Here is a 72,089-nt window from a genome sequence, read left to right as displayed (position 1 = left end):
TACTTCTCATGGAACTTGTTCATTCGTAGTTCAGCACCGGATGTTTTGGGGGTAATAAGAACAAAATAAAGTCAATGTTTTCTCATTTAAAATGGAGGAATATGCAATCAAAAAGTTGGATTTTCCTCTCCGCGGCTCGCCAGATTGACTGCACGCCGTCGTCACCCCGGCACGGGCGGGCCCCGGCGAGGAGGCCGGCCATTTTGTCATTCAAGGCTGTCTTTTGATAGACCCACCGCCGCTCAATACTCCATAACGCCTCGGAATGAGGCTGGGATGGAGAACGGCGGCAAATTCATTTTATTCTCCTCCTATGAGCGAGTCTGTTAGGGCACGATAGGACGTTTAGTGGTACAATTCATTTTGATCTGACTACCTTAATTGCCCGGGTGTGACGGCGGTATCAGAGCAGGAGCGTGTGCGTCTGAACGCTTCAAGATCCAACGCAAAGTAATTGGGAGCAGCTGTGTGCAGCCATGCCACCCACACTGCAGCCTAATGGTGTGTCGCAGACCCCGTCGGCCCCCATCAGCCCCACGCTGTAACCTGCTTTCTGTCTTCACTGTGGATACTTTGGTTCTTAAAGGCAGTACGGGGATGTAGTGGCCTGTATTGCTACAAAATAAACCCATCAACAGGGGGGAGGAACTTAAAAATTGGCACAAGAACACCTCTTTTAGAATGGATTTTTACTTAGGGGCAGTAAGCACACACGGTCCGTCTTTTCTTGTACTTTGATCAAGTCATTTGCAAAATGTGTAGCTTGCAGCTACACAGCAGCAAAGCATACAAGCTGGACATACGTCATAATTAGAGATGTCCGATAATCAATCAATCAATCAATGTTTACTTATATAATGGCTTTTTTGCCGATATTGTCCAACTCTTAATTACCGATTCCGATATCAACCGATACGAATATATACAGACGTGGAATTAACACATTATTATGCCTCATTTTGTTGTGATGACCCGCTGGATGCATTAAACAATGTAACAAGGTTTTCCAAAATAAATCAACTCAAGTTATGGAAAAAAAATGCCAACTTGGCACTGCCACATTTATTATTGAAGTCACAAAGTGCATTTTTTTTTTTTAACATGCCTCAAAACACCAGCTTGGAATTTGGGACATGCTCTCCCTGAGAGAGCATGAGGAGGTTGACGTGGGCGGGGTTGTGGGGTGTATATTGTAGTGTTCCGGAAGAGTTAGTGCTGCAAGGGGTTTTTTGGTATTTTTTATGTTGTGTTACGGCATACTTGCCAACCTTGAGACCTCCGATTTTGGGAGGTGTGGGGTGGGGCAGAGGCGTGGCTAGGGGCGTGGTTAAGAGGGGAGGAATATATCTACAATTCACCAACTCGAGTATTTCATATATATTTCATATATATATATGAAATACTTGACTTTCACTGAATTCTAGCTATATATATTAATTTTATTATATATATAAATAAAATAAATAGTTGAATTTCAGACGGCACCTATCAAATACACAGTAATAAAAACACAGTTGTTCTACTAACTGTACTGTGCTTGCTGGTTACTAAAAAAAAAAACACTTCACTATTTGAGTAACCTTTGTTCTGCCATTTATTTATTCATTTTGCTTGTCGGCGGTGTAATATATTGGGTTGGAGTCAATAACCAGCCAAGGTGAGGAAGTTATGTTTCTTTACCGTGGGCTTCAGAACAAACTCCCTCACTTGCCGTCAGATGCCCAACACCACGTAAATTGTTGGCCAATCAAAAAGCAACCCCGTAACGCTATAGCCAACATTCACCAGGAGATGGCGACAGACAACATAGAATCACTATTACAGACGGCGTCGCCATGGCTGTAACTTCCTCGTTCTTCTGCTTCGTCTCCTTGTATGTGCAGTTTTTTATTCAAATCCGTAGATGTTGTAACGTGATTGGGCAGGCAAGCTGTTTATATGGTGGGAAAGCGGACGTGAAAACAGGCTGTCCCCACTCAGGTCCCCAAGGAGCTGGAGGGGGCGTGGCCTCCAGCTCCGGCTGAATTTCGGGAGATTTTCGGGAGAAAATTTCTTTCGGGAGAGGCGCTGAATTTCGGGAGTCTCCCGGAAAATCCGGGAGGGAGGTTGGCAAGTATGTGTTACGGTGCGGATGTTCTGCCGAAATGTGTTTGTCTTTCTTGTTTGGTGTGGGTTCACAGTGTGGTGCATATTTGTAACAATGTTAAAGTTGTTTATATGGCCACCCTCAGTGTGACCTGTATGGCTATTGACCAAGTATGCGTTGCATTCACTTGTGTGTGTGATAAGCCGTAGGTATTATGTGATTGTGCTGGCACGCAAGGACAGTGCCTATATGACTTATTGGCGCTCTGTACTTCTCCCTACGTCGGTATACCACTCCTTACAGCTTTTATTGGTATCGGCTTTTTGAAACTGAAACTGATACGGATAATATCCGACATTACATTTTAAAGCATTTATCGGCCGATAATATTGGCAGCCCGATATTATCGGACATCTCTAGTCATAATTGAACCATAAACATATTAAATTGCAATAATAGGGGTGTACCCATCCTATTTTGACATTGGATATTGGTCTAATATATCAAATAAAAAGGATTATATCAGCTCACATCTAAAGCAGGGGTGTCAAACTCATTTCAGATAAGGGGCCAAATGGAGAATAATCTACCCCCAAGTGGGCCGGACTGGTAAAATCACGGCATGATAACTTAAAAATAAAGACAACTTGAGATTGTTTTCTTTATTTAAAAACAGAACAAGCACATTGTGAAATTGTACAAATCATAATGTTGTTGGGGTTTTTTACACTTATATGTTGCAGTTAATAGTATTCTATCTTTATTTCTCGTTATTTATATTTTCCGAATAAATGATGTGATAATGTTCATCAGTCAACTCATTGGTGTTAATTTTCAATCTAACATGATAAAAAAAAAAACATAAAAATCAAGTTACATGATGTTATTTATGTGGTTTGCTCATTTACCCGTTGCACTAACATCATGTGGTTTATTTTTTTATATCATCTACAAAGATACAAATAATTGCTATTCCGACATCTAGTGGACACATTTAGAACACTGGTTTCTTTCATTCAAAAATTTCAGCTCTTTTTTATACTTAGCACAAGTTTGACAACCCCGGATTTAAGATTACCGATACAAGCCCTCCAATGCAACAAATAATATCTAAATGTCCTCCATTTAACACACAAGGTTGGGGTTTTCTTGTATTTTGGTCAAGTCATTTACAAAAGGTCAACGTGGTTTATTCCGAGTAGCTATCACCTGCACATTCTTTCATTCTCAAAATAATCTTACTTATCATATGAAATATAACTTACTTCACCAATTATTATTTATTGATTGATTTTTATTGTGATATGGAGTATATTGTGAATAAAGTGAGAACAGGAAGTGAACAAAAGTTTTAGCAACTTTTATGAAAAAGAAAAGAGGTAGGATTAAATAAACTCTGCTTCTTCCTGTTCCTTTTTAAATATGTTGAAAAGAGAAACTGGAAATTGAGATGGAACATGTTCTATGCTTGCTGTCATGATCTGTGGTCTGGATTTTGTTTTTTATTTTCAATCTAAGACTCCTTTGGTTCCTGTTTTTTGTGCACCCTTGTTTGTTTTGGTTACCATAGTTACTTATTGTTTCCACCTGCTTCTAATTAGTGTTCACCCACTCACCTGCTGCCTGAGCACTAATCAGAGGCATTATTTAAACCTGCCTTGCCCTCCAGTGAGTGCTGGAGTATTGTTTGCTGTGGACTGCCTTTTTTTCTTGGCAGCTGAGAGCTATTCCCTGGATCCCGACTCCTGTCCCTGTTTGCCGTTACTGGTTTGTGTTTTCCTTGCCTTATTTTTTTAACATTAAAACCATGTTTTCATTTTCTAAGCCTGTCATCTCTGCATCTTGGGGTTTGTCACCACCACTTCGTGACACTTGCATGTTCGAAATAAACTCAAACTCAACTCAACTCAATAGCAAAGCACACAATAGCAGACAAGCCAGACATACATAATAAGTGAACGACAAACATAATAAATGGCAAAATGGGATACCCTGAACCAATATTGACTTTGGATATCGGTTTGGTGTAAAACAAAGAAAAGGAAGCAAGTATGGCATTATATTTACTTGCATTTAAAATTTCTGATACATCATATCTAAATATCCTCCAATAATCACACAATGTTGGCCTTTTTTTGTATTTTAGTCAAGTTATTTGCAAAAGGTAAACATGGTAGGATACATGCTACTAGGAGCTAGCTGTTACACAACAGCTAAGCACACAGTAGCATTTTGGCTAGACCGGGGGTCGGCGAGCCGCATGTGGCTCTTTAGCGCCGCCCTAGTGGCTCTCTGGAGCTTTTTCAAAAATATATGGAAAAAGATGAGAGGAAAAAAACATATGTTTTTGTTTTAATATGGTTTCTGTAGGAGGACAAACATGACACAAACCTCCCTAATTGTTATAAAGCACACCGTTTATATTAAACATGCTTCACTGATTTGAGTATTTGGCGAGCACCGTTTTGTCCTAATTTTGGCGGTCCTTGAACTCACCGTAGTTTGTTTACATGTATAACTTTCTCCGACTTTCTAAGACGTGTTTTATGCCACTTCTTTTTCTGTCTCATTTTGTCCACCAAACTTTTAACGTTGTGCATGAATGCACAAAGGTGAGTTTTGTTGATGTTATTGACTTGTGTGGAGTGCTAATCAGACATATTCGGTCACTGCATGACTGTAAGCTAATCGATGCTAACATGCTATTTAGGCTCGCTGTATGTACATATTGCATCATTATGTCTCATTTATAGCTATATTTGAGCTCATTTAGTTTCCTTTGAGTCCTCATAATTCAATTTATATCTCATGACACATTATCTGTATGTAATATGGCTAGGACTGTAAATCTTTGGGTGTCCCACGATTCGATTCAATATCGATTCTTGGGGTCACGATTCGATAATATATCGATTTTTTTTTTTTTTTTTTTAAATTCGATTCCATTCTCGATTCAAAAACTATATTTTTCCGATTCAAAAAAATTCTGTATTCATTCAATACACAGGATTTCAGCAGGATCTACCCCAGTCTGCTGACATGCACGCAGAGTAGTAGATTTTTTTTTAAAAGCTTTTATAATTGTAAAGGACAATGTTTTATCAACTAATTGCAATAATGTAAATTTGTTTTAACTATTAAACGAACCAAAAATATGACTTATTTCATTTTTTGGAAAATATTGGACACAGTGTGTTGTCAAGCTTATGAGATGCGATGCAAGTGTAAGCCACTGTGACACTATCGTTCTTTTTTTTTATTTTTATAAATGTCTAATGATAATGTCAATGGAGGATTTTTAATCACTGCTATGCTGAAATTATAACAAATATTGATACTGTTGTTGATAATATTCATTTTTGTTTCACTTCTTTTGGTTTGTTCTGTGTCGTGTTTGTGTCTTCTCTCAATTGCTCTGTTTATTGCAGTTCTGAGTGTTGCTGGGTCAGGTTTGGTTTTGGAATTGGATTGCATTGTTATGGTATTGCTGTGTAGTGGTTAGTTGGATTGATTAAAAAAAATCAACAACAAAAAAATTGATTTTTTAAAAAAAATAAGAATCGATTCTGAATCGCACAACGAATTTGATTCGTATTCGAATCGATTTTTTCCCACACCCCTAAATATGGCTTTTATTATTTTTGCGGCTCCAGACGGATTTGTTTTTGTATTTTTGGTCCAATATGGCACTTTCATTATTTTGGGTTGCCGACCCCTGGGCTAGACATACATAATAGTTCACCAATAAATATGTGAAAATATAGTGATGAGTGTCCCAAGCCGATATTGTTATTGTATATCACTCCAATGTATAAAAAAAATTTTAAAGTATCGGATAATTTCAACTGGCATTTAAAATGTTCTATACTGGCTCTCCGATACGATACATCTTAATGCCCTCCAGTAAGCACACAAGTTTGGGCTTTTCTTGTATTTTAGTCAAGTCATTCGGACTTTCACACTATTATGCTAGACCCACTCGACACACATAGCATCCCGTCTCCCCTAGAAAGGGGTGGGGGGTCACCCACATCTGTGGTCCTCTCCAAGGTTTCTCATAGTCATTCATATTGACATCCCATTGGATTGTGAGTTTTTTTCCCGAGGATGTCCTTGATTGATTGATTGAAACTTTTATTAATAGATTGCACAGTGAAGTGAATTATATTTATATAGCGCTTTTCTCTAGTGACTCAAAGCGCTTTACATAGTGAAACCCAATATCTAAGTTACATTTAAACCAGTGTGGGTGGCACTGGGAGCAGGTGGGTAAAGTGTCTTGCCCAAGGACACAACGGCAGTGACTAGGATGGCGGAAGCGGGAATCGAACCTGCAACCCTCAAGTTGCTGAGACGGCCACTCTACCAACCGAGCTATGCCGCCCCAGTACAGTACATATTCCGTACAATTGACCACTAATTGGTAACACCCGAATATGTTTTTCAACTTGTTTAAGTCGGGGTCCATGTTAATCAATTCATGGTTCCTTGTGGCTTGTGCAGCCCTTTGAGACACTTATGATTTAGGGCTATATAAATAAACGATTGATTGATTGATTGATTGATTGATTGATTAAAAGGCTAACATGGTAGGCTGCTAGCAGGTACACAACAGCTAAGCACACAATAGCATACAAGCCAAGTTTTTTCCGAAGTGATACTTAGTGAAAAAAGTTTTTCGAAACCTCCGCACTAAAGCGTAAATACTCGTCTTTCAGCATTCGCCCTGTCACAAAAAGCATGAATATTTTTGACAGGTGATAACTCTTAACGCACGATTAGCCTTGATGCTAACGCTCGTCAGGCCGGATTCTGCTTTTTTTTCCTTTTTTTTTAAAAAACACATTGCTCGTGTTTTGGCATGATCTCAGCACAACGCTCGCGTCAACCATTTTGTCTCATATTTTGACGCATAATAGCAACTCTCCCTGCGGGGGATTTGGCAGCACATCACAGGGAGGGAGGCTGAGAGAAACTGTCATGAAATGTGCTGCTTGTAAAATGTCAGATAAAACGACGGAACCTTTTGAAAGGTTAGCCATAGCAAGAATGGGGGCGGGGGAATTTAACTGTACAACCTGTGCTAAAAAGTGACGAAGTTGTCCAAACATGGAATGAATAAATGAGGATTTTTCCCAGGGGGCGCTAAGGTAATGTTAGGTTTATTTATTAACTTTGCGTGTCTGAAAAGCTGCCGATAGTCTGTGGTTATCTACACTTCATACAACCTAAAACATTGTTTTGCTACCTCAGTTTCATTTAGAAAACTGTATATGTTTATATTTGTATACATATTTATAGCCAATATTACATACAGATAAGGAGTCATGAGACATGCAAATATATTTTATATACACAGAGGACATAAGTAAAGGAAATTAAATGAGCTCAAATATACCTACAAGTGAGGTATGATGATGCAATATATACGTAAAGCTAGCCTAAATAGCATGTTCGCATCGATTAGCTTGCAGTTAAGCTCTGACCAAATATGAAGTGAATTATATTCATATAGCGAATTTGCCTGATTAGCACTCCACACAAGTCAATGACATCAACAAAACTCACCTTTGTGCATTCACACACAGCATAAAACGTTTGGTGGACAAAACAACACAAAGGAGGAATGGCATAAAACATGTCTTTCTGTGACAGCGTCGGAGAAATTTGCACATGTCAACAACCTATGGTGAGGTCAAGGACCGCCGAAATTAGTTGGACAAAACGGCGCTTGCCAAATGCTCTCATCAGAGAATCATGTTTAGTACATACAAACAGTGGGATTTCTAACAATTATGAAAGGTTTGTGTCATGTTGGTCCTCCTACAGAAACCATATTAAAACAAAAATATATTTTTTCCCCTCATCTTTTTCTATTTTCATACATTTTTTAAAAAGCTCCATGAGCCACTACGTCGCTAAAGAGCCGCATGCACTAGATAGAGCCAGTGTACCACCGGTGGTACTTTTACCACAGTTTGAAGATCAATCTATTAGGGCTGCAAATCTTTGGGTGTCCCATAATTCGATTCAAAATCGATTTTTTTTCCCGATTAAAAAGGATTCTGTATTCATTCAATACATAGGATTTCAGCAGGATCTACCCCAGTCTGCTGACATGCAAGCAGAGTAGTACATTTTGTTAAAAACTATAATAATTGTAAAGGACAATGTTTTATCAACTGATTGCAATAATGTAAATTTGTTTTAACTATTAAACAAAACAAAAATATGACTTATTTCATTTTTTGGAAAATATTGGACACAGTGTGTTGTCAAGCGTATGAGATGCGATGCAAGTGCAAGCTACTGTGAGACTATTGTTCTTTTTTATTTTTATAAATGTCTAATGATAATGTCAATGAGGGATTTTTAATCACTGCTGCGCTGAAATTATAACTAATATTGATACTGTTGTTGATAATATTCATTTTTGTTTCACTACTTTTGGTTTGTTCTGTGTCGTGTTTGTGTCTCCTCTCAATTGCTCTGTTTATTGCAGTTCTGAGTGTTGCTGGTTCAGGTTTAGTTTTGGAATTGGATTGCATTGTAATGGTATTGCTGTGTATTGGTTTGTTGGATTGATAAATAAAATAAAAATTGAAAAATAAATCGATTTTTTTTTAAATGAGAATCGATTCTGAATCGCACAACGTGAGAATCGCGATTCGAATTCGAATCGATTTTTTCCCAGACCCCTACTATCTATCTATCTTGTACCCATTACTTGTAGACGTGGTCCCTCCAGACCAGGAGTGTCAAACTCAAATACAGAGTGGGCCAAAATTTAAAACCGAACAAAGCCGCGGGCCGAGGTTGAACAAATTAACTTTTTAATAGGGACCCAAACAAGTTGTTCATTGAATATTGAACAAGCAAGGCTTATATAACTTTATAGTGACATGCAAAATTGAGTTTCAAATAATAACAATAATAATTAAAAAATATCAATGGCATATCAAATCCAATTTAAATAAACATTGAATGCCTCTTTTGTATTTGCAGCCTTCTGGGTAAATATTAACATTAACTTTTTCCAGAGGCTAATACATTTGAAAATAAAATAATGAATATATCAACCATTCAGGCCTTTTTACTGCTCAGTTAATGTCGGGGCTCAGGTGGGCGGGGTTAGGGGGGGTGGCGTTTGTTGGTAGCGGGGAGGGGGTGTTCTGGGTATTTATTCTGTTGTGTTTATGTTGATGTTCTCCCGAAATGTGTTGGTCATTCTTGTTTTGTGTGGGTTCACAATGTGGCACATATTTGTAACAGTGTTAAAGTTGTTTGTATGGCCACCCTCAGTGTGACCTGTATGCTGTTAATCAAGTATGCCTTGCATTTACTTACATGTGCGTAGAAGCCACATTTATTACGTGATTGGGCCGGCACGCTGTTTGTGAGGAGGAAAAACAGCCTTGACGACAGGTTGTAGAGAATGCTAAAGGCGGTGCATTTAAGGCACGCCCCCAATATTGTTGTCCGGGTGGAATTCGGGAGAATGGTTGCACCGGGAGATTTTCGGGAGAGGCACTGAAATTCGAGAGTCTCCCGAGAAATCGGTGAATGCGGTGTTACAGCGGCACCGCTGTATAACACCGGCGGGCCAGCTCTAATGTTAATTGGATATTGCCTCAAGGGCCAAATGAAATTACACGGCGGGCCATATTTGGCCCGCGGGCCAGAGTTTGATAACTATGCACCAGATGGTTCCTAAATGCGCTTTTAATGAGAATATTCAAATTAATGTAGCCTAAATCCAGCAAAATGAATCTTTAATGCGGCAAGACGCTCGGGTGCACATTGTACATTACCTCCAAATGTGTCAACAATACACTCATTTTGCACCAAAAGCTCTCTCTTTCCTTCTCTCTAAAATGCAAAACCTTTTTTTTTTAATTGACATTCCACCTTGAGTTGTTGAATAAAAAAATATATATCTTTTCAAATGACATTTTTCTGTTTAATACCAGAGTCAAAGATGTGTTGCTTTTTAAATGCAAACATTTTACACAAGGGGTGAAAACCTAAATTGGGTGTAAAAACACCTTTCATTTTAGCTTCTCCTGAGAGTGGATGTGTGGAAGTGGACGCACACACACTGTCTTGAAGAGTGATGTTTGGTTGTGTCGCAGTGAGACGTGTTGGGGGGGTGGGGAACTTCCTGCAAATAATTGGGATTCTGGAAGCTTTCTCCAACACACACACACACACGCTTTACAGGTAGCCACCATGCATGGGGATAAGGCAGCCTACAGCACCATCCTGTGGTCATTCACTAGTACTGTAGTCAACAGATATAGTTCATGTTTTCTTTAAATAACTAAGGCAGACTACAGCACCATCCTGTGGTCATTCACTAGTATTACATTCAACATGGATACAGTACATGTTTAAGGCAGCCTACAGCACCACTCTGCGGTCATTAACGAGTATTACAGTCACCAGATACAGTACATATTTTCTTTAGGAGCATACCAGTGTCCAGCGTTTACATTTTCACAACTTTTAATTGTTCGTTTCATGTCCGTGTCTAATTTAACAATGTATTCACGTGAACTGTATTTGCATGTATTTATTCATTTCTATATTCAAACCCCGATACCATGAGTTGGGAAATTGTTAGATATAAATATAAACGGATTACATTGATTTGCAAATAATTTTCAACCCATATTCAGTTGAATATGCTACAAAGAATACATATTTGATGTTCAAACTGATCAACTTTTTTTTTTCCAAATAATCATTAACTTTAGAATTTGATGCCAGCAACACGTGACAAAGAAGTTAGGAAAGGTGGCAATAAATACTGATAAAGTTGAGGAATGCTCATCAAACACTTATATGGAACATCCCACTGGTGTGCAGGCTAATTGGGAACAGGTGGGTGCCATGATTGGGTATAAAAGCAGCTTCCATGAAATGCTAAGTAATTCACAAACAAGGATGGGGTGAGCTCATTTAGTTTAGTCGAACGGTTTTAGAACAACATTTCTCAACGAGCTATTGCAAGGAATTTAGGGATTTTACCATCTACGGTCCGTAAAATCATCAAAAAGTTCAGAGAATCTGGAGAAATCACTGCACGTAAGCGATGATATTATGGACTTTTGATCCCTCAGGCGATACTGCATCAAAAACCGACATCAGTGTATAAAGGATATCACCACATGGGCTCAGGAACACTTCATAAAACCACTGTCAGTAACTACAGTTGGTCGCTACATCTGTAAGTGCAAGTTAAAACTCTACTATGCAAAGCAAAACCCATTTATCAACAATATCCTGAAACACAGCCGGCTCGGCTTGGCCCGGGTTCACCTAAGATGGACTGATGCAAAGTGGAAAAGTGTTCTGTGGTCTGACGAGTCCACATTTCAGATTATATTTGGAAACAGAGGATGTGGTGTCCTCCAGAACAAAGAGGAAAATTACCATTCGGACTGTTATAGGCGCAAAGTTCAAAAGCCAGCATCTGTGATGGTATGGGGGTGTATTAGTGCCCAAGGCATGGGTAATTTACACATCTGTGAAGGCACCATAAATGCTGAATGGTCCACACAGATTTTGGAGCAACATATGTTGCAATCCAAGCAACGTTATCATGGACGCCCCTGCTTATATCAGCAAGACAAGTGTTACAACAGCATGGCTTCGTAAAAAAAAGTGCGGGAACTTTCCTAGCTCCTCCTGCAGCCCAGACCTGTTTCCCATCGAAAATGTGTGGCGCATTATAAAGCGTAAAATACGACAGCGGAGACCCCAGACTGTTGAACGACTGAAGCTCTACATAAAACAAGAAGGAGAAAGAATTCCACTTTCAAAGCTTCAATAATTAGTTTATTCAGTTCCCAAAACGTTAATTGAGTGTTTTTAAAAGGTGATGTAACACCGTGGTGAACATGCCCTTTCCCAACTACTTTGGCACGTGTTGCAGCCATGAAATTCTAAGTTAATCATTATTCTCAAAAAAAAAAAAAGTTTATGAGTTTAAACATCAAATATCTTGTATTTGTAGTGCATTCAATTGAGTATGTGTTGAAAAGGATTTGCAAATCATTGTGTTCAGTTTATATTTACATCTACCACAATTTCCCAACTCCTATGGAAACGGGGTTTGTATATGCTGCTTTAAATATGGAAAAAATAAGTACATTTTGTATTAGAAAGTATTTCTACACAGTAAATGCCCTGCTTTTTCCTACTCCTTTTTTGGGCATGTTAGAATGTGAAACTAGACCCATCCATCCATCCATTTTCTACCGCTTATTCCCTTTTGGGGTCGCGGGCGCCTATCTCAGCTACAATCGGGCGGAAGGCGGGGTACACCCTGGACAAGTCGCCACCTCATCGCAGGGCCAACACAGATAGACAGACAACATTCACACTCACATTCACACACTAGGGCCAATTTTAGTGTTGCCAATCAACCTATCCACAGGTGCTGTGAAACTAGACATGTTATATAAAAATAGTAATGGTATACATAATCGAAATATATCAGTGTTACTAGATTTTATTTTCATTACTGTTTTCTTTTTAAATATGTCCGAAATAAATTCTTCAAATACAAAACACTTTACTCAACATTCAAGCGTTCCCCAAATCTGATAAACATGTTGCATTAATGAGGTTGTTCTACAAAACCCAAAACCAGTGAAGTTGGCACGTTGTGTAAATTGTAAATAAAAAACAGAATACAATGATTTGCTGATCCTCTTCAACCTATATTCATATATATATATAGACTGAAAAGACAAGATATTTAACGTTCGAAAAGGGAAAAAAAATGTTTTTGCAAATATTAGCTCATTTCGAATTTGACGCCTACAACATGTTTAAAAAAAGCTGGCACAAGTGGTGAAAAAGACTGAAAATTTTGAGGAATGCTCATCAAAAGCTTATTTGGAACAACCCACAGGTGAACTGGCTAATTGGGAACAGATGGGTGCCATCATTTCATGTAAACACAGATTCCATGAAATGATCAGTCATTCACAAACAAGGATGGGGGGGGAGGGTCACCACTTTGTGAACAAATGCGTGAGAAAATTGTTTAACAACAACATTTGTCAACCAGCTATTTCAAGGAATTTAGGAATTTCACCATCTATGGTCCGTAATATCAAAAGGTTCAGAGAATTTGGAGAAATCACTGCACGTATGCGGCCAGGCTAAAAAACAGGATTGAATACCTGTGACTTTCGATTGCTCAGGCGGTACTGCATTAAAAAGTGACATCAATGTGTAAAGGATATCACCGCATGTCCTCAAGAACACTTCAGAAAACCACTGTCAGTAACTACAGTTTGTCGCTACATCTGTAAGTGCAAGTTAAAACTCTACCATGCAAAGCAAAAACCATTTATTAACAAGAACCACAAATGCCAACGGCTTCTCTGGGCCCAAGCTCATCTAAGATGGACTGATGCAAAGTGGAAAAGTGTTCTGTGGTCTGACGAGTCCACATTTCAAATTATTTTTGGAAACTCTGAACGTCCTGTCCTCCGGACCGAAAAGGACCATTCATATTGTTATAGGCGCAAAGTTCAAAAGCCAGCATCTGTGATGGTATGGGGGTGTGTTAGTGCCCAAGACATGGGTAACTTACACATCTGTGAAGGCACCATTAATGCTGAAAGGTACAAACCGGTTTTGGAGCAACATATGTTGCCATCCAAGCAACGTTATCATGGACGCCCCTGCTTATTTCAGCAAGACAATGCCAAGCCACGTGATACAACAGTGGGGCTTCATAGTAAAAGAGTGCAGGTACTAGACTGGCCTGCCTGTAGTCCAAACCTGTCACTCATTGAAAATGTGTGGCGAAATATGAAGCCTAAAATACCACAACAGAGACCCCGGACTGTTGAACAACTTAAGCTGTACGTCAAGCAAGAATGGGAAATAATTCCACCTGAAAAGCTTCAAAGATTTGTCTCCTCAGTTCCCAAACACTTACTGAGTGTTGTTAAAAGGAAAGGCCATGTAACACAGTGGTAAAAATGCCCCTTTGCCAACTTGTTGGCAATGTTTTGCTACCATTAAATTCTAATTTTATTCTTTTGCAAATAATTTTTAAGTTTCTCAGTCCAAACATTAAATATCTTGTCTTTGTGGTCTATTCAGTTTAATATAAATTGAAAAGGATTTGCAAATCCTTGTAATCTGTTTTTATTTAAGATTTACACAACGTGCCAACTTCGCTGGTTTTGGGATTTGTATATTTATACATTTCAAAATCAGACTTCTCCGACATGTCAGAGATTTGGTTAACCACACTGTAGAATTCCCAAATAACTTTTAATTTATTATAGACAAGCAACATTATGTTTCTTCAAAGTGGTAAGACAAGAAATTATTATTTACTGTTCTTGACAAGCCAATCCAGTTGAAAGGGAACCTTGTCAATGCAAAAACTGTACAGGTGACTATAGAACGCGATAGACGTCGCTATCACAAAAATTAAGATACTTTTTATTTTAGCCAAAACTAAGCCATTGCTGAGCACAATCACCTTTGTGAAAGAGGGTCATAGACCAGTTATCCAAGGCCAAACCAACCAAAATCTCCTGCAGTTGGCCCAGGGATTGGAGATGGAGGTCGACCTGGGGAGGAAGCTCCTCTTCCCAGAGGCGGTACTGTCCACCACTCTGAGACCAGACATAGTTATGTGGTCCCCAGAGGGAAAGAAAATCATCCTGGTGGAACTTACTGTCCCGTGGAAGGAGGGATGTGAGGAAGCGGCAGACAGGAAGAAAACAAAGTACCAACAACTTGTCCAGGACTGCCGGGACAAGGGGTGGACGACATGGCAGTGGAAGTTGGTTGTCGAGGATCTGTGTGGAATCTGATGACAAAGGTCGGATTGAGAGGTCACTTAAGGAAAACAGCCGTTCGTAGGCTGGGAGAAGCGGCAGAGAGAGCCTCCTGTTGGCTCTGGCGTAAAAGAACGGACAATAGCTGGAAGCCTGGATGAGAGGAGCAGTGATCTGGCCAATCACTGCTGACCCACCAACCGGAGAGTGTTGTGGTTAAGAGTCGAAACACTTGGTGAACGTTGGGGACCACCTGATGACTTCTTGTCCAGGCCAAAGCTGTATCCATTAGAAATGGATTATAATAGCATCTTTGATGTATTTGAAAACTATTCGACTAGTAGGGTCCTGCTTTTTCCCAGAATGTGCTTTTCCTTGCGTTTTTAGCGTGGTTACGGCAGTAAATTTCACTGCACATTGGGAATGATCTTCTCTTATGTAGTATTTTACCAACACAACAAATATGTTTGTATATAAAACCATATATCATCAATAAATATGCAAAAACAATTCTGCAATATATCATGCATTGTTTGTTACATCGATCACAGCTGAGAGAAGAGCTGAGCAGCACTGTCGACGTTCACAGGTTCCTTCGGCGGTTCTTTGACGACCTAGAGAGATCGAATTGAGCATTTTTAACGAACAAAAATGCACCCAGTCGCTAATATTGATGTTTGTGATCAATCAGGCTAACCTGTGTTTGTTTCTTGGGTTCTGGCGCCACACTTTTGGAAACGCTGGCCACATCCCTCTGGATTTCTGAGAAGATCTGATTGAGGTTCTCCACCGTCTCGTTCTTCACCGCTTTGATCTGTGAAGACACTGGTTATACACAACATGGACAGCAGACATGATATTATGAAGCAATAATTTCCCATTCATTGATAGAAACTTTTATTAGTAGATTGCACAGTACAGTATATATTCCGTACATCCATCCATCCATTTTCTAACGCTTATTCCCTTTGGGGTCGCTGGTCCCTATCTCAGCTACAATCGAGTAGAAGGCCTGTACACCCTGGACAAGTCGCCACCTCATCACAGGGCCAACACAGATAGACAGACAACATTCAGACTCACATTCACACACTAGGGCCAATTTAGTGTTGCCAATCAACCTATCCCCAGGTGCATGTGTTTGAAAGTGGGAGGAAGCCGGAGTACCCGGAGGGAACCCACACAGTCACGGGGAGAACATGCAAATTCCACACAGAGAGATCCCTAGCCCGGGATTGAAAGCAGGACTACTCCTTCGTATTGTGAGGCAGACGCACAAACCCCTCTTCCACCGTGCTGCCATATTCCGTACAATTGACCACTAAATGGTAACACCCAAATAAGTTTTTCAACTTGTTTTAAACAGGGTACACGTTAATCAGTTCATGGTACTCAATAAACAAGCTTACGTGTTTGAGTGTCGTCCTCACAGGTTTTGCTTTGTTTTTGGCTTTTAGGTGCTTGGTGGCCACTTGGAAGACACACGTCTGTTTCCCCTTTGGTTTGTTTTTGCCCATCTTGTCTGTTTGCAGAGTAAACAATGTCATTTCAAGATCAAATGCAGTGACAAACAGCAGATGGTGGTACAGTACTATCATTGGACTCTGATGCGTCATCTATGTTGCTGCTCCTCGATCTTAGCGCTGCTTTCGATACCGTCGATCATAATATTTTATTAGAGCGTATCAAAATACGAATTGGTATGTCAGACTCAGCCCTGTCATGGTTTAACTCTTATCTTACTGATAGGATGCAGTGCGTCTCCTATAACAGTGTGACCTCGGACTATGTTAAGGTAACGTGTGGAGTTCCCCAGGGTTCGGTCCTTGGCCCTGTACTCTTCAGCATCTACATGCTGCCGCTAGGTGACATCATACGCAAATACGGTATTAGCTTTCACTGTTATGCTGATGACACCCAACTCTACATGCCCCTAAAGCTGACCAACACGCCGGACTGTAGTCAGTTGGAAGCGTGTCTTAATGAAATTAAACAATGGATGTCCGCTAACTTTTTGCAACTTAATGCCAAAAAAACGGAAATGCTGATTATCGGTCCTGCTAGACACCGACCTCTATTTAATAATACAACTTTAACATTTGACAACCAAATAATAAAACAAGGTGACTCTGTAAAAAATCTGGGTATTATCTTCGACCCAACTCTCTCCTTTGAGTCACACATTAAAAGCGTTACTAAAACGGCCTTCTTTCATCTCCGTAATATCGCTAAAATTCGCTCCATTTTGTCCACTAAAGACGCCGAAATCATTATCCATGCGTTTGTTACGTCTCGTCTCGATTACTGTAACGTATTATTTTCGGGTCTCCCCATGTCTAGCATTAAAAGATTACAGTTGGTACAAAATGCGGCTGCTAGACTTTTGACAAGAACAAGAAAGTTTGATCATATTACGCCTGTACTGGCTCACCTGCACTGGCTTCCTGTGCACTTAAGATGTGACTTTAAGGTTTTACTACTTACGTATAAAATACTACACTGTCTAGCTCCAGCCTATCTTGCCGATTGTATTGTACCGTATGTCCCGGCAAGAAATCTGCGTTCAAAAGACTCCGGCTTATTAGTGATTCCTAGAGCTCAAAAAAAGTCTGCGGGCTATAGAGCGTTTTCCGTTCGGGCTCCAGTACTCTGGAATGCCCTCCCGGTAACAGTTCGAGATGCTACCTCAGTAGAAGCATTTAAGTCTCATCTTAAAACTCATCTGTATACTCTAGCCTTTAAATAGACCTCCTTTATAGACCAGTTGATCTGCCGCTTCTTTTCTTTCTCCTATGTCCCCCCCTCCCTTGTGGAGGGGGTCCGGTCCGATGACCATGGATGAAGTACTGACTGTCCAGAGTTGAGACCCAGGATGGACCGCTCGTCGGGACCCAGGATGGACCGCTCGCCTGTATCGGTTGGGGACATCTCTACGCTGCTGATCCGCTTGAGATGGTTTCCTGTGGACGGGACTCTCACTGCTGTCTTGGAGCCACTATGGATTGAACTTTCACAGTATCATGTTAGACCCGCTCGACATCCATTGCTTTCGGTCCCCTAGAGGGGGGGGGTTGCCCACATCTGAGGTCCTCTCCAAGGTTTCTCATAGTCAGCATTGTCACTGGCGTCCCACTGGATGTGAATTCTCCCTGCCCACTGGGTGTGAGTTTTCCTTGCCCTTTTGTGGGTTCTTCCGAGGATGTTGTAGTCGTAATGATTTGTGCAGTCCTTTGAGACATTTGTGATTTGGGGCTATATAAATAAACATTGATTGATTGATTGATCATTGCTATTATTGTACGATTTTTAGCAAGTACAGTGACACAAAGTGAACTGTAATAATGACTTACCCTACACAGATTGTTTTATACACACATGTAAGTATGATTACAGTTGGTACAAAATGCGGCTTCTAGACTTTTGACAAGCACAAGAAAGTTTGATCATATTACGCCTGTACTGGCTCACCTGCACTGGCTACCTGTGCACTTAAGATGTGACTTTAAGGTTTTACTACTTACGTATAAAATACTACACGGTCTAGCTCCATCCTATCTTGCTGATTGTATTGTACCATATGTCCCGGCAAGAAATCTGCCTTCAAAGGACACCGTCTTATTAGTGATTCCCAGAGCCCAAAAAAAGTCTGCGGGCTATAGAGCATTTTCTGTTCAGGCTCCAGTACTCTGGAATGCCCTCCCGGTAAAAGTTTGAGATGCTACCTCAGTAGAAGCATTTAAGTCTCATCTTAAAACTCATTTGTATACTCTAGCCTTTAAATAGACTCCCTTTTTGGACCAGTTGATCTGCCGTTTCTTTTCGGGACCCAGGATAGACCGCTCGCCTGTGTATCGGTTAGGGACATCTCTGCGCTGCTGGTCCGCCTCCGCTTGGGATGGTTTCCTGCTGGCTCCACTTTGGACGGGACTCTCGCTACTATATTGGATCCACTTTGGTCTGGATTCTCACGGCTATGTTAGATCCACTATGGATTGGACTTTCACAATATCATGTTAGATCCACTCGACATCCATTGCTTTCGGTCCAGGGGGTATCAGCCTGGTATCACGCTCACTGTATCATGTGTGTTATGCATCAGCCTGGTATCACACTCTCTGTATCATCTTTGTTACACATCAGCCTGATTTCACACTCACTGCATAATCTGTGTTGATTATCAGCCTGCTATCACACTCACTGTATCATCTTTGATTTATCCACCAGCCTGGTATCAAACTCACTATCATCTATTGTTATGTATCAGCTTGGTATCACACTCGCTGTATCAGCTGTGTTGCGTGTCAGTCCAGTATCACACTCGCTGTATCATCTGTGTTGTGTATCAACCTGGTATGACGCTCTCTGTATCATGTGTTATGCATCAGCCTGGTATCACACTCTCTGTATCATCTGTGTTTCACATCAGCCTGATTTCACACTCACTGCATCATATGTGTTGTGTATCAGCCTGGTATCACACTCACTGTATCATCTGTGTCAGCCTGGTATCACACTCATTGTATCATCTGTGTTGTCTATCAGCCCGATATCTCACTCACTGTATCATGTGTTATGTATCAGCATGGTATCACACTCACTGTATAATCTGTGTTGTGTATCAGCCTGCTCACACTCACTGTCATGATTTGTCATGTATCAGTGTGGTATCACACTTTATCATGATCCGTCATGTATCAGCCTGGTATCACACTCACTGTATCGGTGTTGTGGATCAGCCTGGTATCACACTCATTGTATCATCTGTGTTATGTATCAGCCTGGTATCACACACAAAGTATCTCTGATTTATCTATCAGCCTGGTATCACATTCACTGTGTAATGATTGGTCATGTATCAGTAGGGGGTTGCCCACATATGCGGTCCTCTCCAAGGTTTCTCATTGTTATAATTGTCAACGTCCCACTGGAGTGAGTTTTTCTTTGCCCTTATGTGGGCTCTACCGAGGATGTGGTTGTAGTTTGTGCAGCCCTTTGAGACACTTGTGATTCAGGGCTATATAAATAAACATTGATTGATCGATTGATATAATAAACACAGGATAGCCTAATGCTACATGCTAACACTCATTGCTGCATGGTATTTCGTATTTTATCGAACAAAGCTGGTGAGCAGTTGAATAGGATTGCTACGGCAAAGCATGAGACTTGTGCTGCACTTGTGAATTTAGGAATAATTAGGCATAAAAACTATACTTGACGTACCAAATGGCGTCGACACGTGCAGAAGTCGTGTTTATGTTCCGGATTGCTCGTCCATCCGCGATGACGTCATCAACACGTGACCGCTCGGCAAGCGGACTTGAAGCGTGGTGAGTGTTTTGGTTATCTTATTCACTTGAATTAAAAAACGCAACGAGCTGGAAATTGTTTCTGAATGTCTACCAGAAATAAGTGGCTTTTAAAATACATTCCTTGGAATAAGCCTTCAAATTTCCAAATAATCAGGATATACCAGGCATTATTTTGAAACACGTCTTGGAAGGGAACTACAAGTCCCGACGTTGAATTAGGCTGCAGATATATACTGTGTGACTTTAATGAACTTTTTTTGTATTTCTGAAAAACTAAATATGCCTCGAAATAAATATTTTCTTTGCTCTTAGTAATTAAAACCATACTTTAATGTTAGCAGCTGCTCATTTATGGCGCCCAGGAAGTTGAACATTGGATTGACTTCCTGTTTCGGTGCGCGTCCTTCAAAATAAAACCTCGTTTGTGCTTTAAAAATGTCCGTCCATCCATCCACCATTGTCTACCGCTTGTCCACTTTAAAATGTAAAAAAAATACATTATTTCAGAACTTATTATTTATAATGTAATACTAGTATAATATATATAATTATAATTCAGCTTCATTTACTTGTTTAAAAGTGTTTACAAAGTTTACTGTCTATTACCTAACCGCTTCTATGTTTGCTATCTCTTTTTGTTTATAATGTTTATTTTCTGTTGGATCTACTCTATATCTTATGCTTCCCTTTTTTTTTGCTGCAGCTGTTACATATACTGTAATATTGTACATGGTAATTGTTTTATATTGTATATATAAAATAAAAATGAATATATCAGTATATATTTTATACTGTATATATAATATGTAAATATTACATACATGTTATAATTTATATTGCTTCTACGGTACATTTTTAATCTACCTTATACCTGCAGTATCCTTTCCATCCTTACATTTTCCCTCCTTTGTAACTGAGTTACTGTGCGGAACAATTTCCCTTGTGGATCAATAAATTTTATCTCAGTCTATTTTAGGACTTGTTAGTTATAATGTAATACTTGTATAATAATTGTTGGATCTACTCTATATCTTATGCGGCCCTTTTTTGTTGCAGCTGTTACATAGAGCAGTGGTTCTCGAATGTGGGTACGCGTACCCCTGGGGGTACTTGAAGGTATGCCAAGGGGTACGTGAGATTTGTTTTAAATGTTAAAAATAGCAACAATTCAAAAATCCTTTGTGAATATATTTATTGAATACTTCAACAAAATATGAATGTAAGTTCATAAACTGTGAAAAAAAATATTGAGTGTTGACATCTAGATATTTTGTGGACATGTTCCCTAAATACTGATGTTAAAGATTTCTTTTTTGTGAACAAATGTTTAGAATTAAGTTCATGAATCCAGATGGATCTCTATTACAATCCCCAAAGAGGGCACTTTAAGTTGATGATTACTTCTATGTGTAGAAATCTTTATTTATAATTGAATTACTTGTTTATTTTTCAACAAGTTTTTAGTTTTTTTTTATCTTTTTTTCAAATAGTTCAAGAAAGACCACTACAAATGAGCAATATTTCGCACTGTTATACAATTTAATAAATCAGAAACTGATGACATAGTGCTGTATTTTACTTATTTATCTCTTTTATTCAAACAAAAAAACTTTGCTCTGAATAGGGGGTACTTGAATTAAAGAAATGTTCACAGTGGGTACATCGCCAAAATAAGGTTGAGAACCACTGACATAGACTGTAGTATATTACATGGTAATTGTTCCATCCATCCATTTACAACCGCTTGTCCCTGCGGGGGGGTGCTGGAGCCTATCTCAGCTGCATTCGGGTGCAAGGCGGAGTACACCCTGGACAAGTCGCTACGTCATTGGAGAGCTAACAGATAGACAGACAACATTCATATATTAAACACAAATATTATATAATATATCAGTATATATTATATACTGTATATATAATATGTAAATATTACATGTATGTTACATTTTATATTGCTGCTACAGTATATACCTTTATACCTGCATTATCCTTTCCATTCTTTGTAACTGAGCTACTGTGTGGAACAATTTCTCTTGTGGATCAATTAAGTTTGTCTAATTCTATTTTAGGACTTCTTAGTCGTAATTTTCTACCAGTATAATATGTTTGGTTATAATTTAACTTTGTTTACTTGTTTAAAGGCCTACTGAAATGAGATTTTCTTATTTAAACGGGGATAGCAGGTCCATTCTATGTGTCGTACTTGATTATTTCGCGATATTGCCATATTTTTGCTGAAAGGATTTAGTAGAGACCATCGACGATAAAGTTCGCAACTTTTGGCCGCTAATAAAAAAGCCTTGCCTGTACTGGAAGTAGCAGACGATGTGCGCGTGACGTCACCGGTGTGAGGGCTCCTCACATCCTCACATTGATTAAAATCATGGACACCAGCAGCGCGAGCGATTCGGACCGAGAAAGCGACAATTTCCCCATTAATTGGAGCGAGGATGAAAGATTCGTGGATGAGGATAGTGAGAGTGAAGGACTAGAAGGGGAAAAAAGACAGGGCTGTGGGAGCGATTCAGATGTTATTAGACACATTTACTAGGATAATTCTGGAAAATCCCTTATCTGCTTATTGTGTTACTAGTGTTTTAGTGAGATTATAAAGTCATACCTGAAAATCAGAGGGGTGTGGTGACCGCCAGTGTCTCTGAGGGAAGCCATGGAGGAGACAAGAAAGTCGCAGCTGCCTCTTTGACAGCTGCAGGAAGAACGACACAAGCTCCGCTCATGTTTACGGTAAGAGCCGACTTATTACCACAATTTTCTCACCGAAACCTGCCCGTTGACATGTGGTAGAGAACCATGTTCGCTTGACCGCTCTGTTCCATATTAAAGCTTCACAACAAACAAATAAACACTGGCTGTTTGTGTTGCTCAGCCGGCTGAAATACATCGCTTTCCACCAACAGCATTCTTCTTTGTAGTATCCATTATTAATTGAACAAATTGCAAAAGATTCGGCAACACAGATGTCCAGAATACTGTGTAACCATGCGATTAAATCGGGCGACTTTTAGCCGTGAGTGGTGCTGGAATAAAATGTCCGCTACAACCAATAACGTCACAAGCACGCGTCATCATTCCGCGACGTTTTTAACAGGACACTTCGCGGGAAATTTAAAATTGCAATTTAGTAAACTAAAAAGGCCGTATTGGCATGTGTTGCAATGTTAAGATTTCATCATTGATGTATAAACATCAATGACTGCCTGGTCAGTAGTAGTGGCTTTCAGTAGGTCTTTAAAACAAGTCAAGTCAGCTTTATTTGTCAATTTCTTTACATGTAAAGACATACAAAAGAAACGGAATTTTGTTTCGCACTCTCCCATGCGTAGACAAAAAGAAAAAGAAAACACAAACAGTAAAGTGCAACATAAATATGTCTACCTACTAAAGTGACAATATATATAGTTTCTGTTGTTTTTTTTTAAATAGGATAAGGCTGTAAACAGCAACACTAAATTGGCCCTAGTGTGTGTAAACAGCAACACTAAATTGGCCCTAGTGTGTGAATGTTGTCTGTCTATCTGTGTTGGCCCTGCGATGAGGTGGCGACTTGTCCAGGGTGTACAACGCCTTCCGCCCGATTGTAGCTGAGATAGGCGCCAGCGCCCCCGCAACCTCAAAAGGGAATAAGCGGTTGAAAATGGATGGATGGATGGCTGTAAACAATGAGTGTTTCATCAGTAGTGCAAATACTTATGATATAGCAGCAGATGTGTGCAATTTTGCATAGTCATTTTTTCTGTGGGTCATGGGGTTTAGAGTTCAGGTTGTTCCAGAGAGGGGGATTTCAAAGTCCTGACAGCCTGATGGATCGGGCTGAGGATTTAGGGGGGGGGTGAAAGCTGTTGGTAAGTCTGGTGGTTTTTCAACAAGTTGAAAAACATATTCGGGTGTTACCATTTAGTGGTCAGTTGTACGGAATATGGCAGCACGGTGGATAGGGGTTAGTGCGTCTGCCTCACAATACGAAGGTCCTGAGTAGTCCTGGGTTCAATCTCGGGCTCGGGATTTACATTTTTTTAATGGCCCTATAAAGACTGCAATCTGATCAGCCGCCAGCAGATGTCACTGTCGCACAACACCATGAACGGCTTTACGCGTACGCTCACTGGCAGTCTGACTGATTTCCACTTTGATTGAAAGTCACAGCTTTGAAGCGCACAATTATTCAAAGGATGGACGTGTTTCAACCCCGCAGCGACATATTTTATTCGAACAGCTTGATTTCCCGCATGCGGACAGCCCTTGCACGCCTATTGTTGTGGATCTACCCGCATCTAAAGCACGTCTAGGTGCGGGCTGCACACGTATACAGAGAGCAGAGCGACGCCGTCATAAAGAAGGTGGAAGCCGAACCGTTCCGTGGTGCAGAACCGGATATGGGTGCAAGACCGATGCATGGATGCATGGATGGATGGACGGACGTACCCCCTTTATTCCTGCGTTTTGTGGGCTCGGGTTGGGTGTCCTAGATATAGTGCAATTATTGACCATCCAGACTGCACCCGGTCCTTTCTGAGTGGACTCAGCCCCGGTCCACCGTATTTATAAGGCGGCTTCAGTAGGGGAGGGCTTGGGGGTGTGTTTTTTTTCTTTCCCGTAGATATATATAAGGCTCAGCTGTCAGATGGGGGGTCGATTATCCAAAGCAGGACTGCAGCAGCTCTTGCAGAACTACATTGAAGCAAAAATGGCTCATGCATGGGGTTATGCTACTAGTAACGGTAATTATTATGAATGTTATCATTAAGGCAAGGAAAAAAAGACATGCATTTGGTTCATTTCTGCACCATTAACATGCTGACTGCAACATTTGTGTTGTTTTCTCCTCAGGACCAGACAAATGGGTTGAGTCTTTCCCCATCGCCGATGGACCGCGTCAGTCCCCCATTGACATCGTGCCGGGCCACGCGTCCTACGACGGCGGGATGAAGCCGCTCAGCCTCACGTACGACCCGTCCACCTGCCTGGACATCCTCAACAATGGCCATTCTTTCCAGGTCTCATTCATGGACGACAGCGACAAATCCAGTGAGTGTTGCAGGATGCATGCAATGATGTCATCATGTATTTTAGCATAGGATTTACATATATAACTGCATGTCTACAATCATGGTTTGCACAATCAGAGCTCATTTTTTCTTGCTGGGCTGCTGAATCGTGGCTCGAAGAAGGAGAGTGCATGGTTCATAAGAACAAAGAAGATGCTCATTGAATTGCTAACGTAGCCCCAAGTAAAGCTTTCCCATTGCGTATATCTGCTGCCATTTAATGCAAAAAGCACAAAAAAAGGTTTTAGGCAAGATCAGATTAAATATAGTAGTAGTAGTCTTTTTTTATTTCAGACCCAGGGGGTCCATCTCAAAGAAAAAGAAACCATACAACAATAAAAACAAAACAAAAATCTGATATAAAATGAAAAAAAAAATGTATAAAATGAATAAAAAACAATAGTTATAAACAAAAGTAGTTATTGTTATAGTTATAAACAATAAATATGAGAATTACATAAAAAAATTACAGAATAACATGTGATTTTAAATAAAAAAATCTTACTAGAATAAATAAGTCTTCATTTTTTGTTGCAGTATTCTGATTAATTTCATGATGCATGAATAGTTGTAATGATATGAAACACAGGTCGTTATTTTATCATTTTATTAATAAGAAAAAAAACTGTCCGCATTCCCAGAATAGATTTTTTTAACTTTACCAGATAAAAGCAGTTGGTCTTTTACAAAAATACAGTTAATATAAAAAAATATAATAGCACAATGCAAAGGTCATCATGTTATGACAATAAAGCGCAAGGGATATTTTTAGGAGCGGGAAAAAGTCACAGTTTGACTAAAATCAAGGTGGTCATATTATAGTTTATTTGTATTAATATGTAAATGAAGTTGTCTTTATACGAGGAAACAAGTTGTTTAGTTTTTAATTCCATCATAATATACATTTGCAATGTAAAAATAATTAGTTTGCGACAATAGAGATTGTTTCTTCAAATAAAAATGCAAATGCTATGAGGAAAAAAGCAGTAATTTTATGATGGGAAAAAGGGTTACATTTATGGGTATAACGTCAAAATATGTCAAGAGCAGAAATAAATTTTTAGGATAGTTTAATCTATTATTAAAAGAAATAAAAGGAAAAAAAGTCAAAATAATCTAGGAATTAAAATTGTGATTTACTGATAATAAAATACAAATTTTACAATAATAAAGTGGTAATTTTTTTAGAATAAATTACATAATATTGAGGTGATCATATCATATAAAATGTGTATTCCTTCTTGTAACAAAACATATTCTCAGGAACATTACTACTTTATTGTTTCTGTGTTGTCGGCCTCATAGATTTGACACTATTCATGTTGTCATTAATGTGACACACTCCTATTTGTCCAGATTAGATGTGTGTGTAGAGATTAGGGTTACGTAATCTACTCCGGGAGGTTTAGTGCAAACAGAAACACAGCAAAGATGAGTTTTAAAGGGACAATATTCATCTGCTACTATACTGTGCATATTTTCCACCCAACACATTTTTAGCTTAGTGACATTTAGTCACGCGTCATGTGTGTGTGTGCGTGTGTCATGGATGGTTAATAAAAGATGTACAGAGCTTTTATTAATAGCCGGGTGATGTAACAGGATGTTAAAATTCAAGCCTTGACCCCTCAGGTGCACAGCAGGAGGAAGCAAGCTCCCGGGAAAGACGACCGTCTGCCGCTGTCGCTCTCGTACTCTTATTGTGTGTTTTTTTTTGCCGTGCAGCTCTGACCGGGGGTCCCGTCTCAGGCGTGTACCGTCTCAAGCAGTTCCACTTCCACTGGGGGGCTTCTGATGACAGGGGCTCCGAGCACACCGTGGCCGGGAACAAGTACCCAGCTGAGGCAAGGATCTTCCCCCGGGATAAATGTTGTTGTGTGGGGGTTTTTTAGCATCTAATCTGCCTCACAAACCAGAAATAATCTCTTGTGGAGGGATTAAATCAGACATTTTTGTGGGCGTTTCAGCCTTTTGTCCACACATGCAAACTCTGCGTTAGAGCAGTGAAACCCCTACGTTGTTAAGTGTGCCTTTTCCAGGAAGTAACTTTCTTCAAGATGGCTCCTGATTGGCTTAAAGATTGATCCTCCTGAAAACCAACGTCCACTGTAGTGGACATTCGTGTTTCGGTCTATTTCGTTTGTCATACTTACTTTTGCAAAATACAAATGTCCACTGCATTGGACGTATGTTTTTTTGTTGTATTTCTTTTGTCATACTTACACATTTTGGGGGAAAATAGTGGTTATGCAAAAACACAAATGTCCACTTGTGGACATCTTTTTTTGGGGGGGGGTGTATTTTTTTGTCATACTTACACAGTCTTGAAGGAAATAGCCAATATGCAAAACATACATGTCCACTGTAGTGCACCTCTGTTTTTGGGTTATTTTTTTAATCATACTTACACATTTTGGAGGGTAAAATGCGTTAAGCAAAGCACAAATGTCCACTGCAGTGGACATCTGTTTTTTTAAGACTATTTGTTTTGTCATACTTATGAATTTCGGTGGGGGGAGGTAATAGCCGATATGCATAACACAAATGTCCACTGCAGTGGACATCTGTTTTTTTGTCAATTTTTTTCTAATACTTACAAGTTTTGGACGGTAAATGGGCATTATACGAAACACAAATGTCTACTCCAGTGGACATCTGTTTTTTGGTAGGGTCTATTTCTTTTGTCATCCTTACACATTTTGGAAGGAGATTACAACTTTTTTTTTCCTGGTCAACTTTTTTTTTGTCATACCTTACAAATTTTGAAGGGTAAATATGCATTATATAACGCACACATGTTCACACATCTGGTTTTGTTTTGGGGTTTTTTTTAGGGGGTGGGATGGTCTACTGTATTTATTTGGGTCATACTTACACATTTTGGAAGGAAATAGCTGACAAGTGAAACACAAATGTCCACTGCAATGGACATCTGTTTTTTGGTGTACTTGTTATACTACGCATTTTGGAGAGTAAATAGGCGCTAACAAAACACAAACTTTCACTGATGTGGACATCTGTTTTCTTTCGAAATTTTTTGTTTTGTCATACTTACAAATTTCGGGGAGGAATAGTCTTTATGCAAAACACAAATTTCCACTGAAATGGACATCTGTGTTCTTTCGAAATTTTTGTTTTGTCATACTTACAAATTTCAGGGAGGAATAGTCGTTATGCAAAACACAAATTTCCACTGAAGTGGACATCTGTTTTCTTTCGAAATTTTTTGTTTTGTCATACTTACAAATTTCGGGCAGGAATAGTTATGGAAAACACAAATGTCCATTAGGGTGGACATCTGTTGTTTTGGTGTATTTTTTAGTTATACTTACAAATTTTGAATGAAAATGGCCAATATGCAAAACACACGTCCACTGCAATGATTATCAGTTTTTTTCAGTCAATTTCTTTTGTCATATTTACAAATTTTGGAGGGTAAATACATAGATATATATACATATATATAGATATATATGTATTGTATGTACATATGTGTGTGTGTATATATATATATATATGTATATGTATATATATGTATATGTATATATATATATATATATATATATATGAACCGTATATATATATATGTATATACATATATAAGTGCATATATATATATATATATATGTGTGTGTGTGTACACATATATGTGTGTACAGTATATATTTACATATATGTATATACATATATAAATGTGTGTATATATTTATATATATGTATATACATATATGCATATATTTATATACATGCATTGTATATACATATATAAGTATATACATATATACGAACCGTAGATGTATATATATATGTATAAACATATATGTATGTATATATATATACGTGTACACATTTATATATATATGTGTGTGTGTGTGTGTATATTTGTATATGTATGTATACATATGTGTACACTGTATATATTTATATATATGTATGTATGTGCGTATATATTTGTATGTATGTACAGTATATATATATATATATATATATATATATACACAGTATATATATATATATATATATATATATATACTGTATAGCCTAGGATTGATTTTGGAAAAACTGTTCACTGCTGATGAGTGGGTAACCAAGAAACATATATATATATATATATATATATATGTTTAAATATATATATATATGTGTATATATATATATATATATATATATATATATATGTGTATAAATATATATATATATATGTATATATGTATATATATATATGTATAAATATATATATATATGTGTATATATATATATATATATATAAAATAAAAATATATGCGAGATATATATATATGAACATCAGATAATTGGATATCATTTGTGTTGGATCCACAGCTTCACCTGGTGCACTGGAACACCAAATATGCTAGCTTTGGTGATGCTGCTAGCAAACCAGACGGACTTGCTGTTGTTGGAGTTTTCCTGCAGGTTCGTAAATACCAAGAAAATCAAAAATAATTACAGTATTATAATAGATGATTATGAAAAATAATGTTTTCCCCCTTCTCTTTAGATTGGTGATGAAAATGCCAACCTCCAGAAGGTTCTGGACGCTTTCGGCGCCATCAAGACCAAAGTATGTCGCGTTCTGCCGGCCACATTTTAATGATTGAGTCAGGTTGAAATAAACGTTGTGTTTTCAGGGCAAGCAGGTGACCTTCCCTGGCTTCGACCCCGCCAGCTTGCTCCCCGCTTGCCTGGACTACTGGACCTACGACGGCTCCCTGACCACGCCCCCTCTGCTGGAGAGTGTCACCTGGATCGTCTGCAAGGACCCCATCAGCGTCAGCTCGGCGCAGGTATGAGACCGCACGGCGTTAGCTAATCTTAGCCTAGTCAAGTGTGTATACATTTGGTGTTTTGTTTCTTTATCTAACCTTTAAAAGCTGTAAAGTACAAACATTTGTCGAAGTTATGAAAGTAACTTAGGAGATATGAGCCTATGTGTTGCGTTCAAAGTCAACAATGTGGGCCGTTCTTGCTACCTTTTGTTATGTCCAGATTTAAAGCGCCAGTGATGGATGACACCGCCAACTAGTGGCCTGGCATGCGTATTACATCCTCATTTTTCAAGGTCTCTGTGAAATCTATTATTTAAACAAGTTTTTTTTTACCCTCCGGAGAAGTAGCGTCCTCTGCAATGGAAGTTGGGTTGTGACAATTTTTTTTTTTTATAAAATGTGTAACTTTGACGGAAGAAATTGACTAGAATCAAACGTCCACTGCAGAGGATCCTGCTAAATATGTGTGTTATTTTGTCAGAATTAGTGTACATAGCATAAAATAAGGCATGTTTATTTATAGAGCATAATTCGTACATCGGGCAATTCAAAGTGCTTTGGAGAAAATTGTATTAAGGCAAAAATAAAAAAGTTTTATTTAAAATTAAATCATATAATAAAAACAATCAAAATCTAATACTGTAAATAAAATATTTTCCGTTGTTATAGGTGCATTAAAATAGGAGTGTTTATAAATCACAAGGCCGAGAGGTGCATCATGGGAGATTCAGGACAAAAGGGTTGGACTTCTCAATTAAATATTTGTAAAAAAAAAAACATGTTTTCATAAACTTTTTTTTAATTACGAAAACATGTCTTTCTTCACTATATACAGTTGTGGACAAAAGTTTACATACACTTGTAAAGAACGTAATGTCATGGCTGTCTTGAGTTTCCAATACTTTGTACAACTCTTATTTTATTGTGATAGTGTGATTGGAGCACATACTTGTTAGTCACAAAAAAACATTCATAAAGTTTGGTTCTTTTATGAATTTATTATGGGTCTACTGAAAATGTGACCAATTCTGCTGGGTCAAAAGTATACATACAGCAATGTTAATATTTGCTTACATGTCCCTTGGCAAGTTTCACTGCAATAAGGCGCTTTTGGTAGCCATCCACAAGCTTCTGGTTGAATTTTTGACCACTCCTCGTGACAAAATTGGTGCAGTTAAGCTAAATGTGTTGATTTTCTGACATGGACTTGTTTCTTCAGCATTGTCCACACGTTTAAGTCAGAACTTTGGGAAGGCCATTCTAATTCCTTAATTCTAGCCTGATTTAGCCATTCCTTTACCACTTTTGACATCCGACCACATAACTTTCCTCCAGAAGGTCTTATCTTTGTTCATGTGATGTCAGTTAAACACAAATTGAGCTGTTTGGCCACAATATCCAGCAATATTTTTGGAGAAGAAAAGGTGAGGCGTTTAATCCCAGGAACACCAGACCTACTGTCTAGCATGGCGGTGGTAATATTATGCTCTGGGCCTGTTTTGCTGCCAATGGAACTGGTGCTTTACAGAAAGTAAATGGGACAATGAAAAAGGAGGATTACCTCCAAATTTTTCAGGACAACCTAAAATCATCAGCCCGGAGGTTAGGTCTTGTGCGCAGTTGGGTGTTCCAGCAGGACAATTATCCCAAACACACGTCAAAAGTGGTCAAGCAACGGCTAAATCAGACTAGAATGAAGGTTTTAAAATGGCCTTCCCAAAGTCCTGACTTAAACATGTGGACAATGCTGAAGAAACAAGTCCATGTCCGAAAACCAACACATTTAGCTGAACTGCATCAATTTTGTTAAGAGGAGTGGTCAAAAACTCAACCAGAAGCTTGTGGATGGCTACCAAAAGCGCCTTATTGCAGTGAAACTTGCCAAGGGACATGTAAGCAAATATTAACATTGCTGTATGTATACTTTTGATGCAGCAGATTTGGACACATTTTCAGTAGACCCATAATAAATTCATAAAAGAACCAAACTTCATGAATGTTTTTTTGGACCAACAAGTATGTGCTCCAATCACTCTATCACAAAAAAATAAGAGTTGTAGAAATTATTGGAAACTCAAGACAGCCATGACATTATGTTCTTTACAAGTGTATGTAAACTTTTGACCACGATTGTGTCTTTAGAAAACATGTTTTCATAAGCTTTTATAGGCTTATAAAGGCCCTAAAATGTGTGTATATATATATATATATTTGGGGTTTTTTCTTGAAAATATTTCAAGTGACGACTGCCTTTTAAAAAAAAAATTTAAACATACACAATAGTTTCCATGGATCAAAAGTATTTGGACATGAGCACAAACACAACCTGGTTTGGACGCGGCGTTGACATTTTTTTACCGCCGCCACCAAACTAGCTGGTGCTCCTTTGAAGAGTGTCGAGTCGGCGACTTTGGAGGTGAGTGACAGTCACAGGAGTGTCGTGCTGTCTCCACAGATGGCCAAATTCCGCAGTCTGCTCTTCACTGCCGAGGGCGAGGCCGAGTGCTGCATGGTGGACAACTACCGTCCCCCGCAGCCGCTCAAAGGGCGCCAAGTCCGCTCTTTCTTCAAGTGAACATTTTTTTTTTTACCCCGCTTCCCTTCCCCTTCTTTTTAGTCCTGGAGCGCGCCCCAAAACCCACGTAGCTCCACCTCCGTCCGATCATCCCTCCGTGGAATTTTGATTCCGGTTGATTCAAAGCACTTCGCAGGTGACGCCATGCAGGAAAGAAGCCAGCAATTTTTTTTTTTCCGGAAGCTTTCTGAGAGCTCTCGTGACGCTTATCGTGGACCAGACATTATGCAACTGACCCGCTTATCGATTTTTGGATTTTCCCACAACATCCAGGACATCCAGGGTGCTAGACGGCCTCAAACCTGCTGTGTCGTCACCATGTTTTTTGTTTGTTGTTGCCTAATTTATGCTAATTGACATGCCCTGAAATGTAAACGTGTCAACAAAAAAAAAGTGTGATGTAAAGCAGAAAAGCGCACAATCGCCACAGCCGAGAAGACGAGAAGCTGCCAAAAGACAAGTTGTTACACTGGATAAGAGAGCTTTAGGAGTCTAAAGTCACCTCTTCCCACAGCTTTTCTTTAATAAACATTGTGATTCTTTTCTTCTTTTTTTTTTTAAGGATGAAAACTAGCCTTATTGTTCTAGTAGTTCTGTGATGTTCTATTTTGGAAGTGGACACTTGACCAGTGGAATAAATCTATTTTAAAACTTAAAAAAATGTTTTGTTTTGTTTTTAAACTCCCTGCATTTTAACTAAGTTAGCCTGAGTGCTAATCATAAAATTTTACTCTTCAGTCAACATGAGAAGTTTAATCGGGAATATTGTTTGTTTATACTAGGCAACGTAGCATGGAGGCTAAAATAAAAAGCCTTTGTACAAGCTAGCAAGTGCTAAATAACACTTCTACACTCGTAATCATATTTTTTATTTGTTTTATATGACGGCACACTTAAGTTGTATGTGCATACGTATGCTAACAAGGTGTGTTTATCAATAAGGTTGCTGATTGTCTATGCTTGGCAACGTAGCATGAAGGCTTAAAAAAGTTAAACTAGCACTTCTGTCCTTCATTAGATTTTTTTAGGCTACCTACATGTTTTGCGAGCATATGTAGTGCTGAGTGAAATTTTTGTTTGTAGAATGAGTAAAAAAAAAAGTTTTGAATCCTAACATAAAAACCATTCCAAGCTTAGCATCTTAGCGTTATAGATAAGTTAGCCTAAAATTGCCTTTATAAGCGCTAAAATAGCTCAATGCTATTGTGCGTAACATAATCTTGGTAAGGTAGAATAAAAGATAACTTGGGTTTTTTACAACCTAAATCACGCCTTAATTTGAATTTTCAATCCCTCCATTTGAAAATCTTTTTTGGCATAAAAACGTATTTTACATATTTAATTATTTAAAAAAACTAGCTTCTCAAAACTTGATTTGTCAGTATTATAGCTAACGGCAACGTGGCATTGAAGCTAAAAAAGTACAACTAACACTTCTGTACTTAATTATACTTTTTAGGCTAACTACACGTTTAGCGAGTATAAGTAGTGCTAATTAAAATGTATGATTGTAGAATTAGTAAAAAAAAAAGCTTTGAATCTTAAGTTAAAAACCATTCGAAGCTTAGCATCTCAGCGTTATAGATAAGCTAGCCTTTATAAGCGCTAAAATGGCTCAATGCTGTTGTGCTTAACATAAGTCATTAAAAAGCTTGATATGGTAGAATAAAAGCTAACTTGGGTTTTTTATAAGCTAAATCAAGCCTTAATCAGTACTTTCAAGCCCTCCATTTGAAAATATTTTTTGGGGCTAAAAGCCTTTTTAACATACATTATGATTTAAAAAAAACTAGCTTCTCAAAAGCTTGCCTTGTCAGCATTATAGCTAAGTTAGCCTCTCTGCTCGGCAACGTAGCATGATTTTTTTTCCTGCACATTCTAGAGTAGAAGCTACCTAAATGTGAACTTTTTCCGAGCACAAGTAGGGCTAACTGAAATTTGTGTTTGTAGAAGTAGCTAAAACGTTTTTAATCTCAGGCTATAAGTAATTCAGCGGTCAGCATCTTAGTGATAAAGGTAAGCGAGCGTCTGAAGTGCTAAAAAAAAATAGCTCAGTGCCATGTTATACTTAACATAAATCATTAAAAATCTTGGTAATGTAGAATAAAAACTATATTAAAATCAAGCGCTAATTACGACTTTAAAGCCCTCCATTTGAAAAGCTTTTTTTGACATTAATTATTTTTAACATCAAAAGCTTGATTTGTTGGCAACGTAGCTAAGTTAGCCTCTTTGCTCGGCAACGTACCAAAGAGGCTAAAAAAAGTAAAACAAACACTTTTATAATCCAGTTTGATTTTTTTTTCACATTTTAGCATGAAGGTTACCTACACAAATGTTTTGTGAACACAAGTAGGGTTAATTAAAATGTGTGTTTAGTAGAGTTTGTTAAACAAAAATCTGATTTTAAGTTATAAGCCACAATTTAGCATCCTAGCATTTAAGATAAGCTATACTTGCCAACCTTGAGTCCTGATCTACAAAATTTGCAGCCAGCACATTCCTTCCCCTTCGAGCTGTCTTGGATGAACCGAAATTATTTTTCCTAATCAATTTGGAACTTGCAAGCGTACTTCTTCTTCTTACTCGTCGTCGCCATGGCTCTTCTTCGTTCTTCTGCTTCGTCTCTGTTATGATTTTGGACATTACTACTTGCCGTAGTTTTGAAGCAGTGCATGATAGGAATCCAGATGTTGTGTATCAGTGTATTAACGTGCCGGCTGGAATAAACACGCTGAGAAATAGCTCCGTGCCTGCCTACTTTATACAAACCCCGTTTCTATATGAGTCGGGAAATTGTGTTAGATGTAAATATAAACGGAATACAATGATTTGCAAATCATTTTCAACCCATATTCAGTTGAATATGCTACAAAGACAACATATTTGATGTTCAAACTGATAAAAAAAAATATTTTAGCAAATAATCATTAACTTTAGAATTTGATGCCAGCAACACGTGACAAAGAAATTGGGAAAGGTGGCAATAAATACTGATGAAGTTGAGGAATGCTCATCAAACACTTATTTGGAACATCCCACAGGTGTGCAGGTTAATTGGGAACAGGTGGGTGCCATGATTGGGTATAAAAACATCTTCCGAAAAATGCTCAGTCTTTCACGAGAAAGGATGGGGCGAGGTACACCTCTTTGTCCACAACTGCGTGAGCAAATAGTCAAACAGTTTAAGAACGTTTCTCAAAGTGCAATTGCAAGAAATTTAGGGATTTCAACATCTACGGTCCATAATATCATCAAAAGGTTCAGAGAATCTGGAGAAATCACTCCACGTAAGCGGCATGGCCGGAAACCAACATTGAATGACCGTGACCTTCGATCCCTCAGACGGCACTGTATCAAAAACCGACGTGAATCTCTAAAGGATATCACCACATGGGCTCAGGAACACTTCAGAAAACCACTGTCACTAAATACAGTTCGTCGCTACATCTGTAAGTGCAAGTTAAAGCTCTACTATGCAAAGCGACAGCCATTTATCAACAACATCCAGAAACGCTGCCAGCTTCTCTGGGCCCGAGATCATCTAAGATGGACTGATGCAAAGTGGAAAATTGTTCTGTGGTCTGACGAGTCCACATTTCAAGTTGTTTTTGGAAATATTTGACATTGTGTCATATGGACCAAATGGGAAGCGAACCATCCAGAATGTTATAGACACAATGTTCAAAAGCCATCATCTATGATGGTATGGGGGTGCATTAGTGCCCAAGGCATGGGTAACTTACACATCTGTGAAGGCACCATTAATGCTGAAAGGTACAAACAGGTTTTGGAAAAACTTATGCTGCCATCTAAGCGGCGTCTTTTTCATGGACGCCCCTGCTTATTTCAGCAAGACAATGCGAAGCCACATTCAGCACGTGTTACAACAGCGTGGCTTCGTAAAAAAAAGAGTGTGGGTACCTTCCTGGCCTGCCCGCAGTCCAGACCTGTCTCCCATCGAAAATGTGTGGCGCATTATGAAGTGTAAAATACGACAGCCGAGAACCCGGACTGTTGAACAACTAAAGCTCTACATAAAACAAGAATGGGAAAGAATTCCACTTTCAAAGCTTCAAGAATTACTTTCCTCAGTTCCCAAATGTTTTATTGAGTGTTGTTAAAAGAAAGGGTGATGTAACACAGTGGTGAACATGCCCTTTCCCAACTACTTTGGCACGTGCTGCAGCCATTAAATTCTAAGTTAATTATTATTTGAAAAAAAAAATAAAGATTATGAGTTTGAACATCAAATATCTTGTCTTTGTAGTGCATTCAATTGATTATGGGTTGAAAAGTATTTGCAAATCATTGTATTCCGTTTATATTTACATCTAACACAATTTCCCACCTCATATGGAAACGGGGTTTGTAGATAAACCTATGGATCACGGAGACATATATAATAGTCCCCTTTTCAGGTGAGAGAGGATGCTAAAGGCAGTGCCTTTAAGACACGCCCCCAATATTGTTGTCCGGGTGGAAATCAGGATGAAATTCAGGAGAATGGTTCCCCCCGGAGATTTTCAGGAGGGGCACTGAAATCCGTGAGTTTCCCGGGAAAATCGGGAGGCTTGGCAAGTATGAGAAAGGCTAACCTCTATTAGCGCTAAAATAGCTCAACGCTATGTTGTGCGTAACATAAGTAATGAAAAAGCTTGGTCATGTAGCATTAAAGCTAAGATAGCTGTGTCACAAATTAGATCGAGCGCTATGTACAACTTTTCAAGCCCTCCATTTGAAAAGCTTTTTTGGCATGGAAACATTTTTACCATAGATTAAAAAGCTAGCTTTTGTTAGCGTTACAGCTAAGTTAGCCTCTTTGTTCTTCATACAAGCCATCTAAACCTCTTGCAACACAGCTTAAAATCAAACATAGCTTTGTCACAAGCTAATTATCGAGCTAACTAATAAGCTCGTTCCTCTAGAAACTAAAACAGTTTTATAAAGCGAGGCTATAATTCACACTTTATCCTCGGCATGAAAAACCCTCCCAATGTAGCATTAGAGCAGGGGTGTCCAAAGTGCGGTCTGGGGGCCATTTGCGGCCCGCAGGTCATTTTTAACGGCCCCACGGTACATTTTAAAAATACAAATGAAAAAATCAAAAACATAAAAAGAGATATAAAAGAGCAAACAGGTGAAATTTAACAAGAAAATGTTGCAATACTTTAATAACACACAGCTGCCATGCAGGCGGTTTCTTTCTTTAAAAAATAATAATGAATCAAAATCAATGTCGTTTTGAATTATTGACCTATTCAAGGCTTCAATTACGTCACATTAAATATTCCACCTTGAGATATTTTTGGGGGAAATTGTTGCATATTTTGTGTTTTGCCATATAAAAAACTGAGCAGTTTTTCTTTTTAAGAAGGGCCTAAAACATACAAACAAAAAACGTAAACAACAATAAAACTTAAAATTGCCGGATATATCTGAAGTATATCTCGAGATTATTGTGCTAAAAATAAACAGTAAAAAAATGTATAATTTATTTTTAAAGACTTTAACGAGTAGGACCCTTTTGGAACCCCAATTATTTTAGTGTGATTTGTTATTAAGTGTCATGGCTCAAAAAATATTAATGAATCAAAATCCAAAATTACGGCTCCAATTATTATATAATCCTAAATATTCCACCTAAAAAAGTTACTGGGTGAAAATATTGCATATTTTTTGTTTTTTCCATACTTTTTCCCTAATGTTGATCTAGAGCAGGGGTCGGCAACCCGCGGCTCCGTAGCCGGGATGTATAACGTAGCCTGGAAGAGTCAGGGTTGCATGGGATTCTGGGTATTTGTTATGTTGTGTTACAGTGCGGATATTTTCCCTAAATGTATTTGTCATTCTTGTTTGGTGTGGGTTCACAGTGATGCGCATATTTGTAACAGTGTTAAAGTTGTTTAAAGTGGCACCCTCAGTGTGACCTGTATGGCTGTTAAACAAGATTGCCTTGCAGTCGCATGTGAGTGTGTGCAGGAGTCACATACAACACGTGACCCGACTGGTAAACTGTTTGTTCAAGTTGAGGAGGGCACTAAGGACAGTGCCATCGTAGCACGCCCTTATTTCTGTTGATTGGGTTTTGGTCGGCACACGTCTGAGGGAATAGTCACTCTGTAACCCGCGAGTCTCCCGGTCAAATCGGGAGGAATTGTATGCGTGATGCTAATAAGGGGCGTTCAAATAAAACTCACTGGCCGCACTAACATCAAATCTTCATATTTAATTTCGGGCTGCGTGTCTGAGACCCCTGTTTTATACATAGCACAAAGCAAAAAAAAAACTCTGTATACAGTGTTATTTCATTATAAATTTCAAGAGTCTTGTGGCTCCTATTACTTTCTTTATTTTGTGAAACGGGTCAAAATGGCTCTTTGAGTGGTAAAGGTTGCCGACCCCTGATCTAGAGATTTAAAACTTGCATAATAATAAAAATAATAATACTGAATAATGACACATTTTTAATATTTTTTTTGGGACCAAAACCCTTTGGGGTCCCCGGGATCATAACTGAGTGGAGGCCTAAATGTATATTTTTTATACACATATTGTATTGGTTTTTAAAATAAAAAATTTGAAAATGGCCCTCGCTTGCTTTGATTTTTCAGTGTGTGGCCCTCAGTGGAAAAAGTTAGGGCACCCCTGCATTAGAGAGCTAACTCTAAGCACCAAAAGAAGCTAACAAATGCTGTCTTTGTATTGTCTGTTTAAAAATGTGAGCGTGGGCGGGGGTCCTAAACATGGTCACGTGGGAGCCGTGTACTGGTAGTTTTCATTAACGCTGGCATCTGACCCTCTGTTTCAACTCCTGACCTCTCACCTTTGTGATAACTGACAGGAACACGGGAGCTATTTTGGTCGACACCTCACTCGCAACGTGGGTGTTAATTCTTTTTCTCAGTACACGGGGAGCACCGCTTGTTAAAAAAGGGCACACAGTGTAACAATCGTGTTGTAACACAAATGCTACATACACTATATTGCCAAAAGAATTTGGCCACCTGCCTTGACTCACATATGAACTTAAAGTGTCATCCCATTCCTAACCCATAGGGTTCAATATGATGTCGGTCCACCTTTTTGCAGCTATTACAGTTTCAACTCTTCTGGAAAGGCTGTCCACAAGGTTGCGGAGTGTGTTTATAGGAATTTTATACCATTCTTCCAAAAGCGTATTCGGTGAAGTCACACACTGACGTTGTTTGAGAAGGCTTGGCTCTCAGTCTCCGTTCTAATTCCTCCCAAAGGTGTTCTATTGGGTTAAGGTCAGGACTCTGTTCAGGCCAGTCAAGGTTAATCCACACCAGACTCTTTATGGACATTGCTTTGTGCCAGTCATGTTGGAAGAGGAAGGGGCCCGCTCCTAACTGTTCCCACAAGGTTGGGAGCATGGAATTGTCCAAAATGTTTTGGTATCCTGGAGAATTCAAAGTTCCTTTCACTGTAACTAAGGGGCCAAGCTCAACTTCTGAAAAACAACCCCAGAGCATAATTCCTCCTCCACCAAATTTCACACTCGGCGCAATGCAGTCCGAAATGTACCGTTCTCCTGGCAACCTCCAAACCCAGACTTGTCCATCTGATTGCCAGATGGAAAAGTGTGATTCATCACTCCAGAGAAGGCGTCTCCGCTGCTCTAGAGTCCAGTCGCGACATGGTTTACACCACTGCATCCCACGCTTTGCATTGGACTTGGGGATGTGTGGCTTAGATGCAGCTGCTCGGCCATGGAAAGCCATTCCATGAAGCTCTCTGCGTACTGTACGTGGGCTAATTGGACAGTGACATGAAGTCTGGAGCTCTGTAGCAACTGACTGTGCAGAAAGTCTTTGCACTATGCGCTTCAGCATCTGCTGACCCCTCTCTGTCAGTTTACATGGCCTACCAGTTCATGGCTGAGTTGCTGTTGTTCCCAAACTCTTCACTTTTCTTATAATAAAGTTAACTTTAGAATATTTAGGAGCGAGGAAATTTTACGACTGGATTTGTTGCACAGGCGACACCCTATGACAGTTCCAGACTGGAAATCACTGAGAGCGGCCCATTCTTTCACAAATGTTTGTAGAAACAGTCTCGATGCCTAAGTGCTTGATTTTATACACCTGTGGCCGGGCCAAGTGGTTAGGACACCTGATTCTGATCATTTGGATGGATGGCCAAATACTTTTGGCAATATAGCGTATTAGTAAACAATGGAGAATCTTTACTTACTGCGGTTAGCCAAGTGTCGCCATTTTAGTTGTTATCTTTGTGCTGAGTCATCAGAGCGTGGCGCAGCGATGCCAATCAGACAACTGCTTTCACCGTAACAGTGGAGGTAAATCAGTCTTTAAAAAAAACAGAAAACAAAAATGCACGAGCTAGCTTACACTTACTTATATTTACAGGCAAAAACCCCAAATTTAGGGTGGGATTAATAATTATGATACAAGCATTGCAGCTAATGTTAGCCACAGCTATTAGCAATACTAACGATAACATTTTAAAGCTTGTTGCGAGTATCCAAGCCCAAAAATGAAAATTAAGTGGACCTAATAGAGGCTTATTAGCCATCATTAACGACATCGAATTGGCGACGGTGCTTAAATTAGCGTGCTAACAATTAGCATGTTTCTTTGGTTTTAAAAGAACAGCACAACTATTTGCAAAATATCTTAAATGTGCAGAATATACTATGTAGCTAATTGCTAAGCTTATGTAGAAAAATAAGACCATATGTAAATATACATACATATTTTTGATGATAATAAATAAATAAATACGTTTAAACATAAACCATGGAGGTCCAAATGGCTTTTTAAATGTGCATGTCGCTAATTGCTAAGCTAATGCAGAAAAATAAAACTGCACAAAATGTAAATTTATATATATATATATATATATATATATATATATATATATATATATACATATATATATGTATATGTATATTTATTTTTTTATTTTTTTTTTTACTAAACCTTAGAGGTCAGAAGTGCTTTTTTTGTTTTATTTTTAATAAATGGCTGCGATGATAATGTCAATGAGGGATTTCTAATCGCTGCTATGTTGGAATTCTTATTAATCTTGATAGTGTTGTGGATATTATTCATTTTTGTTTGACTACTTTTGGATTGTTTTGTGTCATGTTGGTGTGTCCTCTCAATTGCTCTGTTGATTTGTGAATGTTGTCTGTCTATCTATGTTGGCCCTGCGATGAGGTGGCGACTTGTCCAGGGTGTACCCCGCCTTCCGCCCGAATGCAGCTGAGATAGGCTCCAGCAACCCCATGTGACCCCAAAAGGGACAAGCGGTAGAAAATGGATGGATGGATAGATGGATTGCTATTTTCAATGTTGCTGGACCGGGTTTGGTTTTGGAATTGGAATTGTATTATTGCATATTATTTTGTTGGATTGATTAATAAAACTAACAAGAAAAAAGAAAAGCTTTACTGCTCTGCACATGTAGACAAAAATGGTTCTACATTAATATTTATTCAAATAATATTGAATAAATATTGAAGGAAAAGGTCTAAAAATATATGTGAAAACGCCTAAACCGTAGAGGACCGAATGGCTTTTTAAATGTGCTGTAAGACATATAGCTAATTGCTAAACTAATGTAGAAAAATATAATTATGACATTTTTTTTTTCAATTTTAATACTTTTAGAAAAAATACTAATTTAATCTAAACAATAACAATGTTGACCTCTTTTTTATTTAAAAAAAAAGTGTGACTAACATCCATTTAACTAAAACAATATTGATACTTCATGCTGTATTAATACTAGACATAATGAAATTAAACAATTATAACATTGAAACAATAATAATTTATCAAATAAATACCACAACATCAAACCACAAAAAATGCAAATTTAATCTGATTGTGAAGTTTTTCATATTTGTTAGCTGCAAATCTGCTAAATTGCGACTGACTTTTAATTGCCTTCTTTTGCACCATGTCAACATAATCCTTATGATTGAAATGTATTACTATTATATTATTATTGAACTGTACATTACTATCGTTGTTTAATGAGTAGACAAGTGAAGTTGATTTTGCTTACAGTCATGTTATCACATTGACGCTGCATTTTTGTGTGTGTTGTTAATCTGTTGTGACAGCTGGATGACCTCGCTGTGGCACGTCATGTTACACGCACACACACACAACCTTTTTTTTCTTTTTTTCCTTTGGCACTTCACAAACAAGGTCAAAACAGTATTGGCTACACTGGCCGGACACACATGACTAATGTTTGCATGGATTTTATTGACACACACATGCACGCACACACACACACACACGTACACACACACACACACACACACACACATACTGGTTATTATTTGAAATGGGGACCAAGTTTTTGATCATAACCTGTGGGGACCATCCTTTCTACAGGTTTTGGAGGCATAAAAAAAATTGGTAAAATGGCCCAGTTAGCTCATACACGTCTTTAAAGGCCTACTGAAATGAGATTTTCTTATTCAAACGGGGATAGCAGGTCCATTCTATGTGTCATACTTGATCATTTCGCGATATTGCCATATTTTTGCTGAAAGGATCGTTTATAATTATAGCCTCCAGCAGCGAGAGCTATTTGGACCGAGAAAGCGACAATTTTCCCATTAATTTGAGCGAGGGTGAAAGATTTGTGGATGAGGAAATTTAGAGAGAAGGACTAGAGAAAAACAAAGGCGATTGCAGTGAGAGCAATTTAGATGTTTTTAGACACATTTACTAGGATAATTCTGGGAAATCCCTTATCTGCCTATTGTGTTGCTAGTGTTTTAGTGAGTTGAATAGTACCTGATAGTCGAAGGGCTGTGGCCACGGGTGTGTTGAGGGAAGTACGGCAGCTGCAGCAGGACAGAAGCTCTGTGATCTCCGGTAAGAGGCGACTTATTACCACAATTTTCTCACCGAAAACTGCCGGTTGACATGTAGTCAGAATCCATGTTTGCTTGACCGCTCTGATCCATAGTAAAGCTTCACCTCTGGGAATTTTAAACAAGGAAACACCGTGTGTTTGTGTGGCTGAAGGCTAAAAGCTTCCCACCTCCATCTTTCTACTTTCTCCATTATTAATTGAACAAATTGCAAAAGATTTAGGCACACAGATGTCCAAAATACTGTGTAATTGCGCGATGGAAAGAGACGACTTTTAGCCCTCTCCCAATGTCACCCTTTTCTCACCTTTTTAAGGAGCGCCGTAAGTGGCTGATCCGTTGGCGGTCTCGTCTTGTCCTCACCTGTAACGTATGTCTGCTCTTAGCGGGACTGTGCCAACAATGAAATCTCGTTGTACTTGTGCAATGACAATAAAGATCTATTCTATTCTATTCTAAGTGGTGCTGGGCTAATATGTCACCTCCAACCAATAACGTCACAAAAACGCGTCATCATTCCGCGACGTTTTCAAGAGGAAACTCCGCGGGAAATTTAAAATAATAATTTAGTAAACTAAACCGGCCATATTAGCATGTGTTGCAATGTTAATATTTCATCATTGATATATAAACTATCAGACTGTGTGGTCGGTAGTAGTGGGTTTCAGTAGGCCTTTAGATTTAAGTAATGTGCTGATCATTCTTACTGGGGACCTTGGGGGAAAAGATTTAATGTGGGTCATGAGGACCAAATTTAAATAATTTTGCATAATTCACACAAATTTGCTTGTGACCATTTAAAAAAAAAAAAGTTCAAATTAAATATGACATGATCCTCAGAATACAGCGCTACATCTGTCCTCTTATTGTCAGGCTTGCCACTGACTGTTTGTGTTTTAGTTTTTCCTCTGTGTTTGTTTAGTATTTCCTGTTTTTAGTTCCTGTCAGCGCTCTTATTTTGTCTGTTTACTGTTTTTTTTCCCTGTGCGCTGTTTTGGATGATTGGAAACTGGCCACACCTGGTGTCAATCAGCCCACTCCTATTTTACCTGCTTTGTTCCTCCAGTCAGTGCTGGATTTTTGTCAATGTCTTGTCGATGTCACTTCCGTATTGTGGCTCCTGTCGCTCTTTTCGTGTCATGTCATTGCAGCGTAGCGGTAAGCTATATTTCGGTTGCTGTTTGTAGCCTACTGTCTTTTTGTTCCCTGCTTCCAATTTGTTTTCACGCAACAAGTAAGGACTTATCACTTATCGTTTTATCTTATCACGTATCATTTTCACTGTGGGGTTGCTTGGCTGGGTTAGTAAAACGGACGTGCAAGCAACGTGAGGCTTCCAGGTTCCATCCTTGCTACTGCCATCCTCGTCAATGCCGTTGTGTCCTTGCACAACACATTTTAGCCACCCGCACTGGTTTTAATGTATCTTAGATATTGTGTTTCACTATGTGATGCGCTTTGAGTCACTAAGCAATTCGGAAAGACATGCGAGAGGTCGGGCTTCACGGTGGTAGAGGGGTTAGTGCGTCTGCCTCACAATACGAAGGTCCTGCAGTCCTGGGTTCAATCCCAGGCTCGGGATCTTTCTGTGTGGAGTTTGCATGTTCTCCCCGTGAATGCGAGGGTTCCCTCCGGGTACTCCGGCTTCCTCCCACTTCCAAAGACATGCACCTGGGGATAGGTTGATTGGCAACACTAAATTGGCCCTAGTGTGTGAATGTTGTCTGTCTATCTGTGTTGGCCCTGCGATGAGGTGGCGACTTGTCCAGGGTGTACCCCGCCTTCCGCCCGGTTGTAGCTGAGATAGGCGCCAGTGCCCCCCGCGACCCCAAAAGGGAATAAGCGGTAGAACATGGATGGATGGAAGTAACGACTTCTGTGTTCCTGCTCACTACCAGCTAGCTTCCACGCTACATCCTTTAGTTTGTGCTAGCTCCCATGCTAAGCACCTCTTGTTTTTAGCTCTCATGGTAGCTCTTTTTAGTTTGTTATCCGCCTAGTGCGCGCCTTTGGTTAGTACCCTTTGGTTTGTTTTTGTCTTAGTGTTTAATTAAATCATGTTTTTTGTCACAAACAAACTCTGACACTTATAGGAAGGTTCACCACTTAAATGTTAAAGCAAATCTCACACTTCGCCATCTTCAGAATGGATCTGACTATCATTTAAAAAGGTTTCCCTTTAGGGGACCGTTTTTTTTTGTCCCCATACCGTCAGAGATCCCCTAAAGGTGACTGTGTAAATAGAGCGATGTCCCCATTAAGTGAGCATTGCCAGAACACGCACACAAACACACACACACACTAACACACACACACACAGTGGGCCTTCGGGCATCTTGTTGCATCATCCAGTCATGCAATGAAGAGGACAGTAGATGGACACTGTGTGTGTGTGTGTGTGTGTGTGTGTGTGTGTGTGTGTGTGTGTGTGTGCGTGTGTGTGTGTGTGTGTGTGTGTGTGTGTGTGTGTGTGTGTGTGTGTGTGTGTGTGTGTGTGTGTGTGTGTGTGTGCGATACAATAAACTGGGTCTGATTATCGCACACTGAAATCTCACAAAAGGCCTTGTGTGATTTTATGACTTATTTACGTTCAAATGTTCCCGAAATATTTCATATTTCTCGCCAGCTTTGTTAGTTTAAAGTCGTGTGCTAAGAAACTGATGCTGTGGGACGTATCGCCACATATCACGACAAGCCTGTTCCTTCCTTTCACACGACTGTGTTGGTGTGTGAGATAAAGTATGGAAAGACGTGTTTGAGTGCGTATCTGTCCTGCATGTGCTCTATCTCAATCTCATCAGGTCACCTGTGTCTCCACATAGCACAGACGACAGCGTTTGACACTTCCTGCTGATTTCTGTGTCCAGCAATCCATGATTTGTATTAGGCCGTTTTGACTTATTGTGTGCCTTGAACTCATTCTCTTCCTTAAAGTTTTTCACCTGTATTAAATAACATCCACCTGTGTTGGACCAGTTAGCCATTCGCGTCTTCCACCTGTGTCCAATTTACTAACCAGATATCTACTTGTCTTTCACCCGTGTTTCACATTTTAGCTTCTTGTCTGTCCTCTACTCCCCTCCTGTGACCAAATAACCAGTTCTTGGCTTGTCTTCCACATACGTCCAAACAACCAGTTCTTGACTTGTCTTCCACCTGTGTCCAACCAGTGCTTGTCTTGTCTTCCACCTGTGTCCAACATTTTAGCCCCTTTGTGACCTAGTGTGTCCCACCTGTGTCCAACCAATCAGTTATTTACACTTGTCCTACATTTCAGCTTCTTGTCTGTCCTAATATTCCCTACCTGTGTCCAACTAACCAGCTTTTGACTTATCTTCCATCTGTGTCCAACATTTTTGCCCCTTTTTGCCCACCTGCGTCCAACCAACCAGTTTTTGAGTTGTCTTGCACGTGGCCAACATTGTAGCTTTGTTTGTGTCCTTCTGTCTTCTACCTGTGTTCCATTTACTAACCGGTTATCTGCTAGTCTTTCACCTGTGTCCTGCCTTTTAGCTCCTTGTTTTTCCTCATATTCCCCACCTGTGTCTAAACAAACAGTTCTTGACTTGTCTTCCACCTGTGTCTAAAGAACCAGTTATTAACAAGTCTTCCACACTTGTACTACAGTTTCGCTTCTTGTCTGTCCTCATATTCCCTGCCTGTGTTCAACCAACCAGCTCTTGACTTGTCTTCCATCTGTGTCTTAACAACCATTTCTTGACTTCTCTTCTACATGTGTCCAAAGACTTGCCTTCCACCTATGTCCAAACAACCAGTTCTTGACTTGTCTTCCATCTGTGTCTTAACAACCAGTTCTCTACTTCTCTTCTACATGTGTCCAAGCAACCAGTTCTTGGCTTGTCTTTCACCTATGTCCAAACAACCAGTTCTTGACTTGTCTTCCATCTGTGTCCAAACAACCAGTTATTGACTTGTCTTCCACTTGTGTCCAAGCAACCAGTTCTTGGCTTGTCTTCCACCTATGTCCAAACAACCAGTTATTGACTTGTCTTCCACTTGTGTCCAAGCAACCAGTTCTTGGCTTGTCTTCCACCTATGTCCAAACAACCAGTTTTTGACTTGTCTTCCATCTGTGTCTAAACAACAAGTTATTGACTTGTCTTCCACCACTGTCCAAAGACTTGTCTTCCACCTGTGTCTAAACAAGTTCTTGACTTGTCTTCCACCTCTGTCCAAAGACTTATCTTCCACCTGTGTCTAAACAACCAGTTCTTGAGTCTTCCACCTGTGTCCAAGCAAACAGTTCTTGAGTTGTCTTCCACCTGTGTCTAGACAACCAGTTCTTGACTTGTCTTCCACCTGTGTCCAAACAACCAGTTCTTGACTTGTCTTCCACCTGTGTCCAAACAACCAGTTCTTGACATTTCTTCCACCTGTGTCTAAACAAACAGTTGTTGACTTGTCTTCCACATGTGTCTAAACAACCAGTTATTAACAAGTCTTCCACACTTGTACTACAGTTTAGCTTCTTGTCTGTCCTCATATTCCCTGCCTGTGTTCAACCAACCAGCTCTTGACTTGTCTTCCATCTGTGTCTTAACAACCATTTCTTGACTTCTCTTCTGCACGTGTCCAAAGACTTGCCTTCCACCTATGTCCAATCAACCAGTTCTTGACTTGTCTTCCATCTGTGTCCAAACAACCAGTTATTAACAAGTCTTCCGCACTTGTACTACAGTTTAGCTTCTTGTCTGTCCTCATATTCCCTGCCTGTGTTCAACCAACCAGCTTTGACTTGTCTTCCATTTGTGTCTTAACAACCAGTTCTTGACTTATCTTCTACATGTGTCCAAGCAACCAGTTCTTGGCTTGTCTTTCACCTATGTCCAAACAACCAGTTATTGACTTGTCTTCCATCTGTGTCCAAACAACCAGTTATTCACTTGTCTTCCACTTGTGTCCAAGCAACCAGTTCTTGGCTTGTCTTCCAACTATGTCCAAACAACCAGTTATTGACTTATCTTCCACTTGTGTCCAAGCAACCAGTTCTTGGCTTGTCTTCCACCTATGTCCAAACAACCAGTTTTTGACTTGTCTTCCATCTGTGTCTAAACAACAAGTTATTGACTTGTCTTCCACCACTGTCCAAAGACTTGTCTTCCACCTGTGTCTAAACAAGTTCTTGACTTGTCTTCCACCTCTGTCCAAAGACTTATCTTCCACCTGTGTCTAAACAACCAGTTCTTGAGTCTTCCACCTGTGTCCAAGCAAACAGTTCTTGAGTTGTCTTCCACCTGTGTCTAGACAACCAGCTCTTGACTTGTCTTCCACCTGTGTCCAAACAACCAGTTCTTGACTTGTCTTCCACCTGTGTCCAAACAACCAGTTCTTGACATTTCTTCCACCTGTGTCTAAACAAACAGTTGTTGACTTGTCTTCCACATGTGTCTAAACAACCAGTTATTAACAAGTCTTCCACACTTGTACTACAGTTTAGCTTCTTGTCTGTCCTCATATTCCCTGCCTGTGTTCAACCAACCAGCTCTTGACTTGTCTTCCATTTGTGTCTTAACAACCATTTCTTGACTTCTCTTCTACACGTGTCCAAAGACTTGCCTTCCACCTATGTCCAATCAACCAGTTCTTGACTTGTCTTCCATCTGTGTCCAAACAACCAGTTATTAACAAGTCTTCCGCACTTGTACTACAGTTTAGCTTCTTGTCTGTCCTCATATTCCCTGCCTGTGTTCAACCAACCAGCTTTTGACTTGTCTTCCATTTGTGTCTTAACAACCAATTCTTGACTTATCTTCTACATGTGTCCAAGCAACCAGTTCTTGGCTTGTCTTTCACCTATGTCCAAACAACCAGTTATTGACTTGTCTTCCATCTGTGTCCAAACAACCAGTTATTCACTTGTCTTCCACTTGTGTCCAAGCAACCAGTTCTTGGCTTGTCTTCCAACTATGTCCAAACAACCAGTTATTGACTTGTCTTCCACTTGTGTCCAAGCAACCAGTTCTTGGCTTGTCTTCCACCTATGTCCAAACAACCAGTTTTTGACTTGTCTTCCATCTGTGTCTAAACAACAAGTTTTTAACTTGTCTTCCACCTCTGTCCAAAGACTTGTCTTCCACCTGTGTCTAAACAACAAGTTCTTGACTTGTCTTCCACCTCTGTCCAAAGACTTGTCTTCCACCTGTGTCTAAACAACCAGTTCTTGACTTGTCTTCCACCTGTGTCTAGACAACCAATTCTTGACTTGTCTTCCACCTGTGTCCAAACAACCAGTTCTGGACTTGTCTTCCACCTGTGTCCAAACAACCAATTCTTGACATTTCTTCCACCTGTGTCAAAACAACCAGTTATTAACTTGTCTTAAACCTGTGTCCAAACAACCAGTTCTTGACTTGTCTTCAACATACGTCCAAACAACCAGTTCTTGACTTGTCTTCCATCTGTGTCTTAACAACCAGTTCTTGACTTCTCTTCTACATGTGTCCAAGCAACCAGTTCTTGGCTTGTCTTCCACCTATGTCTAAACAACCAGTTCTTGACTTGTCTTCCATCTGTGTCCAAACAACCAGTTATTGACTTGTCTTCCACTTGTGTCCAAGCAACCAGTTCTTGGCTTGTCTTCCACCTATGTCCAAACAACCAGTTATTGACTTGTCTTCCATCTGTGTCTAAACAACAAGTTCTTGACTTGTCTTCCACCTCTGTCCAAAGACTTGTCTTCCACCTGTGTCAAAACAACAAGTTCTTGACTTGTCTTCCACCTCTGTCCAAAGACTTGTCTTCCACCTGTGTCTAAACAACCAGTTCTTGACTTGTCTTCCACCTGTGTCCAAACAACCAGTTCTTGACTTGTCTTCCACCTGTGTCCAAACAACCATTTCTTGACTTGTCTTCCACCTGTGTCCAAACAACCAGTTCTTGACTTGTCTTCCACCTGTGTCCAAACAACCAGTTCTTGACATGTCTTCCACCTGTGTCCAAACAACCAGTTATTAACTTGTCTTAAACCTGTGTCCAAACAACCAGTTATTAACTTGTCTTAAACCTGTGTCCAAACAACCAGTTTTTGACTTGTCTTCAACATACATCCAAACAACCAGTTCTTGACTTGTCTTCAACATACGTCAAAACAACCAATTCTTGACTTGTCTTTCACATACATCCAAAACAACAAGTTCTTGACTTGTCTTCCATTTGTGTCCAAACAACCAGTTCTTGACTTGTCTTCCATATACGTCCAAACAACCAGTTCTTGACTTGTCTTCCATATACGTCCAAACAACCAGTTCTTGACTTGTCCTCCACTTGTGTCCGAACAACCAGTTCTTGACTTGTCTTCCACCTACAACCAAACAACCACTACTGGACTTGTCTCCCACCTGTGTCCAAACAACCAGTTCTTGACTGGTCTTCCACCTGTGTCTAAACAACCAGTTCTTGACTGGTCTTCCTCCTTTGTCCAAACAACCAGGTCTTGAATTGTCTTCCACATACGTACAAACGACCAGTTCTTGACTTGTCTTCCACATACATCCAAAACAACCAGTTTTTGACTCGTCTTCCGTCTGTGTCCAAACAACCACTTCTTGACTTGTTTTCCAACTACTTCCAAACAACTAGTTCTTGACTTGACTTCCACCTGTGTCTAAACAACTAGTTCTTGACTTGTCTTCCAGCTGTATCTAAACAACTAGTTCTTGACTTGTCTTCCACCTGTGTCCAAACAACCACTCCTTGACTTGTTTTCCAACTACTTCCAAACAACTAGTTCTTGACTTGGCTTCCACCTGTGTCTAAACAACTAGTTCTTGACTTGTCTTCCAGCTGTGTCCAACATTTTGGCCCCTGTGTCTGACAATGAGCCATCCTAGATGAATCCCATAACAAAGCGAGCATTGTTTACTTTCTTTGTTGAAGGAACATTATGGCAGGTGTACCTAATGTAATGTCCTATGGCTATGTCCCACATGACATGGCCGTGGCGGCCATCGACAGTTTGGGTCCTGTGACCAAGAGACGTACTTTATTGGGACCTATTGAAGACTCGGACCAGCCAGGACCACAAGGGTTTTCGGTTCGTGTGTTCGTCTCAGGGGGGACACTGTGTTACATAAGCGAGCGTCAACGCCTGGAGCTCCTATCTGTGTGAGCACCATTAGCCTGATAGTCAAGGAGCACGTCTGGGTGTGTCCATCACCTCAAAGGACCTCCATCTCGTCCTGCTCCATCCGATAAGAAGAAAGCCTCCATTCAGCGAGTCCAACACAACAATCGCATTCATTGACTTATTTCCTCCTCACTCACTGCACCTGCGTCTTGTGGCCGTGTTCTTGTTGCTGCTTAGGCAGCTTTACTCACGGGGGTCCAGTTCCGCAGCGCTCACGTTACGACCTCGCACAGAACGCAGCTTGCCCGCGTGGTGCAGGCGTGCCTAATCAAGTGGCCTGTGAGTGGACAGACGCTGCAAGATGGCGGCACGAGATGATGATGATGATGATGATGATGATGATGTAACCAGCTGTTATGTAAGCAGCCCAAAAAAACTCAAATGTTTACAAAAGAGGAGGGGGTGCAGATTATCACCATCTCACTCCCGAGGGACGCCAAGTGCGCGTTCCACCACTGAGAAGATATCAAACAAAACAAAAAAATTACAAGTAAAAAGGCGATATTTCATTTGAAAACAAAAACTATGACGTATAAAATTGAAGGCAAAGCCATATTAGAACTATACAGTACTGCACTACTGATATAAAAATGGAAACACAGTAGTTGGAGTCTAACATGCAAAAAGCCAAAGAAGAGTATCAAAGTTTAAGGTTTTTCATCTGTTTTCTCCAAATACTTTATTTGGTGCTGTTTTGATTTTGTATTTCTGTTTTATTTTTATTTTTTTATTATTGTTTTTAAACTTGTTTTTTCTACCCTATTTCCTTTTTTTAGCTTAAAATACCCCCCCCCCCAAAAATGTTGTTGTTTTAAAAATATATGTTTTATATAATCCCAAAAAAATTAAACTCCAAATATCAAAAGAAAACAGATGTTACTTATTTGATCTTGTTTCTTGTCTTATGCTCTTTTTTTACTTTTTTTTTTTTAGCTAATGTTTTTATTTTCCGTGATTTAAAAAATCATATAAATAATTTTAAGTGCTTAGTATTTTTGGTTAAATATATGTATATATTTTTGTTTTAATAAAAGATGGGAAAAAAGCCTAAAATAAATTTGTAAAAAAAAAAATATATAAAAAATAATTTTCAATGTTGTTTTTTTATCTTAAAATACAGCAAATATTGTTGTTGTTTTTAAAAAAAAAGTATCAAAATACCAAAACAAAACAGATGTTCTTATTTGATCTTGTTTCTTGTGTTTTTTTTCTGGATGGGAAATAAGACTTTTTCTTTTCAAAAACTCTTTCTAGGTAATGTTTTTATTTTCATTGATTTATTTAAAATACAATTAAAAATAATTTAAATAATTTTAAGTGCTTAGTATTTTTTGGTTAAGTATACGTACATAATTTAGTTTTAAAAAAAGACGTTAAAAAAAAGTCTAAAATAAATCATGCTAGAATCATTTGTAAAAAATTATTAAATAAAACATTTTATGTTCTTTTTTTTTATCTTGAAATACAAAAAAACATTGTTGTTGTTTTAAAAATACCGTATTTCCTCGAATTTCCGCGGGGCGCTAATTATTTTAAAACCTCTTCTCACTCCTGCGCTTACCAAAGGCATGCGGTAAAAATAAGCATGCGCTAATTATTTTAAAACCTCTTCTCACTCCGGCACTTACTAAAGGCATGCAGTAAAAATTTGAGTGTGATGTAAGCTTGGACCTTAAATCCTACTGAATAGCTCTTAATCTTCTTCCCTTCATGCGATTTCAAATTACCGGTATTGAAATCATTCTCCTCCATTCTGAAAATGATGACAGGGGAAGTGTCACTCGTGACGTCACGAGTTTGACCAGGCGGTAATACTAAGCATGCGCTAATTATTTTGGGAAGCGAGTTTGACCCGGCAGTAATTCAAGGCAGGCACATACTATATGCCCTGCGGCAATTCAAGGAAATACGGTATTTTTTATTTTATAAAAAAATTCTACTCAAAATACCAAAAGAAAACAGATGTTACTTATTTGATCTTGTTTTTTGTCTTTTTTTAATTTATTTTTTTACTATTTCTAGCTAATGTTTTTATTTTCCATGATTTAAAAAAATCATATAAATAATTCAAAGTGCTTAGTATTTTTGGTTAAATATATGTATATATTTTTGTTTTAATAAAGGATGACAAAAAAAGCCTAAAATAAATTTGGAAAAAAATAAGTATAAAAAAATACTTTTCATTGTTCTTTTTTATCTTGAAATACAGCAAATATTGTTGTTGTTGTTGTTGTTTTAAAATATTTCAAAATACCAAAGGAAAGCAGATGTTCTTATTTGATCTTGTTTCTTGTCTTTTTTTTTCTTCCTTTTTTTGTGCATGGGAAATTTGTTTCTTCTTTTCAAAAACTTTTTCTAGCTAATGTTTTTATTTTCCTTGATTTATTTAAAATACAATTGAAATAATTTAAATACTTTTAAGTGCTTAGTATTTTTTGTTTAAGTATTTGTAAATGATTTTGTTTTAATAAAATATTTTAAAAAATAATAATAATGCTACAATAATTTGTAAAAAAATAAATAAATAAATAAAACACTTTATGTTCTTTTTTTAATCTTGAAATACAAAAAAACATTGTTGTATTCAAAAATATATATTTTTTGTTGTATAAAAAAAAAAATTCAACTCAAAATACCAAAAAAAAACAGATGTTACTTATTTGATCTTGTTTCTTGTCCTATTTTTAATTTTTTTTGTGGTTGGAGAATTATTTTTTTCTTTTAAAATAATCTTTTTTGCTAATATTTTTTTTCCTTGATTTATTTAAAATAAAATTTAAAGTCATATGAACAATTTTTAGTGCTGACTATTTTTGCTTAAATATATGTACATATTTTTTTTTATTTAAGGATAAAACTTAAGCCGAAAAATAAATATTGACAGAATCATTTGTAAAAAATATATGTATATATATATATATATATATTAATTTTTTATGTTTTTTTATCTTGAAATACAAAAAACGTTGTTGATGTTTTAAAAAAATATATTTTTTTTATTCATTAAAAAAAAAAATTCAACTCAAAATACCAAAAGAAATCAGATGTTACTTATTTGATCTTGTTTCTAGTCATTTTTTTCTTCTTCTTTTTTTGAGGGCGGGGAATTCGTTTTTTGTTTTTTGTTTTTTTTAAACTCTTTCCAGCTAATGTTTTTATTTCCCATGATTTATTTAAAATAAAATAAAAAATTATATAAATAATGTTAAGTGCTTAATATTTTTGGTTAAATATATGTATATATTTTTGTTTTAATAAGGGATGAATAAAAGATAAATAAAATAAATAATGATGGAATAAATTGTAAAAGCAAAAATGTTTTTATATTCTTTTTTATTTTGTATTTTACTGCACATTTGAATATTTTTAATCATATTTTCTTGTTTTTGGATTGGTTGGTTTATTTGAATGCTGCATCACATTTTTACATGTTCTTTACAGCATGCCCAAAAAGGAGTAGGAAGAAGCAACATGTGTTTAATCCTACCCCTTTTTCCACTTCATACCAATTACTAACACATGTTCACTTCCTGTACTCCTTCCTGTGCACATTTCCAATATTTCACACATTTGAAATCAATGCAGTCTAAATACAACAGTTTCCTTCATAAATATGTAAGTCATTGGTGATGAGATGAGTACGGTCATCTCATTTTCATCAAGTTGAAGACATTTACTATCATTTTTCTTCTTCGTACTTTGCAAACACTATAGTAGTTTCAACAGTTTTTTAAACTAGATCGTATTAGTACAGTGTTTCACTTCTTTACTTCATCTATTCCGTCATTTAATTCCACGTACAGATAATGTTTTAAGTGTTGTTCATGCATACATAAGGTTTAAGTTAGATGTTTCTCCAAGGTTATAGTTCTCCTATTTTGTTGGGAAGAATTGTTTAGTTTACTAAATTGCAATTTTAAATTTCGCGCGGAAGCATCATGCTAAAACATCGCGGTATGATGACGCCTGCGCGTGACGTCACGCATTGTAGAGGAAATTTTGTTCCAGCACCGTTCCCAGCTATAAGTTGTCTGTTTTCATCACATAATTCCACAATATACTGGACGTCTGTGTTGCTGAATCTTTTGCAATTTGTTCAATGAATAATGGAGACATCAAAGAAGAAAGATGTAGGTGTGAAGTGGTGTATTGCGGTCGCCTTTAGCAACACAAACACAGCCAGTGTTTCATTGTTTACATTCCAGAAAGATGACAGTCAAGCGGCATAGCTCGGTTGGTAGAGTGGCCGTGCCAGCAACTTGAGGGTTGCAGGTTCGATTCCCGCTTGTTTCATCCTAGTCACTGCCGTTGTGTCCTTGGGCAAGACACTTTACCCACCTGCTCCCAGTGCCACCCACACTGGTTTAAATGTAACTTAGATATTGGGTTTCACTATGTAAAGCACTTTGAGTCACTTGAGAAAAGCGCTATATAAATATAATTCACTTCAAAATTCACTTCACTTATATATTCTAGGAGAGCAGGTTATATTTTGCCTTGTACATAATGTTAGTAGATTTCCATTTTTACATATACTTTTAATCTTTCAATGTCTACTTTGTCCATTTGTATTTGAGTTTCCCTTCTACCGTTACCACATAGCATTATTTTAGTTTTACTGAGATTCAAAGATAGTCGTTTTTTGTCAAACCATCTTTTTAATTTGTTCATTTCTTCTGTTATTATTTGTATTTGTTTTTCTGTGTTTTCTCCTGAATGAAATACAGTTGTGTCATCTGCAAATAATACTAACTGAGTCTTTTGTAACTTTACAAATATAAAGATAGAACAATTGTAGTCCTAGTATTGATCCCTGGGGTACGCCACAAGATATATTTAAGCGCTGTGGATGAATGTTCACCTAACTTCACGTATCGCTTCCTGTTGTTTAAGTAGCTTTTTACCCAGTTCAAGACCAACCATGCCATATAGTCCTAATTTGTTAATTAAGATATTATGATTATTTGTGTCAAATGCTTTTGTTGGGTCCATAAAACACTGCTGCTGCACACTGTCTACTATTTATTGCAATGGTACTTTCTTCCGTTATTCAAATTAATGCCATTGATGTTGAAATATTGGCTCTGTATCCTTATTGGTTCTCTGCGAGTGTTCCACTTTTTTTCATGAATTTATTTTCCGGGGGTGGTAAGTACATTTTTTGTTCATTAAAAAACAAATAACTCAAAAAACAAGTACACACTTCTTACCTTATATTTTGGAATGGTGAATTATTTTAGTGTGGGTTTTTTTTAACTATTATCAACCCGATTTTTCTTTCCATGTTTTATTTTAACTTAAAAAAAAACAATCTTATTTGCCATTGATGTTGAAATGTTGAGTCTGTATCCATCCGTATTGGTTCTCTGCGAGTGTTCCACTTTTATTTATGAATTTATTTTTTGAAGGTTGTTAGTTAATTTTTAGTTAATTTTTTCTTTTTTTTTGTACTAAAAAAAAAACAAAAAAATACTTACCTTATTTTTTGGGATGGTGAATTATTTTAGGTTTTTTTTAGTTTTTTTTTTTACAAATTTTAACCAGATTTTTCTTTCCATGTTTTATTTTAACTTCAAAAATGATTTTTGGGGTTGGTGAATTATTTAAGATTTTTTTTTTAAAACAAATTTTAACCTGATTTTTCTTTCTGTTTTATTTTAACTTTAAAAAAAATCTTATTTGCCATCCATCCATCCATCCATTTCCTACCGCGTGTCCCTTTTTTGGGGTTGCCATTGATGTTGAAATGTTGAGTCTGTATCTGTATTGGTTCTCTCCGAGTGTTCCACTTTTATTCATGAATTTATTTTCTGGAAGTGGTTAGTTAATTTTTAGTTAATAATCTCTTTTGTACTAAAAAAATTAAAAAACAAGAAAAGACTTCTTGTATTATTTTTTGGGACGGTGAATTATTTTTGATTTTTTTTTTTTAACTAGTTTTAACCTGATTTTTCTTTCCATGTTTTTGTTTTTATTTTAATTTCAAAAAATAATCTTATTTGGTGAATTATTTTCCACATAAATTATTTATATTTTAATTTTGTAAGTCAAAGTCCTTTTAAAAACAAAATAAAATACCAACCTGTTTCTCCAATTATGTCATCCTTTAGTGTAAATTCATGTCAACACAAACAGAAATAATCAAAATAATAATTGAACTTAAACAAAAAATAATAATAATAATTAATGCTCGTCTCTTTTGCTTATTGACTATTTTATAGTTTCATATTTAAGAGTGTATTTTTCATAACTTGAAGTGGTTAAAATGAACTTAAATTGAAATAAATGTCAATGTTTAATAATTAACATGCTGGAGGTTTTTTTTTTCCATAAATTGTACAGGAAAAAGAAATCAAGAGCAAAAATTCCCTTTGGGGGAACATTTTGAGCGACGCCCCATTGGAGGGAAGGAAATTCCTCGTTTGCACGCATGAACTTAAAGAGCAGATCACGTCGTTTGATTGTCGGTCGTAGCCAAAATACGTCAGGAAAGAGCGATGGCGAGATAAAGCGTACCAACTGTGACCCTCATCAACATGAGATCTTGCAAAGATCATGTGACCAACAGAGGAATGTGCATTTATGAATGTATATACAGTATATATATGTGTGTGTGTGTGTGTGTGTGTACCTTTACAGTCTTATTAGTGTCATGTGGTCAAAGCCAATCAGGCTGCTGATTGGTCAGTGATTAGTTCCCACGGTGTAGAAAGAGGATGTTACTTAATCATACCACGATAACCATATCTCTTTTTTTATCATCGCACACAAGGTCACATGACGACTCAACCGCTCATCAGCGTCTGCCGAAGAGGAAGTCGATCTCGATAGCCTTTTTTTTTTTTGAGAGAGAATTCGTCATCATCGAATACTTTGACACAATGTGAGAAATATAGAGGATCTTTGACAAACCTTTTTGCAATAAGGCCTTAAAAACAGCAGAGATGCTGTTTTATAGAGGATCTTTGACAGGCGTTTTCCTTAACACTCTTCCCTCGTATAGAGGATCTTTGACCTTATATTTCAGTTGTGTGTCCTGAAAACAGCAGAGAGGTCTTATCCTAAAGAGGATCTTTGACTAGTGGGAATTGCTAACAATCCTTAAAAACAGCAGCTCTTCCCTGTCTTAAAGAAAATCTCGGTCCATACTTTTACAAGAGCCCTCTGGTCATATAGAGCATGGGTGTCAAACTCTGGCCCGCGGGCCAAATCTGGCCTGCCGTGTAATTTAATTTGGCCCTTGAGGCAATATCAATTTAGCATTAGAGCTGGCCCGCCGGTGTTATACAGCGTCTGTGTCGCTGTAACACCGCATTCACCGCTAATACTCATACTTGCCAACACTCCTAATTTTCCCGGTAGACACCCGAAGTTCAGTGCCCCTCCCGAAAATCTACCGGGGCAACCATTCTCCCGAATTTCTACCGATTTCCTTCTGGACAACTATATTGGGGGCGTGCATTTAAGGCACTGCTTTAGCGTTCTCTACAACCTGTCGTCACGTCCGCTTTTCCTCCATACTAACAGCGTGTCACATAATATTTGTGGCTTTTACACACACACACACACACACACACACACACACACACACACACACACACACACACACACAAGTGAATGCAAGACATACTTGGTCAACAGCCATACAGGTCACACTGAGGGTGGCCGTATAAACAACTTTAGCACTGTTACAAATATGCGCCACACTGTGAACCCACACCAAACAAGAATGACAAACACATTTCGGGTAAACATCCGCACCGTAACACAACAGAACAAATACCCAGAACCCCTTGCAGCACTAACTCTTCCAGGAAACTTCCAGCAAACTGACCAATAATTAACGTTTTATTCATGCATTTTCTCTTGCTACTTCAAGGCTTGAATGTTTGGTTCATTCATTATTGTTATTTTATTTTCAAATTTATTATTAGCCTGTGGAAAAAAATTGATATTTATCTCAGAAGATTGCAAAAAAGGCATTAAATTTGTATTACAATTTTATTTGATATGCCATTGATATTTTTTTTTATTATTATTATTAGTATTTGAAACTGGATTTTGCATGTCACTAAAGTTATATAAGCCTTGCTTGTTCAATATTTAATGCAAAACTTGTTTGGGTCCCTATTAAAAGGTCAATTTGTTCAACCTTGGCCCACTCTGTATTTGAGGTTGACACCCCTGATATAGAGGATCTTTGGGTTTTTTGTTTGCTGTGGGTTCGTCAAAACAGCAGAGCACTCCTTTCATATAAAGGACCTTTGACTACTGTTAATTGCCAACAATCCTTAAAAAACAGCAGCACCCAATTTTGTCGTAGATGACAAATGGACTCTGGACTCTGGACTCATGGACTCTGCCACCACCATTGCCCCACTAATCACTCATATAATAAACCTCTCAATCAAACAAGGCCAAGTACCCAAGGATTTCAAGACAGCAAGAGTAACCCCCCTTTATAAAAAAGGAAGCAAATTAGAACCTGGTAACTACCGCCCTGTTTCTATTCTCAGTTCCATTTCGAAAGTAATGGAGAAAATAGTTTATGAACAGGTTGATAGATACTTTACTACTAATAAACCAATGTAAAAATTCAAAAAAAAAAACAGCGTAGCACTCCTGTTATATTATTTATTTTTCTTTGTTTTGCTGCAATCGGTCGTTTTAAAAAAAAGCATAGCATTCCTGTGATATAGAGGATCTTTGACTAGGTGCTGTTGTTTTTCGCAGTATGTCCTTTGAAAAACAGCAACTGGTAAAAACAGCAGCACTGATTTATCTTTGACTAGTGATTTTAGATTAGGTCCTTAAAAACAGCATGGCGCTTTTGTAATAGAGGATCTTTGACTAGTGTTTTTTTTGTGTGTAGTAGCGTCATTTAAAAAAAAACAGCATAGCACTTCTGTCATAGAAAAGATCTTTGAGCAGTGTTTTTTTTCCTTTTTCTGCAGTATATGTACTTTAAAAAAAAGAACATAGCGCTCCTGTCAAATAAAGCATCTTCAACTAGTGTTTTTCTTTTTCTGCAGTAGGTGCTTTAAAAAAAACAGCAAAGCACTCCTGTCATACACAATATAATTGACTAGTGTTTTTTATGCAGTCGGTCCTTTAAAAAAAGAACATAGCCCTCCTGTTATATAGCGGATCTTTGAGTCGTATTTTATTTGTATTTTGTTGTTTTTTTTCCCTAACTGTATGTCTGTTTAAAAACAGCATAGCGCTTCTTTGATATAGATGATCTTTGATTAGTGTGTGTGTGTGGGTGGGGGGGTGTTCCTGCAATATCTGCTATTTAAAAAACAACATTGCACTTTGACTACTGTTTTTCTTTTTCTGCAGTTGTTTAAATTAAAAAAAATAAAAAATCAACAGCAAAGCGCTCCTGTCAAACATAGAATCCTTGAGTAATGTTTTTTTGTTTCCTTTCTTTTCAACTACCGACCTGTTTCTATTCTCAGTTCCATTTCGAAAGTAATGGAGAAAATAGTTTATGAACAGGTTGATAGATACTTTACTACTAATAAACCAATGTACAAATTCCAATCCGGCTTCAGAACTAACCACTCCACTGACACATGCCTTCTCTATCTGACCGACCACATCAAACAGGAGGTGGACGCGGGAAAATACTGCGGCATGGTCATGCTGGACATTCAAAAGGCCTTTGACACCGTTAACCACGCTATACTGTTGGATAAGCTCCGAGCAATCGGATTCGACGAAACCTCATCGAGCTGGATGCAATCTTACTTGGAGGGGAGGAAACAGGTGGTAGAGGTGAACGGCACCGTGTCCTCCCACCCCCTCTCAGTAAGCTGTGGAGTCTCCCAAGGCAGTATACTAGGACCTTTACTGTTCCTAATATACGTGAATGACATGCCATCAGCATGCCACTGTGAATTGTTCCTGTTTGCGGATGACTCGGCCCTGCTGGTATCCGGCAAGGACAAGTCACAGCTGGAACAAATCCTCAGTGCTTAACTCCTTAATATTTGCACCTGGCTCGCTGACAACAAGCTATCCATACACTTAGGTAAAACGGAATCCATCCTATTTGGGTCCCATATCAAACTTAAGAAGGTCAGTGACTTCACTATAAAAGTGGGTGACATTGTTATCACCAGGAAAGATGAGATCACCTACCTAAGTTCCATTCTAGAGGCTAATCTTTCCTGTGATAAAATGGCAACCAAGGTGATCAAAAACGTCAACCAAAGAACGAGATTCCTCTACAGAATCTCCTCTCTGGTCAACAAAAGCACCTTGAGGATTCTAGCGGGAACTCTCGTTCAACCCTTTTCCGATTACGCTTGCACCTCCTGGTACCCCAGCACCTCCAAAACCCTCAAATCTAGACCCCAAACATCCCAGAATAAGCTAGTACGGTTACTTTTAAACCTCCACCCCAGATCACAGCTCAATCCAACCCACTTCTCCAAAGTGGGCTGGCTCAGGGTGGAGTACAGAGTAAAACAACTTGCACTGAGCCTAGTCTATAAAATCCGCTACACCTCCTTGATACCGAAGTACATGTCAAACTACTTCCTTAACGTAAATGACCGCCATAACCACAACACCAGGGGGAGCTCCACAAACCACGTTAAACCCAGATTCCGATCTAACAAAGGTCTTAACTCATTCTCTTTCTTTGCCACATCAATGTGGAATGCACTCCCAAAAGGTATAAAAGTAAGTTCATCTCTATCCTCCTTCAAAACCGCTCTAAAACAACACCTCCAGGCAACTTCAACACTTTACTAATACCCTCCTCCATTCACATCCCATCTCCCCGGATTATAAACAACTCAAATGTACTTCTAATGTATGTACTTGTTCTTATGCTATCTGAACTCACTATGTTCTCTGCCCGCTGTACATATCCTACTAAGTAAGACTTACACTTTTTCAATGTCCATTTCTCTGTTGATGCAATTGTTGATGACTGAAGTTCTGATATCAACCTAAACTCCTCATCCCACTCCCCGGATTGTAAATAATGTAAATAATTCAATGTACATACTATGATGATTAACTTGTGTGATGACTGTATTATACTGATATTATATATTTGTACCATGAATTGATTAACGTGGACCCCGACTTAAACAAGTTGAAAAACTTATTCGGGTGTTACCATTTAGTGGTCAGTTGTACGGAATATGTACTGAACTGTGCAATCTACTAATAAAAGTATCAATCAATCAATCAAAACCTTTGACTAGTGATATTATAGTAAGTCCTTAAAAACAGCGGAGCACTCTCCTCATGTAGAAGATCTTTGACTGATGTTTTTTCTGTAGAGGGTCTCTAAAAACAGCATAACACTCCTGATATAGAGAGGATCTTTGATTAGTGTTTTTACTGTCGGTCGTTAAAAACAGTGGCATTTTTTTTATTATAGAGGATCTTTGACTATTGATTTTAAGGTAGGTTCCTAAAACTGCAGAGTGTTCCTGTCAAGTAGAGGATCTTCAACTATTTGTTTTTGAGCAGAAAGGCTTTAAAAAAAACAGCAAATTGCTCCTGTTATATAGAGGATCTTTGACTATTTGTTTTTGTGCAGTAATGCTTTAAAAAAAAACAGCGTAGCACTCCTGTTATATTATTTATTTTTCTTTGTTTTGCTGCAATCGGTCGTTTTAAAAAAAGCATAGCATTCCTGTGATATAGAGGATCTTTGAGTAGGTGCTGTTGTTTTTCGCAGTATGTCCTTTGAAAAACAGCAACTAGTAAAAACAGCAGCACTGATTTATCTTTGACTAGTGATTTTAGATTAGGTCCTTAAAAACAGCATGGCGCTTTTGTAATAGAGGATCTTTGACTAGTGTTTTTTTGTGTGTAGTAGCGTCATTTAAAAAAAACAGCATAGCACTTCTGTCATATAAAAGATCTTTGAGCAGTGTTTTTTTTTCCTTTTTCTGCAGTATATGTACTTTAAAAAAAAGAACATAGCGCTCCTGTCAAATAAAGGATCTTCGACTAGTGTTTTTCTTTTTCTGCAGTAGGTGCTTTAAAAAAACAGCAAGGCACTCCTGTCATACACAGTATCTTTGACTAGTGTTTTTTATGCAGTCGGTCCTTTAAGAAAAGAACGCTCCTGTTGTATAGAGGATCTTTGAGTAGTATTTAATTTGTATTTTGTTGTTGTTTTTCCTAAATGTATGTCTTTTTAAAAACAGCATAGCACTTCTTTGATATAGATGATTTTTGATTATTGTGTGTGTGGGGGGGGGGGGGGGGTGTTCCTGCAATATATGGTCTTTAAAAAAACAACATAGCACTTTGACTAGTGTTTTTCTTTTTCTGCAGTTTTTAAATAAAATAAAAAAATCAAAAGCAAATCGCTCCTATATGTATTTTTAGAAAAACAGCATAGCGTTCCTGCCATATAAAGGATATCTTTGGGTAGTGTGTTTTTTTTTTTTTCTGCAGTAGATATCATTTTAAAAAAACAGCATAGCGCTCCTGCCATCTAAAGGATCTTTGACTAGTGTTTTTCTTTTTCTGCAGTAGGTGCTTAAAAAAAACAGAAAGGCTCCCCTGTCATATACAGGATCTTTGACTAGTGTTTTTTTTATGCAGGAAGTTCTTTGAAAAAACAGCATTACGCTTCTTTTATATAGAGGATCTTTGAGTAGTATTTTTTTTGTATTTTGTTGTTTTTTATGAACTACATGTCTTTTTAAAAACAGCATAGTGCTCCTTTATATAGATGATCTTTGATTAGTGGGGTGGGGGGTTCCTGCAATATATGTCTTTTAAAAAAAACACATTGCACTTTGACTACTGTTTTTCTTTTTCTGCAGTTGTTTGAATTAAAAAAAAAAAATCAACAGCAAAGCGCTCCTGTCAAACATAGAATCTTTGAGTAATGTTTGTTTTCCTTTCTTTTCTGCAGTATATGTCCTTTTAAAAAACAGCATAGTGATCCTGTCTTCTGGTGGATCTTTGAGTAGTGTTTATTTTTTATTTTTTGCAGTATACATCCTTTAAAAAAAAAACAGCATCGTGATCCTGTAATCTGAAGGATCTTTGAATATTTTTTTTTCTTTTCTGCAATATATTAAAAAAAACAGCATAGCCCATCCATCCATTTTCTACCGCTTATTCCCTTTTGGGGTGGCGGGGGGCGCTGGTGCCTATCTCAGCTACAATCGGGCGGAAGGCAGGGTACACCCTGGACAAGTCGCAGGGCAACAGCATAGCCCTCCTATCATATAGAGAGGCTCTTATAATAGTGTTTTTTCTTTTTCTGCAGTAGGTACTTTAAAAAAAAAAAAAAAAAGTCTAGAGCTCCTGTTGTATAAAGGATCTTTGACTATTGTTTTTTTCCTGCAGTTTAAAAAAACAAAAACACAGAAAAGCACTCCTGGTAAATAAAGTACCAATGACTGTCACACACACACTAGGTGTGGCGAAATTATTCTCTGCATTTGACCCATCACCCCTGATCATCCCCTGGGAGGTGAGGGGAGCAGTGAGCAGCAGCGGTGGCCGCGCCCCGGAATCATTTTTGGGGCTGTAACCCCCAATTCCAACCCTTGATGCTGAGTGTCAAGCAGGGAGGTAATGGCTCCCATTTTTATAGTCTTTGGTGTGAGTTGGCCGGGATTTGAACTCCCAACCTAGAGGATCTTTGATTAGTGTTTCTTCTATAGTAGGTTCTATGAAAAAACAGCGTAACACTCCTGTCACATAGATGATCTTTGGCTAGTATTTTCTACAGTATCTGGCCCATTCCTACGTGTCCATGACATGGTTAGTAGTTGACCCGCAGGTCAAAAAAAGTTAATTTTTAAGCGTGTTGGCGGTGATAACCTGATGGGAAAAAGACCTTCATTTGAGTACAAGCTTGCAGTGACCTTTGAGAAGGATTCGTGTAGAAGTATGTACAGTATCCTGCGTGAGGGCGCGGCCGTGTTGTCGTCTGCTGGTTGTTTATGATAACACAACATGATGGCGATAACACAGGGAGCTCCTTTACAGGCTGCTGGATCGTTCCCTTCATGTAGAAAAGCAAAAATATTCCATAATTGATTAAAGTCACAACAATATGTACAGTCGATACTTGGTAATCATCAGCTCCTGGAAGGGTGTAATCATCTTGTTTGCTAATCACACTGCCGGCAGTAAAGTAATAACAGATTGTGCTTTATGGCGGCGCAGTAAAAATGTCTAATGAAAAACGAAAGCAGACAAAAGTGATGCAAAGTAAACGAGAAAGGAGGAGCTTTTCATAAGGTTTAATTTTAGCTTACATCAATTAATGATTTCAGCAGCACTCATGTTCCATGTTTAATGCATTTGGAGCTTTTTTGAATTTGGAGCATTTCAATTATGCAACATGAGATTGCGTGACGCCCCTCACATATCAGCATGCACTTTTTATGACAGAAAATAGTCACGGAGGACAATACTGTAGAAATGTATTTTTTTTTGTTTTTTTTTACTATTTTTTAAATAGAGCCATACTTGCCAACCCTCCCGATTTCCCCGGGAAACTCCCGAATTTCAATGTCTCCCGGGGCAACCATTCTCCCGAATTTCTCCCCGTGCCTTTTAGGCTCTGCCTTTAGCGTCCTCTACAACCTGTCATCACGTCTGCTTTTCCTCCGTATCAACAGCATGCCGGCACAAAAACACACTACGTGCGGCTTTCTCACGCACACGAGTGAATGCAAGGCATACATGATCAACAGCCATATATGTCACTTTGAGGGTGGCCGTATAAACAACTTTAACACTGTTACAAATATGCGCAACACTGTGAACCCACACCCAACAAGAATGACACACACATTTCGGGAGAACATCCGCAACGTAACACAACATAAACACAACAGAACAAATACCCAGAACCCCTTGCAGCACTAACTCTTCCGGAACGCTACAAAATAAACGCATGCTACCACCAAACTACGCCACCTCAAAACCCCTCCATCTCCCGAATTCGGAGGTCTCAAGGTTAGCAAGTACGAATAGAGCACACCATTTCTGAACAGGCGGAATGTTTTAAAGTTGGAACGGTTTGAATCAGATGAAAAATGTGGGAATTGTGGAATTTTGAAAAATGTCCCATAGATTTCAATGGGAATTTCGGGAAAAGCATGAATTTTTTTGGAAAATGCTAAAGAACTTCAATGGTCTGAATGAGTTGAAATGGTTAGTGTTGGAATTTTTTCAAATCGGTCGAGAAATGTTGAAGTAGTCACATTTTTAATTGTGAAATGGTATGACGGAATTTCGGGAAAACGGGGAATTTTTTGTCCTGATTTAGAGGAATGTTTTGACGGTAGGACGGGTGAAGTGGGTTGAAAAATGTGGAAGGAGTCGTCGCCAGCAAAAAAGGGTGGAAAAAGAGCTTTGGAAAAGCAGGAATTTTGGAGAATCCTGGAATTTTTTCGAACTTGGAAAAGGGTAGTTTGAAATTCCAGAATGGTCGAATGTGTTGACAGTGTAAGGGTTTAAAAAAGTAAAAAAAATGTGAAAATGATTAAAGTTTGAAAAATTGTCAATTCTTTTTGATTTGGAAAAAATGTCCCGGAAAACCTGGAATTCTTGGAAATTTTGTAATTTTTCGAAAAAGATTAGAAGCATGAATGTCCTGAATGAGCTGAATTGGTTGGTGTTGGAATTCTTTAGAGTAGTCAGTGTACAGCTTGCACAGCACTTTACATGTACTGTCCACTGAAATTGAGTCAACACACAGCCATAGCTGTCCAAATAGCTAGAAACACAAGTGCGGAGCAAAATTATTTTCCATGCTTCCAGTCAAGTTGTTAAATCATGGTCCAGGTAGCCTTGAGTGCTGCTGACACTGGAGAGCTGCGGCTCATCCAATAGAAATATGAATTTTAAGTGAAATAATTATATCTTGACTATAGAAAATGCACGGGGCTGATTGCACAAGTGCTGCCGGCATGGTGAGAGCTGCGGTTCGTTGAGGAGAAACGTAAAGTCCAACATGAGTGAGGAGCGCTATACTTGTCTTGCATATAGAGCACTATACTTGTCTTGGTGGTTGCGTCGAGCTTTGAGTGCTGCCGGGGCTGGGGAGCTGCGGCTCATTGAATAGAAGCATTATTTTTAACATAAGTGACGATCGGTATAATTGTGCCTTGCCTTCAGCAAATGCATAGGAGTGATAATGTCATGGTGCACGAGTGCTAGGGAACTGGGGAACTGGAGCTCATTGAAAAGAAACATGAATTCTAACATGAGTAAAGATTGATAAAATTGTGTCTTGCCTATAGCAAATGCATGGAAGTGATAATGTCGTGGTGCACGAGTGCTGCCAGCACTGGGGCACTGTGGCTCATTGAATAGAAACATAACTTCTAACATTAGTGAAAAGCGATATAATTGTGTCTATAGCGTAGCCTGGGATTGATAACATCATGGTGAATGATTGCTGCTGGCAATGGGGAGCTGCGGCTCATTGAATAGAAACAGGAATTCTAACATAAATAAAGTGACATATAATTTTGTCTTGCCTATAGCAAAGCCTGGGGATGATAACGTCATGGTGCACGAGTGCTGCCGGCATTGGGACACTGCAGCTCATTGAATAGAAACTTGAATTCCAACATGAGGGAAGATGGATTCAATTGTGTCTTGTCTAGAGCGAATGCATGGGAGGGATAATATCATGGTGCATGAGTGCTGTCGGCACTGGGGAACAGTGGCTCACTGAATAGAAACATGAATTCTAACATAAGTGAAGATCCACATGAATGTGTCTTGTCTATAGCAAATGCACAGGAGTGATAACGTCATGGTGCATGAGTGCTGTCGGCACTGGGGAACAGTGGCTCATTGAATAGAAACATGAATTCTAACATCAGTGAAGATCCACATGAATGTGTCTTGTCTATAGCAAATGCATAGGAGTGATAACGTCATGGTGCATGAGTGCTGCCAGGTACGCGTGGAACTGCGGTTCCTTGAATAGAAAGATTAATTCTATCATAAGTGAGAGCAATATAATTGTGTCTTGCTTATAGCAAAGCACGGGAGTGATAACGTCATGGTGCATGAGTGCTGTCGGCACTGGGAAACAGTGGCTCATTGAATAGAAACATGAATTCTAACATAAGTGAAGATCCACATGAATGTGTCTTGCCTATAGCAAATGCACAGGAGTGATAACGTCATGGTGCATGAGTGCTGTCAGCACTGGGGAACAGTGGCTCATTGAATAGAAACATGAATTCTAACATAAGTGAAGATCCAAATGAATGTGTCTTGTCTATAGCAAATGCATAGGAGTGATAACGTCATGGTGCATGAGTGCTGCCAGCACCCGCGGAACTGCGGTTCCTTGAAGAGAAAGATTAATTCTATCATAAGTGAGAGCAATATAATTGTCTTGCCTATAGCAAAGCACGGAAGTGATAACATCATGGTGCATGAGTGCTGCCGGCACTGGGGAATAGTGGCTCCTTGAATAGAAACATGAATTCTAACATAAGTGAAGATCCACATGAATGTGTCTTGTCTATAGCAAATGCATAGGAGTGATAACGTCATGGTGCATGAGTGCTGCCAGCACCCGCGGAACTGCGGTTCCTTGAAGAGAAAGATTAATTCTATCATAAGTGAGAGCAATATAATTGTCTTGCCTATAGCAAAGCACGGAAGTGATAACATCATGGTGCATGAGTGCTGCCGGCACTGGGGAGCTGTGGCTCCTTGAATAGAAATATGAATTCTAACAGCCCTGCGATAAGGTGGCGACTTGTCCAGGGTGTACCCTGCCTTCCGCCCGATTGTAGCTGAGATAGGCGCCAGCGACCCCCGCGACCCCAAAAGGGAATAAGCGGTAGATAATGGATGGATGGATGAATTCTAACACAAGTGAGAAGCAATATAATTGTGTCTTGCCTATAGCAAAGCCCGGTAGTGATAATGTCATGGTGCACGAGTGCTGCCGGCACTGGGGAGCTGCAGCTCAATGAGCGGAAACATGAAGTCTAACATAAGTGAGGAGCAATATAATTGTGTTTTGCCTATAGTACAGCACAATAGTGATAATGTCATGGTGCACGAGTGCTGCCGGCACTGGGGAGCTGCAGCTCCTTGAATAGAAACATGAATTCTAACACGAGTGAGAAGCAATATAATTGTGTCTTGCCTATAGCAAAGCACGGGAGTCATAACGTCATGGTGCACGAGTGCTGCCGGCACTGGGGAGCTGCGGCTCCTTGAATAGAAACGTGAATTGTAACACGAGTGAGAAGCAATATAATTGTGTCTTGCCTATAGCAAAGCAAGGGAATGATAATGTCATGGTGCACGAGTGCTGCCGGCACTGGGGAGCTGCGGCTCCTTGAATAGAACATGAATTCTAACACAAGTGAGGAGCAATATAATTGTGTCTTGCCTATAGCAAAGCACGGTAGTGATAATGTCATGGTGCATGAGTTCTGCCGGCACTGGGGAGCTGCGGCTCCTTGAATAGAAACATGAATTCTAACACGAGTGAGAAGCAATATAATTGTGTCTTGCCTATAGCAAAGCAAGAGAATGATAATGTCATGGTGCACGAGTGCTGCCGGCACTGGGGAGCTGCGGCTCCTTGAATAGAAACGTGAATTGTAACACGAATGAGAAGCAATATAATTGTGTCTTGCCTATAGCAAAGCAAGGGAATGATAATGTCATGGTGCACGAGTGCTGCCGGCACTGGGGAGCTGCGGCTCCTTGAATAGAACATGAATTCTAACACAAGTGAGAAGCAATATAATTGTGTCTTGCCTATTGCAAAGCCCGGTAGTGATAAGGTCATGGTGCACGAGTGCTGCCGGCACTGGGGAGCTGCAGCTCATTGAGCGGAAACATGAAGTCTAACATAAGTGAGAAGCAATATAATTGTTTCCTTTCTACAGTCAAACATGGTGTAGGTGTATCAAGGTTTGAGGCGTACATGAGTGCTGCCGGCACTGGGGAGCAGCGGCTATTAAAATGTGATGTCATCCTGTGTGTGTGAGAGATAATGGGTACATGACCCTGTGTGCACGTATGTTTGCTGCTTTAATGTGCTGCTGTTTGCAGATAACGATGATTGCCGCTCATTAAGTGCATCAGGAAGTGGTTACGCGTAGTGTACTTACACACACGCACACACACATTCACACACTTACCATGAATTCATGTACGTGGACCCTGACCTAAACAAGTTGAAAAACTTATTCGGGTGTTACCATTTAGTGGTCAATTGTACGGAATATGTACTGAACTGTGTAATCTACTAATAAAAGTTTCAATCAAACTTACACACTGCTATCTTAGTATAAATCATCAATAGAGGATTACTTTGGTATTCGGCCTTCTAGGGTACAGCTTTTACGTGTGTGTGTGTGTGTGTGTGTGTGTGTGTGTGTGTGTGTGTGTGTGTGTGTGTGTGTGTGTGTGTGTGTGTGTGTGTGTGTGTGTGTGTGTGTGTGTGTGTGTGTGTGTGTGTGTGTGTGTGTTCTTGTTTTTCTACCCTTATTGAGACATCAACAAGGAAAAGTACCGCCCATATGAGGACCGGTGAACAAGTTAGGACATAAATCATGTTCCCAATAAGGAAAACCATTGCATCTAATAGAGAATGTCTCATTTGCACCCCTGGTGGTGAAATATATCAAAACTAGGGTGGTCTCAAAAAAGAGGGATTTTTCAAATTGACTGTGTGTCCGTTTTAAATGTCCGGTCAACATATGAAATAACAAGTGTGTGTAAGAAATTGAAATCCCCCCCCCCCCCCCCCCACCCCCACCCCTTTGGCCAAAATTAATAAAAAAATATATAAAAAATAGGTATTGTAGCTGAGATAGGCGCCAGCGCCCCCCGTGACCCCGAAAGGGAATAAGCGGTAGAAAATGGATGGATGGAGGTATATAGTAGCGGTGTGGGAAAAAATCGATTGAAATACGAATTGCGATTCTCACGTTGTACGATTCAGAATCAATTCTCATTTTTCAAAAAATCATTTTTTTTTTTTTTTGTTATCAATCCAACAAAACGATACACAGCAATACCATAACAATCCAATCCAATTCCAAAACCAAACCTGACCCAGCAACACTCAGAACGGCAATAAACAGAGTAATTGAAAGGAGACACAAACACGACACAGAACAAACCAAAAGTGAAACAAAAAATAATATTATCAACAACAGCATCAATATTAGTTGTAATTTCAGCATAGCAATGATTAAAAATCCCTCACTGACATTATCATTAGACATTTATAAAAATAAAGAAAAAGAACAATAGTTTCACAGTGGCTTACACTTGCATCGCATCTCATAAGCTTGACAACACACTGTGTCCAATGTTTTCATAAAGATAAAATAAGTCATATTTTTGGCTCATTTAATAGTTAAAACAAATTTACATTATTGCAATCAGTTGATAGAACATTG

At 38.7% G+C, this 72,089-nt stretch overlaps 2 protein-coding genes across 3 annotated transcripts; one reads left to right on the top strand and one right to left on the bottom strand.

Moving 5' to 3' along the window:
- Nucleotides 1-14,370: 14,370 nt before the first annotated feature.
- Nucleotides 14,371-24,714, bottom strand: rbis (ribosomal biogenesis factor). 2 transcript variants are annotated; one of them, XM_061921635.1, is made up of 4 exons: nucleotides 24,660-24,714; nucleotides 16,314-16,426; nucleotides 15,602-15,718; nucleotides 14,371-15,518 (listed from the first exon to the last, which is right to left on the bottom strand). In XM_061921635.1, exons 2-4 carry the CDS (start codon nucleotides 16,419-16,421, stop codon nucleotides 15,450-15,452), a joined length of 294 nt encoding a protein of 97 aa, XP_061777619.1. In that variant the 5' UTR covers nucleotides 16,422-16,426; nucleotides 24,660-24,714; the 3' UTR covers nucleotides 14,371-15,449. The 2 variants fall into 2 exon arrangements, with proteins under 2 accessions (XP_061777619.1, XP_061777618.1); XM_061921634.1 differs by lacking the exon at nucleotides 24,660-24,714 and adding an exon at nucleotides 20,128-20,293.
- A 78-nt stretch (nucleotides 24,715-24,792) lies between these two features.
- Nucleotides 24,793-33,305, top strand: LOC133569361 (carbonic anhydrase 1-like). The gene is made up of 7 exons (XM_061921633.1): nucleotides 24,793-24,955; nucleotides 25,065-25,262; nucleotides 27,008-27,126; nucleotides 29,624-29,716; nucleotides 29,802-29,864; nucleotides 29,932-30,087; nucleotides 32,525-33,305. The coding sequence occupies exons 1-7, from the start codon at nucleotides 24,859-24,861 to the stop codon at nucleotides 32,642-32,644; spliced, it is 846 nt and encodes a 281-aa protein (XP_061777617.1). The 5' UTR covers nucleotides 24,793-24,858; the 3' UTR covers nucleotides 32,645-33,305.
- Nucleotides 33,306-72,089: the final 38,784 nt, after the last annotated feature.

This window comes from Nerophis ophidion, linkage group LG15 (genome assembly GCF_033978795.1).
Source record: "Nerophis ophidion isolate RoL-2023_Sa linkage group LG15, RoL_Noph_v1.0, whole genome shotgun sequence".
Classification (NCBI taxonomy): domain Eukaryota; kingdom Metazoa; phylum Chordata; class Actinopteri; order Syngnathiformes; family Syngnathidae; genus Nerophis; species Nerophis ophidion.
The sequence above is the reverse complement of the archived record's forward strand: the minus strand, read 5'-3'. Positions and strand labels throughout refer to the sequence as shown.

Excerpts from the sequence above, each read along its gene's own strand:
- rbis (XM_061921635.1), bottom strand. The coding sequence starts at position 16,421 with ATGGGCAAAAACAAACCAAAGGGGAAACAGACGTGTGTCTTCCAAGTG. Across the intron at positions 15,719-16,313 it reads TGAGGACGACACTCAAACAC|ATCAAAGCGGTGAAGAACGA; the intron begins GTAAGCTTGTTT and ends GTGTCTTCACAG. Across the intron at positions 15,519-15,601 it reads AACCCAAGAAACAAACACAG|GTCGTCAAAGAACCGCCGAA; the intron begins GTTAGCCTGATT and ends CGATCTCTCTAG.
- LOC133569361 (XM_061921633.1), top strand. The coding sequence starts at position 24,859 with ATGGGGGGTCGATTATCCAAAGCAGGACTGCAGCAGCTCTTGCAGAAC. Across the intron at positions 24,956-25,064 it reads GGGTTATGCTACTAGTAACG|GACCAGACAAATGGGTTGAG; the intron begins GTAATTATTATG and ends TTTTCTCCTCAG. Across the intron at positions 25,263-27,007 it reads GGACGACAGCGACAAATCCA|CTCTGACCGGGGGTCCCGTC; the intron begins GTGAGTGTTGCA and ends TTTGCCGTGCAG.